This window comes from Phyllobates terribilis, unplaced genomic scaffold (genome assembly GCF_046119375.1).
Source record: "Phyllobates terribilis strain yellow unplaced genomic scaffold, ASM4611937v1 Scaffold_126__1_contigs__length_5098115, whole genome shotgun sequence".
Classification (NCBI taxonomy): Eukaryota; Metazoa; Chordata; class Amphibia; order Anura; family Dendrobatidae; genus Phyllobates; species Phyllobates terribilis.
In genome coordinates, this window is record NW_027362886.1 from 944915 (window position 1) to 1010571 (window position 65657).

Genomic DNA, 65657 nt, shown 5'->3' on the forward strand with positions numbered 1-65657 from the left:
CGAGTGTGTGTGAGTGTGTGCGAGTAAGTGTGCGTGTATGAGTGAGTGTGTGTGAGTGTGTGTGCAAGTTTGTGTGCGAGTGTGTGCGAGTGAGTGTGTGCGAGTGTGTGCGAGTTTTTGTGCGAGTGTGTGTGCGAGTGTGTGCGTGCGAGTGTGTGTGTTCGAGTGTGTGCGCGCGAGTGTGTGCGAGTGTGTGAGTGCAAATGTGTGTGCGTGTGAGTGTGTGCGAGTGTGTATGAGTGTATGTGCGAGTGTGTGCCAGTGTGTGCGAGTGTGTGTGTGTGAGTGTGTGCGAGTGTGTGCGAGAGTGTGCGAGTGTGTGCGAGTGTGTGTGTGCGAGTGTGTGTGCAATTGTGTATGAGTGTGTGCGAGTGTCTGTGAGTTTGTGCAAGTGTGTGCGTGTGTTCGTGCGAGTGCGTGCGAGTGAATGCGGGTGTGTGTATGCGAGTGTGTGTGCGATTGTGTATGAGTGTGTATGAGTTTGTGCAAGTGTGTGCGTGTGTGTGCGATTGCGTGCGAGCACGTGCAAATGTGTGCGATAGTGTGCGAGTGTGGGCGTGCGAGTGTGTGCTAGTGTGTGTGAGTGTGTGCGAGTGTGTGTGCATGTGTGTGTGCGAGTGTGTATGAGTGTGTGTGCGAGTGTGTGAAAGTGTGTGTGAGTGTGTGCGAGTGTGTGTGTGCAAGTGTGTGCGAGTGTGTGCGAATGTGTATGAGTGTATGTGCGAGTGTGCGTGCGAGTGTGTGTGAGTGTGTGCGAGTGTGTGTAGGAGTGTGTGTGAGTGTGTGCGATTGTGTGTGTGAGTGTGTAGGACTGTATGTGCGAGTGTGTGCGAGTGTGTTCGAGTGTGTGTGTGTGCGAGTGTGTGAGTGTGTGTGAGTGTGTGCAAGTGTGTGTGTGCGAGTATGTGTGTGAGTGTGTGCGACTGTGTGTACACGTGTGTGTGCGAGTGTGTATGAGTGTATGTGAGAGTGTGTGTGCGAGTGTGTGCGAGTGTTGGTGCGAGTGTGTGTGTTTGAGTGTGTGCAAGTGTGTGCGAGTGGTTGCATACGAGTGTGTGCGTGTGTGCGAGTGTGTGCTTGCGAGTGTGTGCGAGTGTGCTCGAGTGAGTGGGTGCGAGTGTGTGTGAGTGTGTGCGAGTGAGTGTGTGCTAGTGTGCGCAAGTGTGTGAGTTTGTGCGAGTGTGCGCGAGTGTGTGCGTGTGAGTGAGTGTGTGTGTGAGTGTGTGCAAGTGTGTGCAAGTGTGTTTGTGAGTGTGTGCAAGTGTGTGCGTGCGAGTGTGTGCGTGCGAGTGTGTGCGAGTGTGTGTGCGTGTGTGTGCGAGTGTGTACGAGTGTGTATGAGTGTGTGTGCGTGTGTGCAAGTGTGTGCGAGTGCGTGCGAGTGTGTGTGTGAGTGTGTGGGAGTGTGTGCGAGTGAGTGTGATTGATTGTGTGCGAGTGTGTGTGAGTGTGTGTGTGCGATTGTGTATGAGTGAGTGTGTGAGTGTGTGCGAGTGTGTGTGAAAGTGCGTGCGAGTGTGTGTGTGAGTGTGTGCGAGTGTGTGTGAGTGTGTGCGAGTGAGTGTGTGCGAGTGTGTGTGCGAGTGTGTGCGAGTGTGTTTTGGTTTTTGCGTGTGAGTGAGTGCGAGTGTGTGCAAATGTGTGTGAGCGTGTGCGAGTGTGTGCAAGTGTGTGTGAGTGTGTGCGAGTGTGTGCGTGTGAGTGAGTGTGTGTGTGAGTGTGTGCGAGTGTGTGTTTGCTAGTGTGCGCGAGTGTGTGAGTGTGTGCGAGTGTGTGCATGTGAGTAAGTGAATGTGTGTGTGAGTGTGTGGGAGTGTTTGCGAGTGTGTGTGTGAGTGTGTGCGACTGTGTGTGCGAGTGTGTGCGCGTGTGTGCGAGTGTGTATGAGTTTATGTGCGAGTTTGTGTGCGAGTGTGTGCGAGTGTGTGTGTTTGAGTGTGTGCAAGTGTGTGCAAGTGTGTGTGCGAGTGCGTACAAGTGTGTGCGAGTGTGCATGAGTGTGTGCGTGTGAGTGTGTGCAAGTGTGTGTGCGAGTGTGTGCGAGTGTGCTCGAGTGAGTGTGTGCGAGTGTGTGCGAGTGTGTATGAGCGAGTGTGTGTGAGTGTGTGCGTGTGTGCGAGTTTGTGTGCGAGTGAGTGTGTGCGAATGTGTGCGAGTGTGTGCAAATGTGCCTGAGTGTGCAGGAGTGTGCACGAGTGAGTGGGTGCGAGTGTGTGCGAGTGTGCATGAGCGAGTGTGTGTGAGTGTGTGCGTGTGTGCGAGTTTGTGTGCGAGTGAGTGTGTGCGAATGTGTGCGAGTGTGTCTGTGCGAGTGTGTGTGCAAGTGTGTGCGTGCGAGTGTGTGCGTGCGAGTGTGTGCGATTGTGTGCGAGTGTGTGTGAGTGTGTGTGCGAGTGTGTGTGCGAGAGTGTGCGAGTGTGTGCGAGTGTGTGCAAATGTGCCCGAGTGTGCGTGAGTGTGCACGAGTGAGTGGGTGCGAGTGTGTGCGAGTGTGTGTGAGTGTGCATGTGAGTGTGTGCGAACGTGTGTGAGTGTGTGTGAGTGTGTGTGCGAGTGTGTGTACATGTGTGTGTGTGCGAGTGTGTGCGAGTGTGTATGAGTGTGTGTGCGAGTGTGTGCAAATGTGTGTGAGTGTGTGCGAGTGTGTGCGTGCGAGTGTGTGCGACTGTGTGCGAGTGTGTGCGAGTGTGTGAGTGCGAGTGTGTCCGAATGTGTGCGAGTGTGTGCGTGCAAGTGTGCGCGAGTGTGCACGAGTGTGTGCATGTAAGTGTGTGCGTGCGAGTGTGTGCGAGCGTGCTCGAGTGAATGGGTGAGAGTGTGTGCGAGTGTGTGTGAGTGTGTGCGAGTAAGTATGTGTAAGTGTGTATGAGTGAGTGTGTGTGCGAGTTTGTGTGTGAGTGTGTGCGAGTGAGGGTTTGCGAGTGTGTGCGAGTTTGTGTGCGAGTGTGTGTGCGAGTGTGTGCGTGCGAGTGTGTGTGTTCGAGTGTGAGCGAGCGAGTGTGTGCGAGTGTGTGAGTGCGAATGTGTGTGCGTTTGAGTGTGTGCGAGTGTGTATGAGTGTATGTGCGAGTGTGTGCCAGTGTGTGCGAGTGTGTGCAAGTGTGTGCGAGTGTGTGCGAGAGTGTGCGAGTGTGTGCGAGTGTGTGTGTGCGAGTGTGTGTGCATTTGTGTATGAGTGTGTGCGAGTGTATGTGAGTTTGTGCAAGTGTGTGTGTGTGTTCGTGCGAGTGCGTGCAGGTGTGTGTATGCGAGTGTGTGTGCGATTGTGTATGAGTGTGTGTGAGTTTGTGCAAGTGTGTGCGTGTGTGTGCGAGTGCGTGCGAGTACGCGCAAATGTGTGCGAGCGTGTGCGAGTGTGGGCGTGCGAGTGTGTGCTAGTGTGCGCGAGTGTGCGAGTTTGTGTGCGAGTGTGCTCGAGTGAATGGGTGCGAGTGTGTGTGAGTGTGTGCTAGTGAGTGCAAGTGTGTGCGAGTGTGTGTGTGCGAGTGTGTGCAAGTGTGTGCGAGTATGTGCGACAGTGTGCGAGTGTGTGCGAGTGTGTGTGTGCGAGTGTGTGTGCATTTGTGTATGAGTGTGTGCGAGTGTGTGCAAGTGTGTGTGAGTGTGTGCGAGTTTGTGTGCGAGTGTGTGCGACTGTGTGCGAGTGTGTGCGAGTGTGTGAGTGCGAGTGTGTGCGAATGTGTGCGAGTGTGTGCGTGCGAGTGTGCACGAGTGTGTGCGTGTAAGTGTGTGCGTGCGAGTGTGTGCGAGTGTGCTCGAGTGAATGGGTGCGAGTGTGTGCGAGTGTGTGTGAGTGTGTGCGAGTGAGTGTGTGTGAAAGTGTATTAGTGAGTGTGTGAGAGTGTGTGCGTGTGTGCGAGTTTGTGTGCGAGTGTGTGCGAGTGTGTGAGTGTGTGCGAGTGTGTGCATGCGAGTGTGTGCGAGTGTGTGAGTGTGTGTGCGAATGTGTGTGCGAGTGAGTGTGTATGAGTGTGTGTAGGAGTGTGTGCGATTGTGTGTGTGAGTGTGTAGGACTGTATGTGCAAGTGTGTGCGAGTGTGTTTGAGTGTGTGAGTGTGTGCGAGTGTGTGTGAGTGTGTGCAAGTGTGTGTGTGTGAGTGTGTGTGGGTGAGTGTGTACAAGTGTGTTCGAGTGTGTGTGCGAGTGTGTATGAGTGTGTTTGTGCAAGTGTGTGCGCGTGTGTGTGAGTGTGTGCGAGTGAGTGTGTGCGAGTGTGTGTGTGCGAGTGTGTGCATGCGAGTGTGTGCGAGTGTGTGCGAGTGTGTGTGTGCGAGTGTGTGCGTGCGAGTGTGTGCGAGTGTGTGCGAGTGTGTGTGTGTGAGTGTGTGCGACTGTGTGTGTGCGATTGTGTATTAGTGAATGTGTGTGAGTGTGCGTGAGTGTGTGCGTGTGAGTGAGTGAGTGTGTGTGTGCGAGTGTGTGCGAGTGAGTGTGAGTGAGTGTGTGCGAGTGTGTGCGAGTGTGTGTGTGCGAGTGTGCATAAGTGTGTGCGAGTGTGAGTGTGTAGGACTGTGTGTGTGAGTGTGTGTGCGAGTGTGTGCGAGTGTGTGAGTGTGTGTGAGTGTGTGCGAGTGTGTGTAGGAGTGTGTGCGATTGTGTGTGTGAGTGTGTAGGACTGTATATGCGAGTGTGTGCGACTGTGTTCGAGTGTGTGTGCGAGTGTGTGAGCATGTGTGAGTGTGTGCAAGTGTGTGCGTGCGAGTGTGTGTGTGCGAGTGTGTGTGATTGTGTATGAGTGAGTGTGTGCGAGTGTGTGCGAGTGTGTGTGAGTGTGTGTGTGTGAGTGTGTGCAAGTGTGTTTGAGTGTGTTTGTGCGAGTGTGTATGAGTGTGTGCGAGTGTGTGCAAGTGTGTTTGTGCGAGTGTGTATGAGTGTGTGTGTGCGAGTGTGTGCAGGTGTGTGTGATTGTGTGTGAGTGTGTGTATGAGTGAGTGTGTGCGAGTGTGTGTGAGTGTGTGTGCGAGTGTGTGTGCGAGTGTATGCGCGAGTGTGTGCGTGTGAGTGTGTGCGAGTGTGTGCGTGCGAGTCTGTGTGTGCACACGAGTGTGTGCGAGTGTGTGAGTGTGTGTGCGAATGTGTGTGCGTGTGTGCGAGTGTGTATGAGTGTATGTGCGAGTGTGTGTCAGTGTGTGCGAGTGTGTGTGTGCGAGTGTGTGCAAGTGTGTGCGAGTGAGTGTGTGCGAGTGTGTGCGAGATTGTGCGAGTGTGTGTGTGCGAGTGTGTGTGTGTGAGTATGTGTGCAATTGTGTATGAGTGTGGGCGAGTGTGTGTGAGTTTGTGCAAGTGTGTGCGTGTGTGCGTGCGAGTGCGTGTGAGTGAGTGCGAGTGTGTGCGAGTGTGTGTATGCGAGTGTGTGTGCTATTGTGTATGAGGGTGTGCGAGTGTGTGTGAGTTTGTGCGAGTTTCTGTGTGTGTGTGTGCGAGTGTGTGCTAGTGTGCACGAGTGTTTGAGTGTGTGCGAGTGTGCCTGAGTAAGTGTTTGTGTGATTGTGTGCGAGTGTTTACGAGTGTGTGTGTGAGTGAGTAGGACTGTTTGTGCGAGTGTTTGCGAGTGTGTGTGCGAGCATGTGTGTGCGAGTGTGTTCGAGTGAGTGCAATTGGGAGCGAGTGTGTGCCAGTGTGTGTGTGCGAGTGTGTGTATGAGTGTGTGTGTTCGATTGTGTATAAGTGTGTGCGAGTGAGTGTGTGTGTGCGAGTGTGTGCATGCGAGTGTGTGCGTGCGAGTGTGTGCGACTGTGTGCGACTGTGTGCGAGTGTGTGAGTGCGAGTGTGTGCGAATGTGTGCGTGCGAGTGTGCACGAGTGTGTGCGTGTAAGTGTGTGCGTGCGAGTGTGTGCGACTGTGTGTGACTGTGTGCGAGTGTGTGAGTGCGAGTGTGTGCGAATGTGTGTGTGCGAGTGTGTATGAGCGAGTGTGTGCGTGTGTGCGAGTTTGTGTGCGAGTGTGTGTGTGCGAATGTGTGTGAGTGTGTGCGAGTGTGTGTGAGTGTGTGTGTGAGTGCGTGCGAGTGTGTGCGTTCGAGTGTGTGCAAGTGTGAGTGAGTGTGTGCGAGTGTGTGTGCGAGTGTGTGTGCGAGAGTGTGCGAGTGTGTGCGAGTGTGTGCAAATGTGCCTGAGTGTGCGGGAGTGTGCACGAGTGAGTGGGTGCGAGTGTGTGCGAGTGTGCATGAGCGAGTGTGTGTGAGTGTGTGCGTGTGTGCGAGTTTGTGTGCGAGTGAGTGTGTGCGAATGTGTGCGAGTGTGTGTGCGAGTGTGCCTGTGCGAGTGTGTGTGCGAGTATGCGCGTGCGAGTGTGTGCGTGCGATTGTGTGCGAGTGTGTGTGAGTGTGTGCGAGTATGTGTGCGAGTGTGTGTGCGAGAGTGTGCGAGTGTGTGCGAGTGTGTGCAAATGTGCCCGACTGTGCGTGAGTGTGCACGAGTGAGTGGGTGCGAGTGTGTGCGAGTGTGTGTGAGTGTGTGCATGTGAGTGTGTGCGAACGTGTGCGAGTGTGTGTGAGTGTGTGTGCGAGTGTGTGTGCATGTGTGTGTGTGTGAGTGTGTGCGAGTGTGTATGAGTGTGTGTGCGAGTGTGTGCAAGTGTGTTTGAGTGTGTGCGAGTGTGTGCGTGCGAGTGTGTGTGAGTGTGTGCGACTGTGCGAGTGTGTGAGTGCGAGTGTGTCCGAATGTGTGCGAGTGTGTGCGTGCGAGTGTGCGCGAGTGTGTATGAGTGTGTGTGCGAGTGTGTGCAAGTGTGTTTGAGTGTGTGCGAGTGTGTGCGTGCGATTGTGTGTGAGTGTGTGTGAGTGTGTGCGAGTGTGTGTGCGAGTGTGTGTGTGAGAGTGTGCGAGTGGGTGCAAATGTGCCCGACTGTGCGTGAGTGTGCACGAGTGAGTGGGTGCGAGTGTGTGCGAGTGGGTGCGAGTGTGTGCGAGTGTGTGTGAGTGTGTGCATGTGAGTGTGTGCGAACGTGTGCGAGTGTGTGTGAGTGTGTGTGCGAGTGTGTGTGCATTTGCGTGTGTGCGAGTGTGTGCGAGTGTGTATGAGTGTGTGTGCGAGTGTGTGCAAGTGTGTTTGAGTGTGTGCGTGCGAGTGTGTGAGTGCAAGTGTGTCCGAATGTGTGCGAGTGTGTGCGTGCGAGTGTGCGCGAGTGTGCACGAATGTGTGCATGTAAGTGTGTGCGTGCGAGTGTGTGCGAGTGTGCTCGAGTGAATTGGTGAGAGTGTGTGCAAGTGTGTGTGAGTGTGTGCGAGTAAGTGTGGGTGTATGAGTGAGTGTGTGTCAGTGTGTGTGCGAGTTTGTGTGCGAGTGTGTGCGAGTGAGTGTGTGCGAGTGTGTGCGAGTTTGTGTGCGAGTGTGTGTGCGAGTGTGTGCGTGCGAGTGTGTGTGTTCGAGTGTGTGCGCGTGAGTGTGTGCGAGTGTGTGAGTGCAAATGTGTGTGCGTGTGAGTGTGTGCGAGTGTGTATGAGTGTATGTGCGAGTGTGTGCCAGTGTGTGCGAGTGTGTGTGTGTGAGTGTGTGCGAGTGTGTGCGAGAGTGTGCGAGTGTGTGCGAGTGTGTGTGTGCGAGTGTGTGTGCAATTGTGTATGAGTGTGTGCGAGTGTCTGTGCGTTTGTGCAAGTGTGTGCGTGTGTTCGTGCGAGTGCGTGCGAGTGAATGCGGGTGTGTGTATGCGAGTGTGTGTGCGATTGTGTATGAGTGTGTATGAGTTTGAGCAAGTGTGTGCGTGTGTGTGCGAGTGCGTGCGAGCACGCGCAAATGTGTGCAAGAGTGTGCGAGTGTGGGCGTGCGAGTGTGTGCTAGTGTGCGCGAGTGTGTGAGTGTGTGCGAGTGTGCGTGAGTAAGTGTGTGTGTAAGTGCGTGCGAGTGTTTCCGAGTGTGTGTGTGTGAGTGTGTAGGACTGTGTGTGCGAGTGTGTGAGTACGAGTGTGTTCGAGTTTGTGCAATTTTGTGTGAGTGTGTGTGTGAGTGCGTATGAGTGAGTGTGTGCGAGTGTGTGTTTGCGAGTTTGTGTGCGAGTGTGTGCGAGTGTGTGCGAGTGTATGTGCGAGTGTGTGCGTGTGAGTGTGTGCGAGTTTGTGTGCGAGTGAGTGTGTGTGAATGTGTGCTAGTATGTCTGTTCGAGTGTGTGTGCGAGTGTGTGCGTGCGAGTGTGTGTGCGAGAGTGTGCGAGTGTGTGCGAGTGTGTGCAAATGTGCCCGAGTGTGCGCGAGTGTGCACGAGTGGGTGGGTGCGAGTGTGTGTGAGTGTGTGCATGTGAGTGTGTGCGAGCGTGTGCGAGTGTGTGTGAGTGTGTGCGAGTGTGTGTGCATGTGTGTGTGCGAGTGTGTATGAGTGTGTGTGCGAGTGTGTGAAAGTGTGTGTGAGTGTGTGCGAGTGTGTGTGTGCAAGTGTGTGCGAGTGTGTGCGAATGTGTATGAGTGTATGTGCGAGTGTGTGAAAGTGTGTGTGAGTGTGTGCGAGTGTGTGTGCATGTGTGTGTGCGAGTGTGTATGAGTGTGTGTGCGAGTGTGTGAAAGTGTGTGTGAGTGTGTGCGAGTGTGTGTGCGAGTGTATGCGCGAGTGTGTGCGTGCGAGTGTGTGCGAGTGTGTGCGTGCGAGTCTTTGTGTGCACACGAGTGTGTGCGAGTGTGTGAGTGTGTGTGCGAATGTGTGTGCGTTTGTGCGAGTGTGTATGAGTGTATGTGCGAGTGTGTGCCAGTGTGTGCGAGTGTGTGTGTGCGAGTGTGTGCAAGTGTGTGCGAGTGAGTGTGTGTGAGTGTGTGCGAGAGTGTGCGAGTGTGTGTGTTCGAGTGTGTGTGTGTGAGTGTGTGTGCAATTGTGTATGAGTGTGGGCGAGTGTGTGTGAGTTTGTGCAAGTGTGTGCGTGTGTGCGTGCGAGTGCGTGTGAGTGAGTGCGAGTGTGTGCGAGTGTGTGCGAGTGTGTGTATGCGAGTGTGTGTGCTACTGTGTATGAGTGTGTGCGAGTGTGTGTGAGTTTGTGCGAGTTTGTGTGTGTGTGTGCGAGTGTGTGCTAGTGTGCACGAGTGTTTGAGTGTGTGCGAGTGTGCCTGAGTAAGTGTTTGTGTGATTGTGTGCGAGTGTTTCCGAGTGTGTGTGTGAGTGAGTAGGACTGTTTGTGCGAGTGTTTGCGAGTGTGTGTGCGAGCATGTGTGTGCGAGTGTGTTCGAGTGAGTGCAATTGGGAGCGAGTGTGTGCCAGTGTGTGTGTGCGAGTGTGTGCGAGTGTGTGTATGAGTGTGTGTGTTCGATTGTGTATAAGTGTGTGCGAGTGAGTGTGTGTGCGAGTGTGTGCATGCGAGTGTGTGCGTGCGAGTGTGTGTGTGCGAGTGTGTGCGACTGTGTGTGACTGTGTGCGAGTGTGTGAGTGCGAGTGTGTGCGAATGTGTGCGTGCGAGTGTGCACGAGTGTGTGCGTGTAAGTGTGTGCGTGCGAGTGTGTGCGACTGTGTGCGACTGTGTGCGAGTGTGTGAGTGCGAGTGTGTGCGAATGTGTGTGTGCGAGTGTGTATGAGCGAGTGTGTGCCTGTGTGCGAGTTTGTGTGCGAGTGTGTGTGTGCGAATGTGTGTGAGTGTGTGCGAGTGTGTGTGAGTGTGTGTGCGAGTGCGTGCGAGTGTGTGCGTTCGAGTGTGTGCAAGTGTGAGTGAGTGTGTGCGAGTGTGTGTGCGAGTGTGTGTGCGAGAGTGTGCGAGTGTGTGCGAGTGTGTGCAAATGTTCCTGAGTGTGCGGGAGTGTGCACGAGTGAGTGGGTGCGAGTGTGTGCGAGTGTGCATGAGCGAGTGTGTGTGAGTGTGTGCGTGTGTGCGAGTTTGTGTGCGAGTGAGTGTGTGCAAATGTGTGCGAGTGTGTGCGAGTGTGCCTGTGCGAGTGTGTGTGCGAGTGTGTGCGTGCGAGTGTGTGCGTGCGATTGTGTGCGAGTGTGTGTGAGTGTGTGCGAGTGTGTGTGCGAGTGTGTGTGCGAGAGTGTGCGAGTGTGTGCGAGTGTGTGCAAATGTGCCCGACTGTGCGTGAGTGTGCACGAGTGAGTGGGTGCGAGTGTGTGCGAGTGTGTGTGAGTGTGTGCATGTGAGTGTTTGCGAACGTGTGCGATTGTGTGTGAGTGTGTGTGCGAGTGTGTGTGCATGTGTGTGTGTGCGAGTGTGTGTGAGTGTGTATGAGTGTGTGTGCGAGTGTGTGCAAGTGTGTTTGAGTGTGTGCGAGTGTGTGCGTGCGAGTGTGTGCGAGTGTGTGCGACTGTGTTAGTGTGTGAGTGCGAGTGTGTCCGAATGTGTGCGGGTGTGTGTGCGTGCGAGTGTGCGCGAGTGTGTATAAGTGTGTGTGCGAGTGTGTGCAAGTGTGTTTGAGTGTGTGCGAGTGTGTGCGTGCGATTGTGTGCGAGTGTGTGTGAGTGTGTGCGAGTGTGTGTGCGAGTGTGTGTGCGAGAGTGTGCGAGTGTGTGCGAGTGTGTGCAAATGTGCCCGACTGTGCGTGAGTGTGCACGAGTGAGTGGGTGCGAGTGTGTGCGAGTGTGTGTGAGTGTGTGCATGTGAGTGTGTGCGAACGTGTGCGAGTGTGTGTGAGTGTGTGTGCGAGTGTGTGTGCGAGTGTGTGTGCGAGAGTGTGCGAGTGTGTGCGAGTGTGTGCAAATGTGCCCGACTGTGCGTGAGTGTGCACGAGTGAGTGGGTGCGAGTGTGTGCGAGTGTGTGTGAGTGTGTGCATGTGAGTGTGTGCGAACGTGTGCGAGTGTGTGTGCGAGTGTGTGTGTGAGAGTGTGCGAGTGGGTGCAAATGTGCCCGACTGTGCGTGAGTGTGCACGAGTGAGTGGGTGCGAGTGTGTGCGAGTGTGTGTGAGTGTGTGCATGTGAGTGTGTGCGAACGTGTGCGAGTGTGTGTGAGTGTGTGTGCGAGTGTGTGTGCATGTGTGTGTGTGCGAGTGTGTGCGAGTGTGTATGAGTGTGTGTGCGAGTGTGTGCAAGTGTGTTTGAGTGTGTGCGAGTGTGTGCGTGCGAGTGTGTGCGAGTGTGTGAGTGCAAGTGTGTCCGAATGTGTGCGAGTGTGTGCGTGCGAGTGTGCGCGAGTGTGCACGAATGTGTGCATGTAAGTGTGTGCGTGCGAGTGTGTGCGAGTGTGCTCGAGTGAATTGGTGAGAGTGTGTGCAAGTGTGTGTGAGTGTGTGCGAGTAAGTGTGTGTGTATGAGTGAGTGTGTGTGAGTGTGTGTGCGAGTTTGTGTGCGAGTGTGTGCGAGTGAGTGTGTGCGAGTGTGTGCGAGTTTGTGTGCGAGTGTGTGTGCGAGTGTGTGCGTGCGAGTGTGTGTGTTCGAGTGTGTGCGCGTGAGTGTGTGCGAGTGTGTGAGTGCAAATGTGTGTGCGTGTGAGTGTGTGCGAGTGTGTATGAGTGTATGTGCGAGTGTGTGCCAGTGTGTGCGAGTGTGTGTGTGTGAGTGTGTGCGAGTGTGTGCGAGAGTGTGCGAGTGTGTGCGAGTGTGTGTGTGCGAGTGTGTGTGCAATTGTTTATGAGTGTGTGCGAGTGTCTGTGCGTTTGTGCAAGTGTGTGCGTGTGTTCGTGCGAGTGCGTGCGAGTGAATGCGGGTGTGTGTATGCGAGTGTGTGTGCGATTGTGTATGAGTGTGTATGAGTTTGAGCAAGTGTGTGCGTGTGTGTGCGAGTGCGTGCGAGCACGCGCAAATGTGTGCGAGAGTGTGCGAGTGTGGGCGTGCGAGTGTGTGCTAGTGTGCGCGAGTGTGTGAGTGTGTGCGAGTGTGCGTGAATAAGTGTGTGTGTAAGTGCGTGCGAGTGTTTCCGAGTGTGTGTGTGTGAGTGTGTAGGACTGTGTGTGCGAGTGTGTGTGCGAGTGTGTGAGTACGAGTGTGTTCGAGTTTGTGCAATTTTGTGTGAGTGTGTGTGTGAGTGCGTATGAGTGAGTGTGTGCGAGTGTGTGTTTGCGAGTTTGTGTGCGAGTGTGTGCGAGTGTGTGCGAGTGTATGTGCGAGTGTGTGCGTGTGAGTGTGTGCGAGTTTGTGTGCGAGTGAGTGTGTGTGAATGTGTGCTAGTGTGTCTGTTCGAGTGTGTGTGCGAGTGTGTGTGCGAGTGTGTGCGTGCGAGTGTGTGTGCGAGAGTGTGCGAGTGTGTGCGAGTGTGTGCAAATGTGCCCGAGTGTGCGCGAGTGTGCACGAGTGGGTGGGTGCGAGTGTGTGTGAGTGTGTGCATGTGAGTGTGTGCGAGTGTGTGCGAGTGTGTGTGAGTGTGTGCGAGTGTGTGTGCATGTGTGTGTGCGAGTGTGTATGAGTGTGTGTGCGAGTGTGAGAAAGTGTGTGTGAGTGTGTGCGAGTGTGTGTGTGCAAGTGTGTGCGAGTGTGTGCGAATGTGTATGAGTGTATGTGCGAGTGTGTGAAAGTGTGTGTGAGTGTGTGCGAGTGTGTGTGCATGTGTGTGTGCGAGTGTGTATGAGTGTGTGTGCGAGTGTGTGAAAGTGTGTGTGAGTGTGTGCGAGTGTGTGTGCGAGTGTATGCGCGAGTGTGTGCGTGCGAGTGTGTGCGAGTGTGTGCGTGCGAGTCTTTGTGTGCACACGAGTGTGTGCGAGTGTGTGAGTGTGTGTGCGAATGTGTGTGCGTTTGTGCGAGTGTGTATGAGTGTATGTGCGAGTGTGTGCCAGTGTGTGCGAGTGTGTGTGTGCGAGTGTGTGCAAGTGTGTGCGAGTGAGTGTGTGTGAGTGTGTGCGACAGTGTGCGAGTGTGTGTGTTCGAGTGTGTGTGTGTGAGTGTGTGTGCAATTGTGTATGAGTGTGGGCGAGTGTGTGTGAGTTTGTGCAAGTGTGTGCGTGTGTGCGTGCGAGTGCGTGTGAGTGAGTGTGAGTGTGTGCGAGTGTGTGCGAGTGTGTGTATGCGAGTGTGTGTGCTACTGTGTATGAGTGTGTGCGAGTGTGTGTGAGTTTGTGCGAGTTTGTGTGTGTGTGTGTGCGAGTGTGTGCTAGTGTGCACGAGTGTTTGAGTGTGTGCGAGTGTGCCTGAGTAAGTGTTTGTGTGATTGTGTGCGAGTGTTTCCGAGTGTGTGTGTGAGTGAGTAGGACTGTTTGTGCGAGTGTTTGAGAGTGTGTGTGCGAGCATGTGTGTGCGAGTGTGTTCGAGTGAGTGCAATTGGGAGCGAGTGTGTGCCAGTGTGTGTGTGCGAGTGTGTGCGAGTGTGTGTATGAGTGTGTGTGTTCGATTGTGTATAAGTGTGTGCGAGTGAGTGTGTGTGCGAGTGTGTGCATGCGAGTGTGTGCGTGCGAGTGTGTGTGTGCGAGTGTGTGCGACTGTGTGTGACTGTGTGCGAGTGTGTGAGTGCGAGTGTGTGCGAATGTGTGCGTGCGAGTGTGCACGAGTGTGTGCGTGTAAGTGTGTGCGTGCGAGTGTGTGCGACTGTGTGCGACTGTGTGCGAGTGTGTGAGTGCGAGTGTGTGCGAATGTGTGTGTGCGAGTGTGTATGAGCGAGTGTGTGTGAGTGTGTGCGACTGTGTTAGTGTGTGAGTGCGAGTGTGTCCGAATGTGTGCGGGTGTGTGTGCGTGCGAGTGTGCGCGAGTGTGTATGAGTGTGTGTGCGAGTGTGTGCAAGTGTGTTTGAGTGTGTGCGAGTGTGTGCGTGCGATTGTGTGCGAGTGTGTGTGAGTGTGTGCGAGTGTGTGTGCGAGTGTGTGTGCGAGAGTGTGCGAGTGTGTGCGAGTGTGTGCAAATGTGCCCGACTGTGCGTGAGTGTGCACGAGTGAGTGGGTGCGAGTGTGTGCGAGTGTGTGTGAGTGTGTGCATGTGAGTGTGTGCGAACGTGTGCGAGTGTGTGTGAGTGTGTGTGCGAGTGTGTGTGCGAGAGTGTGCGAGTGTGTGCGAGTGTGTGCAAATGTGCCCGACTGTGCGTGAGTGTGCACGAGTGAGTGGGTGCGAGTGTGTGCGAGTGTGTGTGAGTGTGTGCATGTGAGTGTGTGCGAACGTGTGCGAGTGTGTGTGCGAGTGTGTGTGTGAGAGTGTGCGAGTGGGTGCAAATGTGCCCGACTGTGCGTGAGTGTGCACGAGTGAGTGGGTGCGAGTGTGTGCGAGTGTGTGTGAGTGTGTGCATGTGAGTGTGTGCGAACGTGTGCGAGTGTGTGTGAGTGTGTGTGCGATTGTGTGTGCATGTGTGTGTGTGCGAGTGTGTGCGAGTGTGTATGAGTGTGTGTGCGAGTGTGTGCAAGTGTGTTTGAGTGTGTGCGAGTGTGTGCGTGCGAGTGTGTGCGAGTGTGTGAGTGCAAGTGTGTCCGAATGTGTGCGAGTGTGTGCGTGCGAGTGTGCGCGAGTGTGCACGAATGTGTGCATGTAAGTGTGTGCGTGCGAGTGTGTGCGAGTGTGCTCGAGTGAATTGGTGAGAGTGTGTGCAAGTGTGTGTGAGTGTGTGCGAGTAAGTGTGTGTGTATGAGTGAGTGTGTGTGAGTGTGTGTGCGAGTTTGTGTGCGAGTGTGTGCGAGTGAGTGTGTGCGAGTGTGTGCGAGTTTGTGTGCGAGTGTGTGTGCGAGTGTGTGCGTGTGAGTGTGTGTGTTCGAGTGTGTGCGCGTGAGTGTGTGCGAGTGTGTGAGTGCAAATGTGTGTGCGTGTGAGTGTGTGCGAGTGTGTATGAGTGTATGTGCGAGTGTGTGCCAGTGTGTGCGAGTGTGTGTGTGTGAGTGTGTGCGAGTGTGTGCGAGAGTGTGCGCGTGTGTGCGAGTGTGTGTGTGCGAGTGTGTGTGCAATTGTTTATGAGTGTGTGCGAGTGTCTGTGCGTTTGTGCAAGTGTGTGCGTGTGTTCGTGCGAGTGCGTGCGAGTGAATGCGGGTGTGTGTATGCGAGTGTGTGTGCGATTGTGTATGAGTGTGTATGAGTTTGAGCAAGTGTGTGCGTGTGTGTGCGAGTGCGTGCGAGCACGCGCAAATGTGTGCGAGAGTGTGCGAGTGTGGGCGTGCGAGTGTGTGCTAGTGTGCGCGAGTGTGTGAGTGTGTGCGAGTGTGCGTGAATAAGTGTGTGTGTAAGTGCGTGCGAGTGTTTCCGAGTGTGTGTGTGTGAGTGTGTAGGACTGTGTGTGCGAGTGTGTGTGCGAGTGTGTGAGTACGAGTGTGTTCGAGTTTGTGCAATTTTGTGTGAGTGTGTGTGTGAGTGCGTATGAGTGAGTGTGTGCGAGTGTGTGTTTGCGAGTTTGTGTGCGAGTGTGTGCGAGTGTGTGCGAGTGTATGTGCGAGTGTGTGCGTGTGAGTGTGTGCGAGTTTGTGTGCGAGTGAGTGTGTGTGAATGTGTGCTAGTGTGTCTGTTCGAGTGTGTGTGCGAGTGTGTGTGCGAGTGTGTGTGCGAGTGTGTGCGTGCGAGTGTGTGTGCGAGAGTGTGCGAGTGTGTGCGAGTGTGTGCAAATGTGCCCGAGTGTGCGCGAGTGTGCACGAGTGGGTGGGTGCGAGTGTGTGTGAGTGTGTGCATGTGAGTGTGTGCGAGTGTGTGCGAGTGTGTGTGAGTGTGTGCGAGTGTGTGTGCATGTGTGTGTGCGAGTGTGTATGAGTGTGTGTGCGAGTGTGTGAAAGTGTGTGTGAGTGTGTGCGAGTGTGTGTGTGCAAGTGTGTGCGAGTGTGTGCGAATGTGTATGAGTGTATGTGCGAGTGTGTGAAAGTGTGTGTGAGTGTGTGCGAGTGTGTGTGCATGTGTGTGTGCGAGTGTGTATGAGTGTGTGTGCGAGTGTGTGAAAGTGTGTGTGAGTGTGTGCGAGTGTGTGTGCGAGTGTATGCGCGAGTGTGTGCGTGCGAGTGTGTGCGAGTGTGTGCGTGCGAGTCTTTGTGTGCACACGAGTGTGTGCGAGTGTGTGAGTGTGTGTGCGAATGTGTGTACGTTTGTGCGAGTGTGTATGAGTGTATGTGCGAGTGTGTGCCAGTGTGTGCGAGTGTGTGTGTGCGAGTGTGTGCAAGTGTGTGCGAGTGAGTGTGTGTGAGTGTGTGCGAGAGTGTGCGAGTGTGTGTGTTCGAGTGTGTGTGTGTGAGTGTGTGTGCAATTGTGTATGAGTGTGGGCGAGTGTGTGTGAGTTTGTGCAAGTGTGTGCGTGTGTGCGTGCGAGTGCGTGTGAGTGAGTGCGAGTGTGTGCGAGTGTGTGCGAGTGTGTGTATGCGAGTGTGTGTGCTACTGTGTATGAGTGTGTGCGAGTGTGTGTGAGTTTGTGCGAGTTTGTGTGTGTGTGTGTGTGAGTGTGTGCTAGTGTGCACGAGTGTTTGAGTGTGTGCGAGTGTGCCTGAGTAAGTGTTTGTGTGATTGTGTGCGAGTGTTTCCGAGTGTGTGTGTGAGTGAGTAGGACTGTTTGTGCGAGTGTTTGCGAGTGTGTGTGCGAGCATGTGTGTGCGAGTGTGTTCGAGTGAGTGCAATTGGGAGCGAGTGTGTGCCAGTGTGTGTGTGCGAGTGTGTGCGAGTGTGTGTATGAGTGTGTGTGTTCGATTGTGTATAAGTGTGTGCGAGTGAGTGTGTGTGCGAGTGTGTGCATGCGAGTGTGTGCGTGCGAGTGTGTGTGTGCGAGTGTGTGCGACTGTGTGTGACTGTGTGCGAGTGTGTGAGTGCGAGTGTGTGCGAATGTGTGCGTGCGAGTGTGCACGAGTGTGTGCGTGTAAGTGTGTGCGTGCGAGTGTGTGCGACTGTGTGCGACTGTGTGCGAGTGTGTGAGTGCGAGTGTGTGCGAATGTGTGTGTGCGAGTGTGTATGAGCGAGTGTGTGCGTGTGTGCGAGTTTGTGTGCGAGTGTGTGTGTGCGAATGTGTGTGAGTGTGTGCGAGTGTGTGTGAGTGTGTGTGCGAGTGCGTGCGAGTGTGTGCGTTCGAGTGTGTGCAAGTGTGAGTGAGTGTGTGCGAGTGTGTGTGCGAGTGTGTGTGCGAGAGTGTGCGAGTGTGTGCGAGTGTGTGCAAATGTTCCTGAGTGTGCGGGAGTGTGCACGAGTGAGTGGGTGCGAGTGTGTGCGAGTGTGTGCATGTGAGTGTGTGCGAGTGTGTGCGAGTGTGTGTGAGTGTGTGTGAGTGTATGTGAGTGTGTGCGAGTGTGTGTGCGAGTGTGTGTGCGAGAGTGTGCGAGTGTGTGCGAGTGTGTGCAAATGTGCCTGAGTGTGCGGGAGTGTGCACGAGTGAGTGGGTGCGAGTGTGTGCGAGTGTGCATGAGCGAGTGTGTGTGAGTGTGTGCGTGTGTGCGAGTTTGTGTGCGAGTGAGTGTGTGCGAATGTGTGCGAGTGTGTGCAAGTGTGCCTGTGCGAGTGTGTGTGCGAGTGTGTGCGTGCGAGTGTGTGCGTGCGATTGTGTGCGAGTGTGTGTGAGTGTGTGCGAATGTGTGTGCGAGAGTGTGTGCGAGAGTGTGCGAGTGTGTGCGAGTGTGTGCAAATGTGCCCGACTGTGCGTGAGTGTGCACGAGTGAGTGGGTGCGAGTGTGTGCGAGTGTGTGTGAGTGTGTGCATGTGAGTGTGTGTGAACGTGTGCGATTGGGTGTGAGTGTGTGTGCGAGTGTGTGTGCATGTGTGTGTGTGCGAGTGTGTGTGAGTGTGTATGAGTGTGTGTGCGAGTGTGTGCAAGTGTGTTTGAGTGTGTGCGAGTGTGTGCGTGCGAGTGTGTGCGAGTGTGTGCGACTGTGCGAGTGTGTGAGTGCGAGTGTGTCCGAATGTGTGCGAGTGTGTGCGTGCGAGTGTGCGCGAGTGTGTATGAGTGTGTGTGCGAGTGTGTGCAAGTGTGTTTGAGTGTGTGCGAGTGTGTGCGTGCGATTGTGTGCGAGTGTGTGTGAGTGTGTGCGAGTGTGTGTGCGAGTGTGTGTGCGAGAGTGTGCGAGTGTGTGCGAGTGTGTGCAAATGTGCCCGACTGTGCGTGAGTGTGCACGAGTGAGTGGGTGCGAGTGTGTGCGAGTGTGTGTGAGTGTGTGCATGTGAGTGTGTGCGAACGTGTGCGAGTGTGTGTGAGTGTGTGTGCGAGTGTGTGTGCATGTGTGTGTGCGAGTGTGTGCGAGTGTGTATGAGTGTGTGTGCGAGTGTGTGCAAGTGTGTTTGAGTGTGTGCGAGTGTGTGCGTGCGAGTGTGTGCGAGTGTGTGCGACTGTGCGAGTGTGTGAGTGCGAGTGTGTCCGAATGTGTGCGAGTGTGTGCGTGCGAGTGTGCGCGAGTGTGCACGAATGTGTGCATGTAAGTGTGTGCGTGCGAGTGTGTGCGAGTGTGCTCGAGTGAATTGGTGAGAGTGTGTGCGAGTGTGTGTGAGTGTGTGCGAGTAAGTGTGTGTGTATGAGTGAGTGTGTGTGAGTGTGTGTGCAAGTTTGTGTGCGAGTGTGTGCGAGTGAGTGTGTGCGAGTGTGTGCGAGTTTTTGTGCGAGTGTGTGTGCGAGTGTGTGCGTGCGAGTGTGTGTGTTTGAGTGTGTGCGCGCGAGTGTGTGCGAGTGTGTGAGTGCAAATGTGTGTGCGTGTGAGTGTGTGCGAGTGTGTATGAGTGTATGTGCGAGTGTGTGCCAGTGTGTGCGAGTGTGTGTGTGTGAGTGTGTGCGAGTGTGTGCGAGAGTGTGCGAGTGTGTGCGAGTGTGTGTGTGCGAGTGTGTGTGCAATTGTGTATGAGTGTGTGCGAGTGTCTGTGAGTTTGTGCAAGTGTGTGCGTGTGTTCGTGCGAGTGCGTGCGAGTGAATGTGGGTGTGCGTATGCGAGTGTGTGTGCGATTGTGTATGAGTGTGTATGAGTTTGTGCAAGTGTGTGCGTGTGTGTGCGAGTGCATGCGAGCACGCGCAAATGTGTGCGAGAGTGTGCGAGTGTGGGCGTGAGAGTGTGTGCTAGTGTGCGCGAGTGTGTGAGTGTGTGCGATTGTGCGTGAATAAGTGTGTGTGTAAGTGCGTGCGAGTGTTTCCGAGTGTGTGTGTGAGTGTGTAGGACTGTGTGTGCGAGTGTGTGTGCGAGTGAGTGAGTACGAGTGTGTGCAATTTTGTGTGAGTGTGTGTGTGAGTGCGTATGAGTGAGTGTGTGCGAGTGTGTGTTTGCGAGTTTGTGTGCGAGTGTGTGTGAGTGTGTGCGAGTGTATGTGCGAGTGTGTGCGTGTGAGTGTGTGCGTGTGTGCGAGTGAGTGTGTGCGAATGTGTGCGAGTGTGTCTGTTCGAGTGTGTGTGCGAGTGTGTGTGCGAGTGTGTGCGTGCGAGTGTGTGTGCGAGAGTGTGCGAGTGTGTGCGAGTGTGCACGAGTGGTTGGGTGCGAGTGTGTGTGAGTGTGTGCATGTGAGTGTGTGCGAGTGTGTGCGAGTGTGTGTGAGTGTGTGCGAGTGTGTGTGCATGTGTGTGTGCGAGTGTGTATGAGTGTGTGTGCGAGTGTGTGAAAGTGTGTGTGAGTGTGTGCGAGTGTGTGTGTGCAAGTGTGTGCGAGTGTGTGCGAATGTGTATGAGTGTATGTGCGAGTGTGCGTGCGAGTGTGTGTGAGTGTGTGCGAGTGTGTGTAGGAGTGTGTGTGAGTGTGTGCGATTGTGTGTGTGAGTGTGTAGGACTGTATGTGCGAGTGTGTGCGAGTGTGTTCGAGTGTGTGTGTGTGTGTGTGCGAGTGTGTGAGTGTGTGTGAGTGTGTGCAAGTGTGTGTGTGCGAGTATGTGTGTGAGTGTGTGCGACTGTGTGTACACGTGTGTGTGCGAGTGTGTATGAGTGTATGTGAGAGTGTGTGTGCGAGTGTGTGCGAGTGTTGGTGCGAGTGTGTGTGTTTGAGTGTGTGCAAGTGTGTGCGAGTGGGTGCGTACGAGTGTGTGCGTGTGTGCGAGTGTGTGCTTGCGAGTGTGTGCGAGTGTGCTCGAGTGAGTGGGTGCGAGTGTGTGTGAGTGTGTGCGAGTGAGTGTGTGCTAGTGTGCGCGAGTGTGTGAGTTTGTGCGAGTGTGCGCGAGTGTGTGCGTGTGAGTGAGTGTGTGTGTGAGTGTGTGCAAGTGTGTGCAAGTGTGTTTGTGAGTGTGTGCAAGTGTGTGCGTGCGAGTGTGTGCGTGCGAGTGTGTGCGAGTGTGTTTGCGTGTGTGTGCGAGTGTGTACGAGTGTGTATGAGTGTGTGTGCGTGTGTGCAAGTGTGTGCGAGTGCGTGCGAGTGTGTGTGTGAGTGTGTGGGAGTGTGTGCGAGTGAGTGTGATTGATTGTGTGCGAGTGTGTGCGAGTGTGTGTGTGCGATTGTGTATGAGTGAGTGTGTGAGTGTGTGCGAGTGTGTGTGAAAGTGCGTGCGAGTGTGTGTGTGAGTGTGTGCGAGTGTGTGTGAGTGTGTGCGAGTGTGTGTGCGAGTGTGTGCGAGTGTGTTTTGGTTTTTGCGTGTGAGTGAGTGCGAGTGTGTGCAAATGTGTGTGAGCGTGTGCGAGTGTGTGCAAGTGTGTGTGAGTGTGTGCGTGTGAGTGAGTGTGTGTGTGAGTGTGTGCGAGTGTGTGTTTGCTAGTGTGCGCGAGTGTGTGAGTGTGTGTGAGTGTGTGCATGTGAGTAAGTGAATGTGTGTGTGAGTGTGTGGGAGTGTTTGCGAGTGTGTGTGTGAGTGTGTGCGACTGTGTGTGTGAGTGTGTGCGCGTGTGTGCGAGTGTTTATGAGTTTATGTGCGAGTTTGTGTGCGAGTGTGTGCGAGTGTGTGTGTTCGAGTGTGTGCAAGTGTGTGCAAGTGTGTGTGCGAGTGCGTACAAGTGTGTGCGAGTGTGCATGAGTGTGTGCGTGTGAGTGTGTGCAAGAGTGTGTGTGCGAGTGTGTTCGAGTGTGCTCGAGTGAGTGTGTGCGAGTGTGTGCGAGTGTGTATGAGCGAGTGTGTGCGTGTGTGCGAGTTTGTGTGCGAGTGTGTGTGCGAATGTGTGTGAGTGTGTGTGAGTGTGTGTGAGTGTGTGTGCGAGTGCGTGCGAGTGTGTGCATTCGAATGTGTGCAAGTGTGAGTGAGTGTGTGCGAGTGTGTGTGCGAGTGTGTGTGCGAGAGTGTGCGAGTGTTTGCGAGTGTGTGCAAATGTGCCTGAGTGTGCAGGAGTGTGCACGAGTGAGTGGGTGCGAGTGTGTGCGAGTGTGCATGAGCGAGTGTGTGTGAGTGTGTGCGTGTGTGCGAGTTTGTGTGCGAGTGAGTGTGTGCGAATGTGTGCGAGTGTGTCTGTGCGAGTGTGTGTGCAAGTGTGTGCGTGCGAGTGTGTGCGTGCGAGTGTGTGCGATTGTGTGCGAGTGTGTGTGAGTGTGTGTGCGAGTGTGTGTGCGAGAGTGTGCGAGTGTGTGCGAGTGTGTGCAAATGTGCCCGAGTGTGCGTGAGTGTGCACGAGTGAGTGGGTGCGAGTGTGTGTGAGTGTGTGTGAGTGTGCATGTGAGTGTGTGCGAACGTGTGCGAGTGTGTGTGAGTGTGTGTGCGAGTGTGTGTACATGTGTGTGTGTGCGAGTGTGTGCGAGTGTGTATGAGTGTGTGTGCGAGTGTGTGCAAATGTGTGTGAGTGTGTGCGAGTGTGTGCGTGCGAGTGTGTGCGACTGTGTGCGAGTGTGTGCGAGTGTGTGAGTGCGAGTGTGTCCGAATGTGTGCGAGTGTGTGCGTGCAAGTGTGCGCGAGTGTGCACGAGTGTGTGCATGTAAGTGTGTGCGTGCGAGTGTGTGCGAGCGTGCTCGAGTGAATGGGTGAGAGTGTGTGCGAGTGTGTGTGAGTGTGTGCGAGTAAGTATGTGTAAGTGTGTATGAGTGAGTGTGTGTGTGCGAGTTTGTGTGTGAGTGTGTGCGAGTGAGGGTTTGCGAGTGTGTGCGAGTTTGTGTGCGAGTGTGTGTGCGAGTGTGTGCGTGCGAGTGTGTGTGTTCGAGTGTGAGCGAGCGAGTGTGTGCGAGTGTGTGAGTGCGAATGTGTGTGCGTTTGAGTGTGTGCGAGTGTGTATGAGTGTATGTGCGAGTGTGTGCCAGTGTGTGCGAGTGTGTGCAAGTGTGTGCGAGTATGTGCGAGAGTGTGCGAGTGTGTGCGAGTGTGTGTGTGCGAGTGTGTGTGCATTTGTGTATGAGTGTGTGCGAGTGTATGTGAGTTTGTGCAAGTGTGTGCGTGTGTTCGTGCGAGTGCGTGCAGGTGTGTGTATGCGAGTGTGTGTGCGATTGTGTATGAGTGTGTGAGTTTGTGCAAGTGTGTGCGTGTGTGTGCGAGTGCGTGCGAGTACGCGCAAATGTGTGTGAGCGTGTGCGAGTGTGGGCGTGCGAGTGTGTGCTAGTGTGCGCGAGTGTGCGAGTTTGTGTGCGAGTGTGCTCGAGTGAATGGGTGCGAGTGTGTGTGAGTGTGTGCTAGTGAGTGCAAGTGTGTGCGAGTGTGTGTGTGCGAGTGTGTGCAAGTGTGTGCGAGTATGTGCGACAGTGTGCGAGTGTGTGCGAGTGTGTGTGTGCGAGTGTGTGTGCATTTGTGTATGAGTGTGTGCGAGTGTGTGCAAGTGTGTGTGAGTGTGTGCGAGTGTGTGCGTGCGAGTGTGTGCGACTGTGTGCGAGTGTGTGCGAGTGTGTGAGTGCGAGTGTGTGCGAATGTGTGCGAGTGTGTGCGTGCGAGTGTGCACGAGTGTGCACGAGTGTGTGCGTGTAAGTGTGTGCGTGCGAGTGTGTGCGAGTGTGCTCGAGTGAATGGGTGCGAGTGTGTGCGAGTGTGTGTGAGTGTGTGCGAGTGAGTGTGTGTGAAAGTGTATTAGTGAGTGTGTGAGAGTGTGTGCGTGTGTGCGAGTTTGTGTGCGAGTGTGTGCGAGTGTGTGAGTGTGTGCGAGTGTGTGCATGCGAGTGTGTGCGAGTGTGTGAGTGTGTGTGCGAATGTGTGTGCGAGTGAGTGTGTATGAGTGTGTGTAGGAGTGTGTGCGATTTTGTGTGTGAGTGTGTAGGACTGTATGTGCAAGTGTGTGCGAGTGTGTTTGAGTGTGTGAGTGTGTGCGAGTGTGTGTGAGTGTGTGCAAGTGTGTGTGTGTGAGTGTGTGTGGGTGAGTGTGTGCAAGTGTGTTCGAGTGTGTGTGCGAGTGTGTATGAGTGTGTTTGTGCAAGTGTGTGCGCGTGTGTGTGAGTGTGTGCGAGTGAGTGTGTGCGAGTGTGTGCGAGTGTGTGTGAGTGTGTGCGAGTGTGTGTGCATGTGTGTGTGCGAGTGTGTATGAGGGTGTGTGCGAGTGTGTGAAAGTGTGTGTGAGTGTGTGCGAGTGTGTGTGTGCAAGTGTGTGCGAGTGTGTGCGAATGTGTATGAGTGTATGTGCGAGTGTGCGTGCGAGTGTGTGTGAGTGTGTGCGAGTGTGTGTAGGAGTGTGTGTGAGTGTGTGCGATTGTGTGTGTGAGTGTGTAGGACTGTATGTGCGAGTGTGTGCGAGTGTGTTCGAGTGTGTGTGTGTGCGAGTGTGTGAGTGTGTGTGAGTGTGTGCAAGTGTGTGTGTGCGAGTATGTGTGTGAGTGTGTGCGACTGTGTGTACACGTGTGTGTGCGAGTGTGTATGAGTGTATGTGAGAGTGTGTGTGCGAGTGTGTGCGAGTGTTGGTGCGAGTGTGTGTGTTTGAGTGTGTGCAAGTGTGTGCGAGTGGGTGCATACGAGTGTGTGCGTGTGTGCGAGTGTGTGCTTGCGAGTGTGTGCGAGTGTGCTCGAGTGAGTGGGTGCGAGTGTGTGTGAGTGTGTGCGAGTGAGTGTGTGCTAGTGTGCGCGAGTGTGTGAGTTTGTGCGAGTGTGCGCGAGTGTGTGCGTGTGAGTGAGTGTGTGTGTGAGTGTGTGCAAGTGTGTGCAAGTGTGTTTGTGAGTGTGTGCAAGTGTGTGCGTGCGAGTGTGTGCGTGCGAGTGTGTGCGAGTGTGTGTGCGTGTGTGTGCGAGTGTGTACGAGTGTGTATGAGTGTGTGTGCCTGTGTGCAAGTGTGTGCAAGTGCGTGCGAGTGTGTGTGTGAGTGTGTGGGAGTGTGTGCGAGTGAGTGTGATTGATTGTGTGTGAGTGTGTGTGAGTGTGTGTGTGCGATTGTGTATGAGTGAGTGTGTGAGTGTGTGCGAGTGTGTGTGAAAGTGCGTGCGAGTGTGTGTGTGAGTGTGTGCGAGTGTGTGTGAGTGTGTGCGAGTGAGTGTGTGCGAGTGTGTGTGCGAGTGTGTGCGAGTGTGTTTTGGTTTTTGCGTGTGAGTGAGTGCGAGTGTGTGCAAATGTGTGTGAGCGTGTGCGAGTGTGTGCAAGTGTGTGTGAGTGTGTGCGAGTGTGTGCGTGTGAGTGAGTGTGTGTGTGAGTGTGTGCGAGTGTGTGTTTGCTAGTGTGCGCGAGTGTGTGAGTGTGTGCGAGTGTGTGCATGTGAGTAAGTGAATGTGTGTGTGAGTGTGTGGGAGTGTTTGCGAGTGTGTGTGTGAGTGTGTGCGACTGTGTGTGCGAGTGTGTGCGCGTGTGTGCGAGTGTGTATGAGTTTATGTGCGAGTTTGTGTGCGAGTTTGTGCGAGTGTGTGTGTTCGAGTGTGTGCAAGTGTGTGCAAGTGTGTGTGCGAGTGCGTACAAGTGTGTGCGAGTGTGCATGAGTGTGTGCGTGTGAGTGTGTGCAAGTGTGTGTGTGCGAGTGTGTGCGAGTGTGCTCGAGTGAGTGTGTGCGAGTGTGTATGAGCGAGTGTGTGCGTGTGTGCGAGTTTGTGTGCGAGTGAGTGTGTGCGAATGTGTGTGAGTGTGTGCGAGTGTGTGTGAGTGTGTGTGCGAGTGCGTGCGAGTGTGTGCATTCGAGTGTGTGCAAGTGTGAGTGAGTGTGTGCGAGTGTGTGTGCGAGTGTGTGTGCGAGAGTGTGCGAGTGTTTGCGAGTGTGTGCAAATGTGCCTGAGTGTGCAGGAGTGTGCACGAGTGAGTGGGTGCGAGTGTGTGCGAGTGTGCATGAGCGAGTGTGTGTGAGTGTGTGCGTGTGTGCGAGTTTGTGTGCGAGTGAGTGTGTGCGAATGTGTGCGAGTGTGTCTGTGCGAGTGTGTGTGCAAGTGTGTGCGTGCGAGTGTGTGCATGCGAGTGTGTGCGATTGTGTGCGAGTGTGTGTGAGTGTGTGTGCGAGTGTGTGTGCGAGAGTGTGCGAGTGTGTGCGAGTGTGTGCAAATGTGCCCGAGTGTGCGTGAGTGTGCACGAGTGAGTGGGTGCGAGTGTGTGCGAGTGTGTGTGAGTGTGCATGTGAGTGTGTGCGAACATGTGTGAGTGTGTGTGAGTGTGTGTGCGAGTGTGTGTACATGTGTGTGTGTGCGAGTGTGTGCGAGTGTGTATGAGTGTGTGTGCGAGTGTGTGCAAATGTGTGTGAGTGTGTGCGAGTGTGTGCGTGCGAGTGTGTGCGACTGTGTGCGAGTGTGTGCGAGTGTGTGAGTGCGAGTGTGTCCGAATGTGTGCGAGTGTGTGCGTGCAAGTGTGCGCGAGTGTGCACGAGTGTGTGCATGTAAGTGTGTGCGTGCGAGTGTGTGCGAGCGTGCTCGAGTGAATGGGTGAGAGTGTGTGCGAGTGTGTGTGAGTGTGTGCGAGTAAGTATGTGTAAGTGTGTATGAGTGAGTGTGTGTGTGCGAGTTTGTGTGTGAGTGTGTGCGAGTGAGGGTTTGCGAGTGTGTGCGAGTTTGTGTGTGAGTGTGTGTGCGAGTGTGTGCGTGCGAGTGTGTGCGTGCGAGTGTGTGTGTTCGAGTGTGAGCGAGCGAGTGTGTGCGAGTGTGTGAGTGCGAATGTGTGTGCGTTTGAGTGTGTGCGAGTGTGTATGAGTGTATGTGCGAGTGTGTGCCAGTGTGTGCGAGTGTGTGCAAGTGTGTGCGAGTATGTGCGAGAGTGTGCGAGTGTGTGCGAGTGTGTGTGTGCGAGTGTGTGTGCATTTGTGTATGAGTGTGTGCGAGTGTATGTGAATTTGTGCAAGTGTGTGCGTGTGTTCGTGCGAGTGCGTGCAGGTGTGTGTATGCGAGTGTGTGTGCGATTGTGTATGAGTGTGTGTGAGTTTGTGCAAGTGTGTGCGTGTGTGTGCGAGTGCGTGCGAGTACGCGCAAATGTGTGCGAGCGTGTGCGAGTGTGGGCGTGCGAGTGTGTGCTAGTGTGCGCGAGTGTGCGAGTTTGTGTGCGAGTGTGCTCGAGTGAATGGGTGCGAGTGTGTGTGAGTGTGTGCTAGTGAGTGCAAGTGTGTGCGAGTGTGTGTGTGCGAGTGTGTGCAAGTGTGTGCGACAGTGTGCGAGTGTGTGCGAGTGTGTGTGTGCGAGTGTGTGTGCATTTGTGTATGAGTGTGTGCGAGTGTGTGCAAGTGTGTGTGAGTGTGTGCGAGTGTGTGTGTGCGAGTGTGTGCGACTGTGTGCGAGTGTGTGCGAGTGTGTGAGTGCGAGTGTGTGCGAATGTGTGCGAGTGTGTGCGTGCGAGTGTGCACGAGTGTGTGCGTGTAAGTGTGTGCGTGCGAGTGTGTGCGAGTGTGCTCGAGTGAATGGGTGCGAGTGTGTGCGAGTGTGTGTGAGTGTGTGCGAGTGAGTGTGTGTGAAAGTGTATTAGTGAGTGTGTGAGAGTGTGTGCGTGTGTGCGAGTTTGTGTGCGAGTGTGTGCGAGTGTGTGAGTGTGTGCGAGTGTGTGCATGCGAGTGTGTGCGAGTGTGTGAGTGTGTGTGCGAATGTGTGTGCGAGTGAGTGTGTATGAGTGTGTGTAGGAGTGTGTGCGATTGTGTGTGTGAGTGTGTAGGACTGTATGTGCAAGTGTGTGCGAGTGTGTTTGAGTGTGTGAGTGTGTGCGAGTGTGTGTGAGTGTGTGCAAGTGTGTGTGTGTGAGTGTGTGTGGGTGAGTGTGTGCAAGTGTGTTCGAGTGTGTGTGCGAGTGTGTATGAGTGTGTTTGTGCAAGTGTGTGCGCGTGTGTGTGAGTGTGTGCGAGTGAGTGTGTGCGAGTGTGTGTGTGCGAGTGTGTGCGTGCAAGTGTGTGCGAGTGTGTGCGAGTGTGTGTGTGCGAGTGTGTGCGTGCGAGTGTGTGCGAGTGTGTGCGAGTGTGTGTGTGTGAGTGTGTGCGACTGTGTGTGTGCGATTGTGTATTAGTGAATGTGTGTGAGTGTGCGTGAGTGTGTGCGTGTGAGTGAGTGAGTGTGTGTGTGCGAGTGTGTGCGAGTGAGTGTGAGTGAGTGTGTGCGAGTGTGTGCGAGTGTGTGTGTGCGAGTGTGCATAAGTGTGTGCGAGTGTGAGTGTGTAGGACTGTGTGTGTGAGTGTGTGTGCGAGTGTGTGCGAGTGTGCGAGTGTGTGTGAGTGTGTGCGAGTGTGTGTAGGAGTGTGTGCGATTGTGTGTGTGAGTGTGTAGGACTGTATATGCGAGTGTGTGCGACTGTGTTCGAGTGTGTGTGCGAGTGTTTGAGCATGTGTGAGTGTGTGCAAGTTTGTGCGTGCGAGTGTGTGTGTGCGAGTGTGTGTGATTGTGTATGAGTGAGTGTGTGCGAGTGTGTGCGAGTGTGTGTGAGTGTGTGTGTGTGAGTGTGTGCAAGTGTGTTTGAGTGTGTTTGTGCGAGTGTGTATGAGTGTGTGCGAGTGTGTGCAAGTGTGTTTGTGCGAGTGTGTATGAGTGTGTGTGTGTGCGAGTGTGTGCAGGTGTGTGTGATTGTGTGTGAGTGTGTGTATGAGTGAGTGTGTGCGAGTGTGTGTGAGTGTGTGTGCGAGTGTGTGTGCGAGTGTATGCGCGAGTGTGTGCGTGTGAGTGTGTGCGAGTGTGTGCATGCGAGTCTGTGTGTGCACACGAGTGTGTGCGAGTGTGTGTGCGAATGTGTGTGCGTGTGTGCGAGTGTGTATGAGTGTATGTGCGAGTGTGTGTCAGTGTGTGCGAGTGTGTGTGTGCGAGTGTGTGCAAGTGTGTGCGATTGAGTGTGTGCGAGTGTGTGCGAGAGTGTGCGAGTGTGTGTGTGCGAGTGTGTGTGTGTGAGTGTGTGTGCAATTGTGTATGAGTGTGGGCGAGTGTGTGTGAGTTTGTGCAAGTGTGTGCGTGTGTGCGTGCGAGTGCGTGTGAGTGAGTGCGAGTGTGTGCGAGTGTGTGTATGCGAGTGTGTGTGCTATTGTGTATGAGTGTGTGCGAGTGTGTGTGAGTTTGTGCGAGTTTGTGTGTGTGTGTGTGCGAGTGTGTGCTAGTGTGCACGAGTGTTTGAGTGTGTGCGAGTGTGCCTGAGTAAGTGTTTGTGTGATTGTGTGCGAGTGTTTCCGAGTGTGTGTGTGAGTGAGTAGGACTGTTTGTGCGAGTGTTTGCGAGTGTGTGTGCGAGCATGTGTGTGCGAGTGTGTTCGAGTGAGTGCAATTGGGAGCGAGTGTGTGCCAGTGTGTGTGTGTGAGTGTGTGTATGAGTGTGTGTGTTCGATTGTGTATAAGTGTGTGCGAGTGAGTGTGTGTGTGCGAGTGTGTGCATGCGAGTGTGTGCGTGCGAGTGTGTGCGTGCGAGTGTGTGCGACTGTGTGCAACTTTGTGCGAGTGTGTGAGTGCGAGTGTGTGCGAATGTGTGCGTGCGAGTGTGCACGAGTGTGTGCGTGTAAGTGTGTGCGTGCGAGTGTGTGCGACTGTGTGCGACTGTGTGCGAGTGTGTGAGTGCGAGTGTGTGCGAATGTGTGTGTGCGAGTGTGTATGAGCGAGTGTGTGCGTGTGTGCGAGTTTGTGTGCGAGTGTGTGTGTGCGAATGTGTGTGAGTGTGTGCGAGTGTGTGTGAGTGTGTGTGTGAGTGCGTGCGAGTGTGTGCGTTCGAGTGTGTGCAAGTGTGAGTGAGTGTGTGCGAGTGTGTGTGCGAGAGTGTGCGAGTGTGTGCGAGTGTGTGCAAATGTGCCTGAGTGTGCGGGAGTGTGCACGAGTGAGTGGGTGCGAGTGTGTGCGAGTGTGCATGAGCGAGTGTGTGTGAGTGTGTGCGTGTGTGCGAGTTTGTGTGCGAGTGAGTGTGTGCGAATGTGTGCGAGTGTGTGTGCGAGTGTGCCTGTGCGAGTGTGTGTGCGAGTATGTGCGTGCGAGTGTGTGCGTGCGATTGTGTGCGAGTGTGTGTGAGTGTGTGCGAGTGTGTGTGCGAGTGTGTGTGCGAGAGTGTGCGAGTGTGTGCGAGTGTGTGCAAATGTGCCCGACTGTGCGTGAGTGTGCACGAGTGAGTGGGTGCGAGTGTGTGCGAGTGTGTGTGAGTGTGTGCATGTGAGTGTGTGCGAACGTGTGCGAGTGTGTGTGAGTGTGTGTGCGAGTGTGTGTGCATGTGTGTGTGTGCGAGTGTGTGCGAGTGTGTATGAGTGTGTGTGCGAGTGTGTGCAAGTGTGTTTGAGTGTGTGCGAGTGTGTGCGTGCGAGTGTGTGCGAGTGTGTGCGACTGTGCGAGTGTGTGAGTGCGAGTGTGTCCGAATGTGTGCGAGTGTGTGCATGCGAGTGTGCGCGAGTGTGTATGAGTGTGTGTGCGAGTGTGTGCAAGTGTGTTTGAGTGTGTGCGAGTGTGTGCGTGCGATTGTGTGTGAGTGTGTGTGAGTGTGTGCGAGTGTGTGTGCGAGTGTGTGTGTGAGAGTGTGCGAGTGGGTGCAAATGTGCCCGACTGTGCGTGAGTGTGCACGAGTGAGTGGGTGCGAGTGTGTGCGAGTGTGTGTGAGTGTGTGCATGTGAGTGTGTGCGAACGTGTGCGAGTGTGTGTGAGTGTGTGTGCGAGTGTGTGTGCATGTGTGTGTGTGCGAGTGTGTGCGAGTGTGTATGAGTGTGTGTGCGAGTGTGTGCAAGTGTGTTTGAGTGTGTGCGTGCGAGTGTGTGCGAGTGTGTGAGTGCAAGTGTGTCCGAATGTGTGCGAGTGTGTGCGTGCGAGTGTGCGCGAGTGTGCACGAATGTGTGCATGTAAGTGTGTGCGTGCGAGTGTGTGCGAGTGTGCTCGAGTGAATTGGTGAGAGTGTGTGCAAGTGTGTGTGAGTGTGTGCGAGTAAGTGTGTGTGTATGAGTGAGTGTGTGTCAGTGTGTGTGCAAGTTTGTGTGCGAGTGTGTGCGAGTGAGTGTGTGCGAGTGTGTGCGAGTTTGTGTGCGAGTGTGTGTGCGAGTGTGTGCGTGCGAGTGTGTGTGTTCGAGTGTGTGCGCGTGAGAGTGTGCGAGTGTGTGAGTGCAAATGTGTGTGCGTGTGAGTGTGTGTGAGTGTGTATGAGTGTATGTGCGAGTGTGTGCCAGTGTGTGCGAGTGTGTGTGTGTGAGTGTGTGCGAGTGTGTGCGAGAGTGTGCGAGTGTGTGCGAGTGTGTGTGTGCGAGTGTGTGTGCAATTGTGTATGAGTGTGTGCGAGTGTCTGTGCGTTTGTGCAAGTGTGTGCGTGTGTTCGTGCGAGTGCGTGCGAGTGAATGCGGGTGTGTGTATGCGAGTGTGTGTGCGATTGTGTATGAGTGTGTATGAGTTTGAGCAAGTGTGTGCGTGTGTGTGCGAGTGCGTGCGAGCACGCGCAAATGTGTGCGAGAGTGTGCGAGTGTGGGCGTGCGAGTGTGTGCTAGTGTGCGCGAGTGTGTGAGTGTGTGCGAGTGTGCGTGAGTAAGTGTGTGTGTAAGTGCGTGCGAGAGTTTCCGAGTGTGTGTGTGTGAGTGTGTAGGACTGTGTGTGCGAGTGTGTGAGTACGAGTGTGTTCGAGTTTGTGCAATTTTGTGTGAGTGTGTGAGTGCGTATGAGTGAGTGTGTGCGAGTGTGTGTTTGCGAGTTTGTGTGCGAGTGTGTGCGAGTGTGTGCGAGTGTATGTGCGAGTGTGTGCGTGTGAGTGTGTGTGAGTTTGTGTGCGAGTGAGTGTGTGTGAATGTGTGCTAGTGTGTCTGTTCGAGTGTGTGTGCGAGTGTGTTTGCGAGTGTGTGCGTGCGAGTGTGTGTGCGAGAGTGTGCGAGTGTGTGCGAGTGTGTGCAAATGTGCCCGAGTGTGCGCGAGTGTGCACGAGTGGGTGGGTGCGAGTGTGTGTGAGTGTGTGCATGTGAGTGTGTGCGAGTGTGCGTTCGAGTGTGTGCAAGTGTGAGTGAGTGTGTGCGAGTGTGTGTGCGAGTGTGTGTGCGAGAGTGTGCGAGTGTGTGCGAGTGTGTGCAAATGTTCCTGAGTGTGCGGGAGTGTGCACGAGTGAGTGGGTGCGAGTGTGTGCGAGTGTGCATGAGCGAGTGTGTGTGAGTGTGTGCGTGTGTGCGAGTTTGTGTGCGAGTGAGTATGTGCAAATGTGTGCGAGTGTGTGCGAGTGTGCCTGTGCGAGTGTGTGTGCGAGTGTGTGCGTGCGAGTGTGTGCGTGCGATTGTGTGCGAGTGTGTGTGAGTGTGTGCGAGTGTGTGTGCGAGTGTGTGTGCGAGAGTGTGCGAGTGTGTGCGAGTGTGTGCAAATGTGCCCGACTGTGCGTGAGTGTGCACGAGTGAGTGGGTGCGAGTGTGTGCGAGTGTGTGTGAGTGTGTGCATGTGAGTGTTTGCGAACGTGTGCGATTGTGTGTGAGTGTGTGTGCGAGTGTGTGTGCATGTGTGTGTGTGCGAGTGTGTGTGAGTGTGTATGAGTGTGTGTGCGAGTGTGTGCAAGTGTGTTTGAGTGTGTGCGAGTGTGTGCGTGCGAGTGTGTGCGAGTGTGTGCGACTGTGTTAGTGTGTGAGTGCGAGTGTGTCCGAATGTGTGCGGGTGTGTGTGCGTGCGAGTGTGCGCGAGTGTGTATGAGTGTGTGTGCGAGTGTGTGCAAGTGTGTTTGAGTGTGTGCGAGTGTGTGCGTGCGATTGTGTGCGAGTGTGTGTGAGTGTGTGCGAGTGTGTGTGCGAGTGTGTGTGCGAGAGTGTGCGAGTGTGTGCGAGTGTGTGCAAATGTGCCCGACTGTGCGTGAGTGTGCACGAGTGAGTGGGTGCGAGTGTGTGCGAGTGTGTGTGAGTGTGTGCATGTGAGTGTGTGCGAACGTGTGCGAGTGTGTGTGAGTGTGTGTGCGAGTGTGTGTGCGAGTGTGTGTGCGAGAGTGTGCGAGTGTGTGCGAGTGTGTGAAAATGTGCCCGACTGTGCGTGAGTGTGCACGAGTGAGTGGGTGCGAGTGTGTGCGAGTGTGTGTGAGTGTGTGCATGTGAGTGTGTGCGAACGTGTGCGAGTGTGTGTGAGTGTGTGTGCGAGTGTGTGTGCGAGTGTGTGTGCGAGAGTGTGCGAGTGTGTGCGTGTGTGTGCAAATGTGCCCGACTGTGCGTGAGTGTGCACGAGTGAGTGGGTGCGAGTGTGTGCGAGTGTGTGTGAGTGTGTGCATGTGAGTGTGTGCGAACGTGTGCGAGTGTGTGTGAGTGTGTGTGCGAGTGTGTGTGCATGTGTGTGTGTGCGAGTGTGTGCGAGTGTGTATGAGTGTGTGTGCGAGTGTGTGCAAGTGTGTTTGAGTGTGTGCGAGTGTGTGCGTGCGAGTGTGTGCGAGTGTGTGAGTGCAAGTGTGTCCGAATGTGTGCGAGTGTGTGCGTGCGAGTGTGCGCGAGTGTGCACGAATGTGTGCATGTAAGTGTGTGCGTGCGAGTGTGTGCGAGTGTGCTCGAGTGAATTGGTGAGAGTGTGTGCAAGTGTGTGTGAGTGTGTGCCAGTAAGTGTGTGTGTATGAGTGAGTGTGTGTGAGTGTGTGTGCGAGTTTGTGTGCGAGTGTGTGCGAGTGAGTGTGTGCGAGTGTGTGCGAGTTTGTGTGCGAGTGTGTGTGCGAGTGTGTGCGTGCGAGTGTGTGTGTTCGAGTGTGTGCGCGTGAGTGTGTGCGAGTGTGTGAGTGCAAATGTGTGTGCGTGTGAGTGTGTGCGAGTGTGTATGAGTGTATGTGCGAGTGTGTGCCAGTGTGTGCGAGTGTGTGTGTGTGAGTGTGTGCGAGTGTGTGCGAGAGTGTGCGAGTGTGTGCGAGTGTGTGTGTGCGAGTGTTTGTGCAATTGTGTATGAGTGTGTGCGAGTGTCTGTGCGTTTGTGCAAGTGTGTGCGTGTGTTCGTGCGAGAGCGTGCGAGTGAATGCGGGTGTGTGTATGCGAGTGTGTGTGCGATTGTGTATGAGTGTGTATGAGTTTGAGCAAGTGTGTGCGTGTGTGTGCGAGTGCGTGCGAGCACGCGCAAATGTGTGCGAGAGTGTGCGAGTGTGGGCGTGCGAGTGTGTGCTAGTGTGCGCGAGTGTGTGAGTGTGTGCGAGTGTGCGTGAATAAGTGTGTGTGTAAGTGCGTGCGAGTGTTTCCGAGTGTGTGTGTGTGAGTGTGTAGGACTGTGTGTGCGAGTGTGTGTGCGAGTGTGTGAGTACGAGTGTGTTCGAGTTTGTGCAATTTTGTGTGAGTGTGTGTGTGAGTGCGTATGAGTGAGTGTGTGCGAGTGTGTGTTTGCGAGTTTGTGTGCGAGTGTGTGCGAGTGTGTGCGAGTGTATGTGCGAGTGTGTGCGTGTGAGTGTGTGCGAGTTTGTGTGCGAGTGAGTGTGTGTGAATGTGTGCTAGTGTGTCTGTTCGAGTGTGTGTGCGAGTGTGTGTGCGAGTGTGTGTGCGAGTGTGTGCGTGCGAGTGTGTGTGCGAGAGTGTGCGAGTGTGTGCGAGTGTGTGCAAATGTGCCCGAGTGTGCGCGAGTGTGCACGAGTGGGTGGGTGCGAGTGTGTGTGAGTGTGTGCATGTGAGTGTGTGCGAGTGTGTGCGAGTGTGTGTGAGTGTGTGCGAGTGTGTGTGCATGTGTGTGTGCGAGTGTGTATGAGTGTGTGTGCGAGTGTGTGAAAGTGTGTGTGAGTGTGTGCGAGTGTGTGTGTGCAAGTGTGTGCGAGTGTGTGCGAATGTGTATGAGTGTATGTGCGAGTGTGTGAAAGTGTGTGTGAGTGTGTGCGAGTGTGTGTGCATGTGTGTGTGCGAGTGTGTATGAGTGTGTGTGCGAGTGTGTGAAAGTGTGTGTGAGTGTGTGCGAGTGTGTGTGCGAGTGTATGCGCGAGTGTGTGCGTGCGAGTGTGTGCGAGTGTGTGCGTGCGAGTCTTTGTGTGCACACGAGTGTGTGCGAGTGTGTGAGTGTGTGTGCGAATGTGTGTGCATTTGTGCGAGTGTGTATGAGTGTATGTGCGAGTGTGTGCCAGTGTGTGCGAGTGTGTGTGTGCGAGTGTGTGCAAGTGTGTGCGAGTGAGTGTGTGTGAGTGTGTGCGAGAGTGTGCGAGTGTGTGTGTTCGAGTGTGTGTGTGTGAGTGTGTGTGCAATTGTGTATGAGTGTGGGCGAGTGTGTGTGAATTTGTGCAAGTGTGTGCGTGTGTGCGTGCGAGTGCGTGTGAGTGAGTGCGAGTGTGTGCGAGTGTGTGCGAGTGTGTGTATGCGAGTGTGTGTGCTACTGTGTATGAGTGTGTGCGAGTGTGTGTGAGTTTGTGCGAGTTTGTGTGTGTGTGTGTGCGAGTGTGTGCTAGTGTGCACGAGTGTTTGAGTGTGTGCGAGTGTGCCTGAGTAAGTGTTTGTGTGATTGTGTGCGAGTGTTTCCGAGTGTGTGTGTGAGTGAGTAGGACTGTTTGTGCGAGTGTTTGCGAGTGTGTGTGCGAGCATGTGTGTGCGAGTGTGTTCGAGTGAGTGCAATTGGGAGCGAGTGTGTGCCAGTGTGTGTGTGCGAGTGTGTGCGAGTGTGTGTATGAGTGTGTGTGTTCGATTGTGTATAAGTGTGTGCGAGTGAGTGTGTGTGCGAGTGTGTGCATGCGAGTGTGTGCGTGCGAGTGTGTGTGTGCGAGTGTGTGCGACTGTGTGTGACTGTGTGCGAGTGTGTGAGTGCGAGTGTGTGCGAATGTGTGCTTGCGAGTGTGCACGAGTGTGTGCGTGTAAGTGTGTGCGTGCGAGTGTGTGCGACTGTGTGCGACTGTGTGCGAGTGTGTGCAAATGTGCCCGAGTGTGCGCGAGTGTGCACGAGTGGGTGGGTGCGAGTGTGTGTGAGTGTGTGCATGTGAGTGTGTGCGAGTGTGTGCGAGTGTGTGTGAGTGTGTGCGAGTGTGTGTGCATGTGTGTGTGCGAGTGTGTATGAGTGTGTGTGCGAGTGTGTGAAAGTGTGTGTGAGTGTGTGCGAGTGTGTGTGTGCAAGTGTGTGCGAGTGTGTGCGAATGTGTATGAGTGTATGTGCGAGTGTGTGAAAGTGTGTGTGAGTGTGTGCGAGTGTGTGTGCATGTGTGTGTGCGAGTGTGTATGAGTGTGTGTGCGAGTGTGTGAAAGTGTGTGTGAGTGTGTGCGAGTGTGTGTGCGAGTGTATGCGCGAGTGTGTGCGTGCGAGTGTGTGCGAGTGTGTGCGTGCGAGTCTTTGTGTGCACACGAGTGTGTGCGAGTGTGTGAGTGTGTGTGCGAATGTGTGTGCATTTGTGCGAGTGTGTATGAGTGTATGTGCGAGTGTGTGCCAGTGTGTGCGAGTGTGTGTGTGCGAGTGTGTGCAAGTGTGTGCGAGTGAGTGTGTGTGAGTGTGTGCGAGAGTGTGCGAGTGTGTGTGTTCGAGTGTGTGTGTGTGAGTGTGTGTGCAATTGTGTATGAGTGTGGGCGAGTGTGTGTGAGTTTGTGCAAGTGTGTGCGTGTGTGCGTGCGAGTGCGTGTGAGTGAGTGTGAGTGTGTGCGAGTGTGTGTGAGTGTGTGCGAGTGTGTGTGCGAGTGTGTGTGCGAGAGTGTGCGAGTGTGTGCGAGTGTGTGCAAATGTGCCCGACTGTGCGTGAGTGTGCACGAGTGAGTGGGTGCGAGTGTGTGCGAGTGTGTGTGAGTGTGTGCATGTGAGTGTTTGCGAACGTGTGCGATTGTGTGTGAGTGTGTGTGCGAGTGTGTGTGCATGTGTGTGTGTGCGAGTGTGTGTGAGTGTGTATGAGTGTGTGTGCGAGTGTGTGCAAGTGTGTTTGAGTGTGTGCGAGTGTGTGCGTGCGAGTGTGTGCGAGTGTGTGCGACTGTGTTAGTGTGTGAGTGCGAGTGTGTCCGAATGTGTGCGGGTGTGTGTGCGTGCGAGTGTGCGCGAGTGTGTATGAGTGTGTGTGCGAGTGTGTGCAAGTGTGTTTGAGTGTGTGCGAGTGTGTGCGTGCGATTGTGTGCGAGTGTGTGTGAGTGTGTGCGAGTGTGTGTGCGAGTGTGTGTGCGAGAGTGTGCGAGTGTGTGCGAGTGTGTGCAAATGTGCCCGACTGTGCGTGAGTGTGCACGAGTGAGTGGGTGCGAGTGTGTGCGAGTGTGTGTGAGTGTGTGCATGTGAGTGTGTGCGAACGTGTGCGAGTGTGTGTGAGTGTGTGTGCGAGTGTGTGTGCGAGTGTGTGTGCGAGAGTGTGCGAGTGTGTGCGAGTGTGTGAAAATGTGCCCGACTGTGCGTGAGTGTGCACGAGTGAGTGGGTGCGAGTGTGTGCGAGTGTGTGTGAGTGTGTGCATGTGAGTGTGTGCGAACGTGTGCGAGTGTGTGTGAGTGTGTGTGCGAGTGTGTGTGCGAGTGTGTGTGCGAGAGTGTGCGAGTGTGTGCGAGTGTGTGCAAATGTGCCCGACTGTGCGTGAGTGTGCACGAGTGAGTGGGTGCGAGTGTGTGCGAGTGTGTGTGAGTGTGTGCATGTGAGTGTGTGCGAACGTGTGCGAGTGTGTGTGAGTGTGTGTGCGAGTGTGTGTGCATGTGTGTGTGTGCGAGTGTGTGCGAGTGTGTATGAGTGTGTGTGCGAGTGTGTGCAAGTGTGTTTGAGTGTGTGCGAGTGTGTGCGTGCGAGTGTGTGCGAGTGTGTGAGTGCAAGTGTGTCCGAATGTGTGCGAGTGTGTGCGTGCGAGTGTGCGCGAGTGTGCACGAATGTGTGCATGTAAGTGTGTGCGTGCGAGTGTGTGCGAGTGTGCTCGAGTGAATTGGTGAGAGTGTGTGCAAGTGTGTGTGAGTGTGTGCCAGTAAGTGTGTGTGTATGAGTGAGTGTGTGTGAGTGTGTGTGCGAGTTTGTGTGCGAGTGTGTGCGAGTGAGTGTGTGCGAGTGTGTGCGAGTTTGTGTGCGAGTGTGTGTGCGAGTGTGTGCGTGCGAGTGTGTGTGTTCGAGTGTGTGCGCGTGAGTGTGTGCGAGTGTGTGAGTGCAAATGTGTGTGCGTGTGAGTGTGTGCGAGTGTGTATGAGTGTATGTGCGAGTGTGTGCCAGTGTGTGCGAGTGTGTGTGTGTGAGTGTGTGCGAGTGTGTGCGAGAGTGTGCGAGTGTGTGCGAGTGTGTGTGTGCGAGTGTTTGTGCAATTGTGTATGAGTGTGTGCGAGTGTCTGTGCGTTTGTGCAAGTGTGTGCGTGTGTTCGTGCGAGAGCGTGCGAGTGAATGCGGGTGTGTGTATGCGAGTGTGTGTGCGATTGTGTATGAGTGTGTATGAGTTTGAGCAAGTGTGTGCGTGTGTGTGCGAGTGCGTGCGAGCACGCGCAAATGTGTGCGAGAGTGTGCGAGTGTGGGCGTGCGAGTGTGTGCTAGTGTGCGCGAGTGTGTGAGTGTGTGCGAGTGTGCGTGAATAAGTGTGTGTGTAAGTGCGTGCGAGTGTTTCCGAGTGTGTGTGTGTGAGTGTGTAGGACTGTGTGTGCGAGTGTGTGTGCGAGTGTGTGAGTACGAGTGTGTTCGAGTTTGTGCAATTTTGTGTGAGTGTGTGTGTGAGTGCGTATGAGTGAGTGTGTGCGAGTGTGTGTTTGCGAGTTTGTGTGCGAGTGTGTGCGAGTGTGTGCGAGTGTATGTGCGAGTGTGTGCGTGTGAGTGTGTGCGAGTTTGTGTGCGAGTGAGTGTGTGTGAATGTGTGCTAGTGTGTCTGTTCGAGTGTGTGTGCGAGTGTGTGTGCGAGTGTGTGTGCGAGTGTGTGCGTGCGAGTGTGTGTGCGAGAGTGTGCGAGTGTGTGCGAGTGTGTGCAAATGTGCCCGAGTGTGCGCGAGTGTGCACGAGTGGGTGGGTGCGAGTGTGTGTGAGTGTGTGCATGTGAGTGTGTGCGAGTGTGTGCGAGTGTGTGTGAGTGTGTGCGAGTGTGTGTGCATGTGTGTGTGCGAGTGTGTATGAGTGTGTGTGCGAGTGTGTGAAAGTGTGTGTGAGTGTGTGCGAGTGTGTGTGTGCAAGTGTGTGCGAGTGTGTGCGAATGTGTATGAGTGTATGTGCGAGTGTGTGAAAGTGTGTGTGAGTGTGTGCGAGTGTGTGTGCATGAGTGTGTGCGAGTGTGTATGAGTGTGTGTGCGAGTGTGTGAAAGTGTGTGTGAGTGTGTGCGAGTGTGTGTGCGAGTGTATGCGCGAGTGTGTGCGTGCGAGTGTGTGCGAGTGTGTGCGTGCGAGTCTTTGTGTGCACACGAGTGTGTGCGAGTGTGTGAGTGTGTGTGCGAATGTGTGTGCATTTGTGCGAGTGTGTATGAGTGTATGTGCGAGTGTGTGCCAGTGTGTGCGAGTGTGTGTGTGCGAGTGTGTGCAAGTGTGTGCGAGTGAGTGTGTGTGAGTGTGTGCGAGAGTGTGCGAGTGTGTGTGTTCGAGTGTGTGTGTGTGAGTGTGTGTGCAATTGTGTATGAGTGTGGGCGAGTGTGTGTGAATTTGTGCAAGTGTGTGCGTGTGTGCGTGCGAGTGCGTGTGAGTGAGTGCGAGTGTGTGCGAGTGTGTGCGAGTGTGTGTATGCGAGTGTGTGTGCTACTGTGTATGAGTGTGTGCGAGTGTGTGTGAGTTTGTGCGAGTTTGTGTGTGTGTGTGTGCGAGTGTGTGCTAGTGTGCACGAGTGTTTGAGTGTGTGCGAGTGTGCCTGAGTAAGTGTTTGTGTGATTGTGTGCGAGTGTTTCCGAGTGTGTGTGTGAGTGAGTAGGACTGTTTGTGCGAGTGTTTGCGAGTGTGTGTGCGAGCATGTGTGTGCGAGTGTGTTCGAGTGAGTGCAATTGGGAGCGAGTGTGTGCCAGTGTGTGTGTGCGAGTGTGTGCGAGTGTGTGTATGAGTGTGTGTGTTCGATTGTGTATAAGTGTGTGCGAGTGAGTGTGTGTGCGAGTGTGTGCATGCGAGTGTGTGCGTGCGAGTGTGTGTGTGCGAGTGTGTGCGACTGTGTGTGACTGTGTGCGAGTGTGTGAGTGTGAGTGTGTGCGAATGTGTGCTTGCGAGTGTGCACGAGTGTGTGCGTGTAAGTGTGTGCGTGCGAGTGTGTGCGACTGTGTGCGACTGTGTGCGAGTGTGTGCAAATGTGCCCGAGTGTGCGCGAGTGTGCACGAGTGGGTGGGTGCGAGTGTGTGTGAGTGTGTGCATGTGAGTGTGTGCGAGTGTGTGCGAGTGTGTGTGAGTGTGTGCGAGTGTGTGTGCATGTGTGTGTGCGAGTGTGTATGAGTGTGTGTGCGAGTGTGTGAAAGTGTGTGTGAGTGTGTGCGAGTGTGTGTGTGCAAGTGTGTGCGAGTGTGTGCGAATGTGTATGAGTGTATGTGCGAGTGTGTGAAAGTGTGTGTGAGTGTGTGCGAGTGTGTGTGCATGTGTGTGTGCGAGTGTGTATGAGTGTGTGTGCGAGTGTGTGAAAGTGTGTGTGAGTGTGTGCGAGTGTGTGTGCGAGTGTATGCGCGAGTGTGTGCGTGCGAGTGTGTGCGAGTGTGTGCGTGCGAGTCTTTGTGTGCACACGAGTGTGTGCGAGTGTGTGAGTGTGTGTGCGAATGTGTGTGCATTTGTGCGAGTGTGTATGAGTGTATGTGCGAGTGTGTGCCAGTGTGTGCGAGTGTGTGTGTGCGAGTGTGTGCAAGTGTGTGCGAGTGAGTGTGTGTGAGTGTGTGCGAGAGTGTGCGAGTGTGTGTGTTCGAGTGTGTGTGTGTGAGTGTGTGTGCAATTGTGTATGAGTGTGGGCGAGTGTGTGTGAGTTTGTGCAAGTGTGTGCGTGTGTGCGTGCGAGTGCGTGTGAGTGAGTGCGAGTGTGTGCGAGTGTGTGCGAGTGTGTGTATGCGAGTGTGTGTGCTACTGTGTATGAGTGTGTGCGAGTGTGTGTGAGTTTGTGCGAGTTTGTCTGTGTGTGTGTGCGAGTGTGTGCTAGTGTGCACGAGTGTTTGAGTGTGTGCGAGTGTGCCTGAGTAAGTGTTTGTGTGATTGTGTGCGAGTGTTTCCGAGTGTGTGTGTGAGTGAGTAGGACTGTTTGTGCGAGTGTTTGCGAGTGTGTGTGCGAGCATGTGTGTGCGAGTGTGTTCGAGTGAGTGCAATTGGGAGCGAGTGTGTGCCAGTGTGTGTGTGCGAGTGTGTGCGAGTGTGTGTATGAGTGTGTGTGTTCGATTGTGTATAAGTGTGTGCGAGTGAGTGTGTGTGCGAGTGTGTGCATGCGAGTGTGTGCGTGCGAGTGTGTGTGTGCGAGTGTGTGCGACTGTGTGTGACTGTGTGCGAGTGTGTGAGTGCGAGTGTGTGCGAATGTGTGCTTGCGAGTGTGCACGAGTGTGTGCGTGTAAGTGTGTGCGTGCGAGTGTGTGCGACTGTGTGCGACTGTGTGCGAGTGTGTGAGTGCGAGTGTGTGCGAATGTGTGCGTGCGAGTGTGCACGAGTGTGTGCGTGTAAGTGTGTGCGTGCGAGTGTGTGCGACTGTGTGCGACTGTGTGCGAGTGTGTGAGTGCGAGTGTGTGCGAATGTGTGTGTGCGAGTGTGTATGAGCGAGTGTGTGCGTGTGTGCGAGTTTGTGTGCGAGTGTGTGTGTGCGAATGTGTGTGAGTGTGTGCGAGTGTGTGTGAGTGTGTGTGCGAGTGCGTGCGAGTGTGTGCGTTCGAGTGTGTGCAAGTGTGAGTGAGTGTGTGCGAGTGTGTGTGCGAGTGTGTGTGCGAGAGTGTGCGAGTGTGTGCGAGTGTGTGCAAATGTTCCTGAGTGTGCGGGAGTGTGCACGAGTGAGTGGGTGCGAGTGTGTGCGAGTGTGTGCATGTGAGTGTGTGCGAGTGTGTGCGAGTGTGTGTGAGTGTGTGTGAGTGTATGTGAGTGTGTGCGAGTGTGTGTGCATGTGTGTGTGCGAGTGTGTGCAAATGTGTGCGAGTGTGTGCGTGCGAGTGTGTGCGAGTGTGTGCGTGCGAGTCTGTGTGTGCACACGAGTGTGTGCGAGTGTGTGAGTGTGTGTGCGAATGTGTGTGCTTTTGTGCGAGTGTGTATGAGTGTATGTGCGAGTGTGTGCCAGTGTGTGCGAGTGTGTGTGTGCGAGTGTGTGCAAGTGTGTGCGAGTGAGTGTGTGTGAGTGTGTGCGAGAGTGTGCGAGTGTGTGTGTTCGAGTGTGTGTGTGTGAGTGTGTGTGCAATTGTGTATGAGTGTGGGCGAGTGTGTGTGAGTTTGTGCAAGTGTGTGCGTGTGTGCGTGCGAGTGCGTGTGAGTGAGTGCGAGTGTGTGCGAATGTGTGCGAGTGTGTGTATGCGAGTGTGTGTGCTATTGTGTATGAGTGTGTGCGAGTGTGTGTGAGTTTGTGCGAGTTTGTGTGTGTGTGTGTGCGAGTGTGTGCTAGTGTGCACGAGTGTTTGAGTGTGTGCGAGTGTGCCTGAGTAAGTGTTTGTGTGATTGTGTGCGAGTGTTTCCGAGTGTGTGTGTGAGTGAGTAGGACTGTTTGTGCGAGTGTTTGCGAGTGTGTGTGCGAGCATGTGTGTGCGAGTGTGTTCGAGTGAGTGCAATTGGGAGCGAGTGTGTGCCAGTGTGTGTGTGCGAGTGTGTGCGAGTGTGTGTATGAGTGTGTGTGTTCGATTGTGTATAAGTGTGTGCGAGTGAGTGTGTGTGTGCGAGTGTGTGCATGCGAGTGTGTGCGTGCGAGTGTGTGTGTGCGAGTGTGTGCGACTGTGTGCGACTGTGTGCGAGTGTGTGAGTGCGAGTGTGTGCGAATGTGTGCGTGCGAGTGTGCACGAGTGTGTGCGTGTAAGTGTGTGCGTGCGAGTGTGTGCGACTGTGTGCGACTGTGTGCGAGTGTGTGAGTGCGAGTGTGTGCGAATGTGTGTGTGCGAGTGTGTATGAGCGAGTGTGTGCGTGTGTGCGAGTTTGTGTGCGAGTGTGTGTGTGCGAATGTGTGTGAGTGTGTGCGAGTGTGTGTGAGTGTGTGTGCGAGTGCGTGCGAGTGTGTGCGTTCGAGTGTGTGCAAGTGTGAGTGAGTGTGTGCGAGTGTGTGTGCGAGTGTGTGTGCGAGAGTGTGCGAGTGTGTGCGAGTGTGTGCAAATGTGCCTGAGTGTGCGGGAGTGTGCACGAGTGAGTGGGTGCGAGTGTGTGCGAGTGTGCATGAGCGAGTGTGTGTGAGTGTGTGCGTGTGTGCGAGTTTGTGTGCGAGTGAGTGTGTGCGAATGTGTGCGAGTGTGTGCGAGTGTGCCTGTGCGAGTGTGTGTGCGAGTGTGTGCGTGCGAGTGTGTGCGTGCGATTGTGTGCGAGTGTGTGTGAGTGTGTGCGAGTGTGTGTGCGAGTGTGTGTGCGAGAGTGTGCGAGTGTGTGCGTGCGAGTGTGCGCGAGTGTGCACGAATGTGTGCATGTAAGTGTGTGCGTGCGAGTGTGTGCGAGTGTGCTCGAGTGAATTGGTGAGAGTGTGTGCGAGTGTGTGTGAGTGTGTGCGAGTAAGTGTGTGTGTATGAGTGAGTGTGTGTGAGTGTGTGTGCAAGTTTGTGTGCGAGTGTGTGCGAGTGAGTGTGTGCGAGTGTGTGCGAGTTTTTGTGCGAGTGTGTGTGCGAGTGTGTGCGTGCGAGTGTGTGTGTTTGAGTGTGTGCGCGCGAGTGTGTGCGAGTGTGTGAGTGCAAATGTGTGTGCGTGTGAGTGTGTGCGAGTGTGTATGAGTGTATGTGCGAGTGTGTGCCAGTGTGTGCGAGTGTGTGTGTGTGAGTGTGTGCGAGTGTGTGCGAGAGTGTGCGAGTGTGTGCGAGTGTGTGTGTGCGAGTGTGTGTGCAATTGTGTATGAGTGTGTGCGAGTGTCTGTGAGTTTGTGCAAGTGTGTGCGTGTGTTCGTGCGAGTGCGTGCGAGTGAATGCGGGTGTGCGTATGCGAGTGTGTGTGCGATTGTGTATGAGTGTGTATGAGTTTGTGCAAGTGTGTGCGTGTGTGTGCGAGTGCATGCGAGCACGCGCAAATGTGTGCGAGAGTGTGCGAGTGTGGGCGTGCGAGTGTGTGCTAGTGTGCGCGAGTGTGTGAGTGTGTGCGATTGTGCGTGAATAAGTGTGTGTGTAAGTGCGTGCGAGTGTTTCCGAGTGTGTGTGTGAGTGTGTAGGACTGTGTGTGCGAGTGTGTGTGCGAGTGAGTGAGTACGAGTGTGTGCAATTTTGTGTGAGTGTGTGTGTGAGTGCGTATGAGTGAGTGTGTGCGAGTGTGTGTTTGCGAGTTTGTGTGCGAGTGTGTGTGAGTGTGTGCGAGTGTATGTGCGAGTGTGTGCGTGTGAGTGTGTGCGTGTGTGCGAGTGAGTGTGTGCGAATGTGTGCGAGTGTGTCTGTTCGAGTGTGTGTGCGAGTGTGTGTGCGAGTGTGTGCGTGCGAGTGTGTGTGCGAGAGTGTGCGAGTGTGTGCGAGTGTGCACGAGTGGTTGGGTGCGAGTGTGTGTGAGTGTGTGCATGTGAGTGTGTGCGAGTGTGTGCGAGTGTGTGTGAGTGTGTGCGAGTGTGTGTGCATGTGTGTGTGCGAGTGTGTATGAGTGTGTGTGCGAGTGTGTGAAAGTGTGTGTGAGTGTGTGCGAGTGTGTGTGTGCAAGTGTGTGCGAGTGTGTGCGAATGTGTATGAGTGTATGTGCGAGTGTGCGTGCGAGTGTGTGTGAGTGTGTGCGAGTGTGTGTAGGAGTGTGTGTGAGTGTGTGCGATTGTGTGTGTGAGTGTGTAGGACTGTATGTGCGAGTGTGTGCGAGTGTGTTCGAGTGTGTGTGTGTGTGTGTGCGAGTGTGTGAGTGTGTGTGAGTGTGTGCAAGTGTGTGTGTGCGAGTATGTGTGTGAGTGTGTGCGACTGTGTGTACACGTGTGTGTGCGAGTGTGTATGAGTGTATGTGAGAGTGTGTGTGCGAGTGTGTGCGAGTGTTGGTGCGAGTGTGTGTGTTTGAGTGTGTGCAAGTGTGTGCGAGTGGGTGCGTACGAGTGTGTGCGTGTGTGCGAGTGTGTGCTTGCGAGTGTGTGCGAGTGTGCTCGAGTGAGTGGGTGCGAGTGTGTGTGAGTGTGTGCGAGTGAGTGTGTGCTAGTGTGCGCGAGTGTGTGAGTTTGTGCGAGTGTGCGCGAGTGTGTGCGTGTGAGTGAGTGTGTGTGTGAGTGTGTGCAAGTGTGTGCAAGTGTGTTTGTGAGTGTGTGCAAGTGTGTGCGTGCGAGTGTGTGCGTGCGAGTGTGTGCGAGTGTGTTTGCGTGTGTGTGCGAGTGTGTACGAGTGTGTATGAGTGTGTGTGCGTGTGTGCAAGTGTGTGCGAGTGCGTGCGAGTGTGTGTGTGAGTGTGTGGGAGTGTGTGCGAGTGAGTGTGATTGATTGTGTGCGAGTGTGTGCGAGTGTGTGTGTGCGATTGTGTATGAGTGAGTGTGTGAGTGTGTGCGAGTGTGTGTGAAAGTGCGTGCGAGTGTGTGTGTGAGTGTGTGCGAGTGTGTGTGAGTGTGTGCGAGTGAGTGTGTGCGAGTGTGTGTGCGAGTGTGTGCGAGTGTGTTTTGGTTTTTGCGTGTGAGTGAGTGCGAGTGTGTGCAAATGTGTGTGAGCGTGTGCGAGTGTGTGCAAGTGTGTGTGAGTGTGTGCGAGTGTGTGCGTGTGAGTGAGTGTGTGTGTGAGTGTGTGCGAGTGTGTGTTTGCTAGTGTGCGCGAGTGTGTGAGTGTGTGTGAGTGTGTGCATGTGAGTAAGTGAATGTGTGTGTGAGTGTGTGGGAGTGTTTGCGAGTGTGTGTGTGAGTGTGTGCGACTGTGTGTGTGAGTGTGTGCGCGTGTGTGCGAGTGTTTATGAGTTTATGTGCGAGTTTGTGTGCGAGTGTGTGCGAGTGTGTGTGTTCGAGTGTGTGCAAGTGTGTGCAAGTGTGTGTGCGAGTGCGTACAAGTGTGTGCGAGTGTGCATGAGTGTGTGCGTGTGAGTGTGTGCAAGTGTGTGTGTGCGAGTGTGTGCGAGTGTGCTCGAGTGAGTGTGTGCGAGTGTGTGCGAGTGTGTATGAGCGAGTGTGTGCGTGTGTGCGAGTTTGTGTGCGAGTGTGTGTGCGAATGTGTGTGAGTGTGTGTGAGTGTGTGTGAGTGTGTGTGCGAGTGCGTGCGAGTGTGTGCATTCGAATGTGTGCAAGTGTGAGTGAGTGTGTGCGAGTGTGTGTGCGAGTGTGTGTGCGAGAGTGTGCGAGTGTTTGCGAGTGTGTGCAAATGTGCCTGAGTGTGCAGGAGTGTGCACGAGTGAGTGGGTGCGAGTGTGTGCGAGTGTGCATGAGCGAGTGTGTGTGAGTGTGTGCGTGTGTGCGAGTTTGTGTGCGAGTGAGTGTGTGCGAATGTGTGCGAGTGTGTCTGTGCGAGTGTGTGTGCAAGTGTGTGCGTGCGAGTGTGTGCGTGCGAGTGTGTGCGATTGTGTGCGAGTGTGTGTGAGTGTGTGTGCGAGTGTGTGTGCGAGAGTGTGCGAGTGTGTGCGAGTGTGTGCAAATGTGCCCGAGTGTGCGTGAGTGTGCACGAGTGAGTGGGTGCGAGTGTGTGCGAGTGTGTGTGAGTGTGCATGTGAGTGTGTGCGAACGTGTGTGAGTGTGTGTGAGTGTGTGTGCGAGTGTGTGTACATGTGTGTGTGTGCGAGTGTGTGCGAGTGTGTATGAGTGTGTGTGCGAGTGTGTGCAAATGTGTGTGAGTGTGTGCGAGTGTGTGCGTGCGAGTGTGTGCGACTGTGTGCGAGTGTGTGCGAGTGTGTGAGTGCGAGTGTGTCCGAATGTGTGCGAGTGTGTGCGTGCAAGTGTGCGCGAGTGTGCACGAGTGTGTGCATGTAAGTGTGTGCGTGCGAGTGTGTGCGAGCGTGCTCGAGTGAATGGGTGAGAGTGTGTGCGAGTGTGTGTGAGTGTGTGCGAGTAAGTATGTGTAAGTGTGTATGAGTGAGTGTGTGTGTGCGAGTTTGTGTGTGAGTGTGTGCGAGTGAGGGTTTGCGAGTGTGTGCGAGTTTGTGTGCGAGTGTGTGTGCGAGTGTGTGCGTGCGAGTGTGTGTGTTCGAGTGTGAGCGAGCGAGTGTGTGCGAGTGTGTGAGTGCGAATGTGTGTGCGTTTGAGTGTGTGCGAGTGTGTATGAGTGTATGTGCGAGTGTGTGCCAGTGTGTGCGAGTGTGTGCAAGTGTGTGCGAGTATGTGCGAGAGTGTGCGAGTGTGTGCGAGTGTGTGTGTGCGAGTGTGTGTGCATTTGTGTATGAGTGTGTGCGAGTGTATGTGAGTTTGTGCAAGTGTGTGCGTGTGTTCGTGCGAGTGCGTGCAGGTGTGTGTATGCGAGTGTGTGTGCGATTGTGTATGAGTGTGTGTGAGTTTGTGCAAGTGTGTGCGTGTGTGTGCGAGTGCGTGCGAGTACGCGCAAATGTGTGCGAGCGTGTGCGAGTGTGGGCGTGCGAGTGTGTGCTAGTGTGCGCGAGTGTGCGAGTTTGTGTGCGAGTGTGCTCGAGTGAATGGGTGCGAGTGTGTGTGAGTGTGTGCTAGTGAGTGCAAGTGTGTGCGAGTGTGTGTGTGCGAGTGTGTGCAAGTGTGTGCGAGTATGTGCGACAGTGTGCGAGTGTGTGCGAGTGTGTGTGTGCGAGTGTGTGTGTATTTGTGTATGAGTGTGTGCGAGTGTGTGCAAGTGTGTGTGAGTGTGTGCGAGTGTGTGCGTGCGAGTGTGTGCGACTGTGTGCGAGTGTGTGCGAGTGTGTGAGTGCGAGTGTGTGCGAATGTGTGCGAGTGTGTGCGTGCGAGTGTGCACGAGTGTGCACGAGTGTGTGCGTGTAAGTGTGTGCGTGCGAGTGTGTGCGAGTGTGCTCGAGTGAATGGGTGCGAGTGTGTGCGAGTGTGTGTGAGTGTGTGCGAGTGAGTGTGTGTGAAAGTGTATTAGTGAGTGTGTGAGAGTGTGTGCGTGTGTGCGAGTTTGTGTGCGAGTGTGTGCGAGTGTGTGAGTGTGTGCGAGTGTGTGCATGCGAGTGTGTGCGAGTGTGTGAGTGTGTGTGCGAATGTGTGTGCGAGTGAGTGTGTATGAGTGTGTGTAGGAGTGTGTGCGATTTTGTGTTAGTGTGTAGGACTGTATGTGCAAGTGTGTGAGAGTGTGTTTGAGTGTGTGAGTGTGTGCGAGTGTGTGTGAGTGTGTGCAAGTGTGTGTGTGTGAGTGTGTGTGGGTGAGTGTGTGCAAGTGTGTTCGAGTGTGTGTGCGAGTGTGTATGAGTGTGTTTGTGCAAGTGTGTGCGCGTGTGTGTGAGTGTGTGCGAGTGAGTGTGTGCGAGTGTGTGCGAGTGTGTGTGAGTGTGTGCGAGTGTGTGTGCATGTGTGTGTGCGAGTGTGTATGAGTGTGTGTGCGAGTGTGTGAAAGTGTGTGTGAGTGTGTGCGAGTGTGTGTGTGCAAGTGTGTGCGAGTGTGTGCGAATGTGTATGAGTGTATGTGCGAGTGTGCGTGTGAGTGTGTGTGAGTGTGTGCGAGTGTGTGTAGGAGTGTGTGTGAGTGTGTGCGATTGTGTGTGTGAGTGTGTAGGACTGTATGTGCGAGTGTGTGCGAGTGTGTTCGAGTGTGTGTGTGTGCGAGTGTGTGAGTGTGTGTGAGTGTGTGCAAGTGTGTGTGTGCGAGTATGTGTGTGAGTGTGTGCGACTGTGTGTACACGTGTGTGTGCGAGTGTGTATGAGTGTATGTGAGAGTGTGTGTGCGAGTGTGTGCGAGTGTTGGTGCGAGTGTGTGTGTTTGAGTGTGTGCAAGTGTGTGCGAGTGGGTGCATACGAGTGTGTGCGTGTGTGCGAGTGTGTGCTTGCGAGTGTGTGCGAGTGTGCTCGAGTGAGTGGGTGCGAGTGTGTGTGAGTGTGTGCGAGTGAGTGTGTGCTAGTGTGCGCGAGTGTGTGAGTTTGTGCGAGTGTGCGCGAGTGTGTGCGTGTGAGTGAGTGTGTGTGTGAGTGTGTGCAAGTGTGTGCAAGTGTGTTTGTGAGTGTGTGCAAGTGTGTGCGTGCGAGTGTGTGCGTGCGAGTGTGTGCGAGTGTGTGTGCGTGTGTGTGCGAGTGTGTACGAGTGTGTATGAGTGTGTGTGCGTGTGTGCAAGTGTGTGCGAGTGCGTGCGAGTGTGTGTGTGAGTGTGTGGGAGTGTGTGCGAGTGAGTGTGATTGATTGTGTGCGAGTGTGTGTGAGTGTGTGTGTGCGATTGTGTATGAGTGAGTGTGTGAGTGTGTGCGAGTGTGTGTGAAAGTGCGTGCGAGTGTGTGTGTGAGTGTGTGCGAGTGTGTGTGAGTGTGTGCGAGTGAGTGTGTGCGAGTGTGTGTGCGAGTGTGTGCGAGTGTGTTTTGGTTTTTGCGTGTGAGTGAGTGCGAGTGTGTGCAAATGTGTGTGAGCGTGTGCGAGTGTGTGCAAGTGTGTGTGAGTGTGTGCGAGTGTGTGCGTGTGAGTGAGTGTGTGTGTGAGTGTGTGCGAGTGTGTGTTTGCTAGTGTGCGCGAGTGTGTGAGTGTGTGCGAGTGTGTGCATGTGAGTAAGTGAATGTGTGTGTGAGTGTGTGGGAGTGTTTGCGAGTGTGTGTGTGAGTGTGTGCGACTGTGTGTGCGAGTGTGTGCGCGTGTGTGCGAGTGTGTATGAGTTTATGTGCGAGTTTGTGTGCGAGTTTGTGCGAGTGTGTGTGTTCGAGTGTGTGCAAGTGTGTGCAAGTGTGTGTGCGAGTGCGTACAAGTGTGTGCGAGTGTGCATGAGTGTGTGCGTGTGAGTGTGTGCAAGTGTGTGTGTGCGAGTGTGTGCGAGTGTGCTCGAGTGAGTGTGTGCGAGTGTGTATGAGCGAGTGTGTGCGTGTGTGCGAGTTTGTGTGCGAGTGAGTGTGTGCGAATGTGTGTGAGTGTGTGCGAGTGTGTGTGAGTGTGTGTGCGAGTGCGTGCGAGTGTGTGCATTCGAGTGTGTGCAAGTGTGAGTGAGTGTGTGCGAGTGTGTGTGCGAGTGTGTGTGCGAGAGTGTGCGAGTGTTTGCGAGTGTGTGCAAATGTGCCTGAGTGTGCAGGAGTGTGCACGAGTGAGTGGGTGCGAGTGTGTGCGAGTGTGCATGAGCGAGTGTGTGTGAGTGTGTGCGTGTGTGCGAGTTTGTGTGCGAGTGAGTGTGTGCGAATGTGTCTGTGCGAGTGTGTGTGCAAGTGTGTGCGTGCGAGTGTGTACGTGCGAGTGTGTGCGATTGTGTGCGAGTGTGTGTGAGTGTGTGTGCGAGTGTGTGTGCGAGAGTGTGCGAGTGTGTGCGAGTGTGTGCAAATGTGCCCGAGTGTGCGTGAGTGTGCACGAGTGAGTGGGTGCGAGTGTGTGCGAGTGTGTGTGAGTGTGCATGTGAGTGTGTGCGAACGTGTGTGAGTGTGTGTGAGTGTGTGTGCAAGTGTGTGTACATGTGTGTGTGTGCGAGTGTGTGCGAGTGTGTATGAGTGTGTGTGCGAGTGTGTGCAAATGTGTGTGAGTGTGTGCGAGTGTGTGCGTGCGAGTGTGTGCGACTGTGTGCGAGTGTGTGCGAGTGTGTGAGTGCGAGTGTGTCCGAATGTGTGCGAGTGTGTGCGTGCAAGTGTGCGCGAGTGTGCACGAGTGTGTGCATGTAAGTGTGTGCGTGCGAGTGTGTGCGAGCGTGCTCGAGTGAATGGGTGAGAGTGTGTGCGAGTGTGTGTGAGTGTGTGCGAGTAAGTATGTGTAAGTGTGTATGAGTGAGTGTGTGTGTGCGAGTTTGTGTGTGAGTGTGTGCGAGTGAGGGTTTGCGAGTGTGTGCGAGTTTGTGTGCGAGTGTGTGTGCGAGTGTGTGCGTGCGAGTGTGTGTGTTCGAGTGTGAGCGAGCGAGTGTGTGCGAGTGTGTGAGTGCGAATGTGTGTGCGTTTGAGTGTGTGCGAGTGTGTATGAGTGTATGTGCGAGTGTGTGCCAGTGTGTGCGAGTGTGTGCAAGTGTGTGCGAGTATGTGCGAGAGTGTGCGAGTGTGTGCGAGTGTGTGTGTGCGAGTGTGTGTGCATTTGTGTATGAGTGTGTGCGAGTGTATGTGAGTTTGTGCAAGTGTGTGCGTGTGTTCGTGCGAGTGCGTGCAGGTGTGTGTATGCGAGTGTGTGTGCGATTGTGTATGAGTGTGTGTGAGTTTGTGCAAGTGTGTGCGTGTGTGTGCGAGTGCGTGCGAGTACGCGCAAATGTGTGCGAGCGTGTGCGAGTGTGGGCGTGCGAGTGTGTGCTCGTGTGCGCGAGTGTGCGAGTTTGTGTGCGAGTGTGCTCGAGTGAATGGGTGCGAGTGTGTGTGAGTGTGTGCTAGTGAGTGCAAGTGTGTGTGAGTGTGTGTGTGCGAGTGTGTGCAAGTGTGTGCGAGTATGTGCGACAGTGTGCGAGTGTGTGCGAGTGTGTGTGTGCGAGTGTGTGTGCATTTGTGTATGAGTGTGTGCGAGTGTGTGCAAGTGTGTGTGAGTGTGTGCGAGTGTGTGTGTGCGAGTGTGTGCGACTGTGTGCGAGTGTGTGCGAGTGTGTGAGTGCGAGTGTGTGCGAATGTGTGCGAGTGTGTGCGTGCGAGTGTGCACGAGTGTGTGCGTGTAAGTGTGTGCGTGCGAGTGTGTGCGAGTGTGCTCGAGTGAATGGGTGCGAGTGTGTGCGAGTGTGTGTGAGTGTGTGCGAGTGAGTGTGTGTGGAAGTGTATTAGTGAGTGTGTGAGAGTGTGTGCGTGTGTGCGAGTTTGTGTGCGAGTGTGTGCGAGTGTGTGAGTGTGTGCGAGTGTGTGCATGCGAGTGTGTGCGAGTGTGTGAGTGTGTGTGCGAATGTGTGTGCGAGTGAGTGTGTATGAGTGTGTGTAGGAGTGTGTGCGATTGTGTGTGTGAGTGTGTAGGACTGTATGTGCAAGTGTGTGCGAGTGTGTTTGAGTGTGTGAGTGTGTGCGAGTGTGTGTGAGTGTGTGCAAGTGTGTGTGTGTGAGTGTGTGTGGGTGAGTGTGTGCAAGTGTGTTCGAGTGTGTGTGCGAGTGTGTATGAGTGTGTTTGTGCAAGTGTGTGCGCGTGTGTGTGAGTGTGTGCGAGTGAGTGTGTGCGAGTGTGTGTGTGCGAGTGTGTGCGTGCGAGTGTGTGCGAGTGTGTGTGTGCGAGTGTGTGCGTGCGAGTGTGTGCGAGTGTGTGCGAGTGTGTGTGTGTGAGTGTGTGCGACTGTGTGTGTGCGATTGTGTATTAGTGAATGTGTGTGAGTGTGAGTGAGTGAGTTTGTGTGTGCGAGTGTGTGCGAGTGAGTGTGAGTGAGTGTGTGCGAGTGTGTGCGAGTGTGTGTGTGCGAGTGTGCATAAGTGTGTGCGAGTGTGAGTGTGTAGGACTGTGTGTGTGAGTGTGTGTGCGAGTGTGTGCAAGTGTGCGAGTGTGTGTGAGTGTGTGCGAGTGTGTGTAGGAGTGTGTGCGATTGTGTGTGTGAGTGTGTAGGACTGTATATGCGAGTGTGTGCGACTGTGTTCGAGTGTGTGTGCGAGTGTGTGAGCATGTGTGAGTGTGTGCAAGTTTGTGCGTGCGAGTGTGTGTGTGCGAGTGTGTGTGATTGTGTATGAGTGAGTGTGTGCGAGTGTGTGCGAGTGTGTGTGAGTGTGTGTGTGTGAGTGTGTGCAAGTGTGTTTGAGTGTGTTTGTGCGAGTGTGTATGAGTGTGTGCGAGTGTGTGCAAGTGTGTTTGTGCGAGTGTGTATGAGTGTGTGTGTGTGCGAGTGTGTGCAGGTGTGTGTGATTGTGTGTGTGTGTGTGTATGAGTGAGTGTGTGCGAGTGTGTGTGAGTGTGTGTGCGAGTGTGTGTGCGAGTGTATGCGCGAGTGTGTGCGTGTGAGTGTGTGCGAGTGTGTGCGTGCGAGTCTGTGTGTGCACACGAGTGTGTGCGAGTGTGTGAGTGTGTGTGCGAATGTGTGTGCGTGTTTGCGAGTGTGTATGAGTGTATGTGCGAGTGTGTGTCAGTGTGTGCGAGTGTGTGTGTGCGAGTGTGTGCAAGTGTGTGCGAGTGAGTGTGTGCGAGTGTGTGCGAGAGTGTGCGAGTGTGTGTGTGCGAGTGTGTGTGTGTGAGTGTGTGTGCAATTGTGTATGAGTGTGGGCGAGTGTGTGTGAGTTTGTGCAAGTGTGTGCGTGTGTGCGTGCGAGTGCGTGTGAGTGAGTGCGAGTGTGTGCGAGTGTGTGTATGCGAGTGTGTGTGCTATTGTGTATGAGTGTGTGCGAGTGTGTGTGAGTTTGTGCGAGTTTGTGTGTGTGTGTGTGCGAGTGTGTGCTAGTGTGCACGAGTGTTTGAGTGTGTGCGAGTGTGCCTGAGTAAGTGTTTGTGTGATTGTGTGCGAGTGTTTCCGAGTGTGTGTGTGAGTGAGTAGGACTGTTTGTGCGAGTGTTTGCGAGTGTGTGTGCGAGCATGTGTGTGCGAGTGTGTTCGAGTGAGTGCAATTGGGAGCGAGTGTGTGCCAGTGTGTGTGTGCGAGTGTGTGTATGAGTGTGTGTGTTCGATTGTGTATAAGTGTGTGCGAGTGAGTGTGTGTGTGCGAGTGTGTGCATGCGAGTGTGTGCGTGCGAGTGTGTGCGTGCGAGTGTGTTCGACTGTGTGCGACTGTGTGCGACTGTGTGAGTGCGAGTGTGTGCGAATGTGTGCGTGCGAGTGTGCACGAGTGTGTGCGTGTAAGTGTGTGCGTGCGAGTGTGTGCGACTGTGTGCGACTGTGTGCGAGTGTGTGAGTGCGAGTGTGTGCGAATGTGTGTGTGCGAGTGTGTATGAGCGAGTGTGTGCGTGTGTGCGAGTTTGTGTGCGAGTGTGTGTGTGCGAATGTGTGTGAGTGTGTGCGAGTGTGTGTGAGTGTGTGTGTGAGTGCGTGCGAGTGTGTGCGTTCGAGTGTGTGCAAGTGTGAGTGAGTGTGTGCGAGTGTGTGTGCGAGTGTGTGTGCGAGAGTGTGCGAGTGTGTGCGAGTGTGTGCAAATGTGCCTGAGTGTGCGGGAGTGTGCACGAGTGAGTGGGTGCGAGTGTGTGCGAGTGTGCATGAGCGAGTGTGTGTGAGTGTGTGCGTGTGTGCGAGTTTGTGTGCGAGTGAGTGTGTGCGAATGTGTGCGAGTGTGTGTGCGAGTGTGCCTGTGCGAGTGTGTGTGCGAGTATGTGCGTGCGAGTGTGTGCGTGCGATTGTGTGCGAGTGTGTGTGAGTGTGTGCGAGTGTGTGTGCGAGTGTGTGTGCGAGAGTGTGCGAGTGTGTGCGAGTGTGTGCAAATTTGCCCGACTGTGCGTGAGTGTGCACGAGTGAGTGGGTGCGAGTGTGTGCGAGTGTGTGTGAGTGTGTGCATGTGAGTGTGTGCGAACGTGTGCGAGTGTGTGTGAGTGTGTGTGCGAGTGTGTGTGCATGTGTGTGTGTGCGAGTGTGTGCGAGTGTGTATGAGTGTGTGTGCGAGTGTGTGCAAGTGTGTTTGAGTGTGTGCGAGTGTGTGCGTGCGAGTGTGTGCGAGTGTGTGCGACTGTGCGAGTGTGTGAGTGCGAGTGTGTCCGAATGTGTGCGAGTGTGTGCGTGCGAGTGTGCGCGAGTGTGTATGAGTGTGTGTGCGAGTGTGTGCAAGTGTGTTTGAGTGTGTGCGAGTGTGTGCGTGCGATTGTGTGTGAGTGTGTGTGAGTGTGTGCGAGTGTGTGTGCGAGTGTGTGTGTGAGTGTGTGCGACTGTGTGTGCGAGTGTGTGCGCGTGTGTGCGAGTGTGTATGAGTTTATGTGCGAGTTTGTGTGCGAGTTTGTGCGAGTGTGTGTGTTCGAGTGTGTGCAAGTGTGTGCAAGTGTGTGTGCGAGTGCGTACAAGTGTGTGCGAGTGTGCATGAGTGTGTGCGTGTGAGTGTGTGCAAGTGTGTGTGTGCGAGTGTGTGCGAGTGTGCTCGAGTGAGTGTGTGCGAGTGTGTATGAGCGAGTGTGTGCGTGTGTGCGAGTTTGTGTGCGAGTGAGTGTGTGCGAATGTGTGTGAGTGTGTGTGTGAGTGCGTGCGAGTGTGTGCATTCGAGTGTGTGCAAGTGTGAGTGAGTGTGTGCGAGTGTGTGTGCGAGTGTGTGTGCGAGAGTGTGCGAGTGTTTGCGAGTGTGTGCAAATGTGCCTGAGTGTGCAGGAGTGTGCACGAGTGAGTGGGTGCGAGTGTGTGCGAGTGTGCATGAGCGAGTGTGTGTGAGTGTGTGCGTGTGTGCGAGTTTGTGTGCGAGTGAGTGTGTGCGAATGTGTGCGAGTGTGTCTGTGCGAGTGTGTGTGCAAGTGTGTGCGTGCGAGTGTGTGCGTGCGAGTGTGTGCGATTGTGTGCGAGTGTGTGTGAGTGTGTGTGCGAGTGTGTGTGCGAGAGTGTGCGAGTGTTTGCGAGTGTGTGCAAATGTGCCCGAGTGTGCGTGAGTGTGCACGAGTGAGTTGGTGCGAGTGTGTGCGAGTGTGTGTGAGTGTGCATGTGAGTGTGTGCGAACGTGTGTGAGTGTGTGTGAGTGTGTGTGCGAGTGTGTGTACATGTGTGTGTGTGCGAGTGTGTGCGAGTGTGTATGAGTGTGTGTGCGAGTGTGTGCAAATGTGTGTGAGTGTGTGCGAGTGTGTGCGTGCGAGTGTGTGCGACTGTGTGCGAGTGTGTGCGAGTGTGTGAGTGCGAGTGTGTCCGAATGTGTGCGAGTGTGTGCGTGCAAGTGTGCGCGAGTGTGCACGAGTGTGTGCATGTAAGTGTGTGCGTGCGAGTGTGTGCGAGCGTGCTCGAGTGAATGGGTGAGAGTGTGTGCGAGTGTGTGTGAGTGTGTGCGAGTAAGTATGTGTAAGTGTGTATGAGTGAGTGTGTGTGTGCGAGTTTGTGTGTGAGTGTGTGCGAGTGAGGGTTTGCGAGTGTGTGCGAGTTTGTGTGCGAGTGTGTGTGCGAGTGTGTGCGTGCGAGTGTGTGTGTTCGAGTGTGAGCGAGCGAGTGTGTGCGAGTGTGTGAGTGCGAATGTGTGTGCGTTTGAGTGTGTGCGAGTGTGTATGAGTGTATGTGCGAGTGTGTGCCAGTGTGTGCGAGTGTGTGCAAGTGTGTGCGAGTATGTGCGAGAGTGTGCGAGTGTGTGCGAGTGTGTGTGTGCGAGTGTGTGTGCATTTGTGTATGAGTGTGTGCGAGTGTATGTGAGTTTGTGCAAGTGTGTGCGTGTGTTCGTGCGAGTGCGTGCAGGTGTGTGTATGCGAGTGTGTGTGCGATTGTGTATGAGTGTGTGTGAGTTTGTGCAAGTGTGTGCGTGTGTGTGCGAGTGCGTGCGAGTACGCGCAAATGTGTGCGAGCGTGTGCGAGTGTGGGCGTGCGAGTGTGTGCTAGTGTGCGCGAGTGTGCGAGTTTGTGTGCGAGTGTGCTCGAGTGAATGGGTGCGAGTGTGTGTGAGTGTGTGCTAGTGAGTGCAAGTGTGTGCGAGTGTGTGTGTGCGAGTGTGTGCAAGTGTGTGCGAGTATGTGCGACAGTGTGCGAGTGTGTGCGAGTGTGTGTGTGCGAGTGTGTGTGTATTTGTGTATGAGTGTGTGCGAGTGTGTGCAAGTGTGTGTGAGTGTGTGCGAGTGTGTGCGTGCGAGTGTGTGCGACTGTGTGCGAGTGTGTGCGAGTGTGTGAGTGCGAGTGTGTGCGAATGTGTGCGAGTGTGTGCGTGCGAGTGTGCACGAGTGTGCACGAGTGTGTGCGTGTAAGTGTGTGCGTGCGAGTGTGTGCGAGTGTGCTCGAGTGAATGGGTGCGAGTGTGTGCGAGTGTGTGTGAGTGTGTGCGAGTGAGTGTGTGTGAAAGTGTATTAGTGAGTGTGTGAGAGTGTGTGCGTGTGTGCGAGTTTGTGTGCGAGTGTGTGCGAGTGTGTGAGTGTGTGCGAGTGTGTGCATGCGAGTGTGTGCGAGTGTGTGAGTGTGTGTGCGAATGTGTGTGCGAGTGAGTGTGTATGAGTGTGTGTAGGAGTGTGTGCGATTTTGTGTTAGTGTGTAGGACTGTATGTGCAAGTGTGTGAGAGTGTGTTTGAGTGTGTGAGTGTGTGCGAGTGTGTGTGAGTGTGTGCAAGTGTGTGTGTGTGAGTGTGTGTGGGTGAGTGTGTGCAAGTGTGTTCGAGTGTGTGTGCGAGTGTGTATGAGTGTGTTTGTGCAAGTGTGTGCGCGTGTGTGTGAGTGTGTGCGAGTGAGTGTGTGCGAGTGTGTGCGAGTGTGTGTGAGTGTGTGCGAGTGTGTGTGCATGTGTGTGTGCGAGTGTGTATGAGTGTGTGTGCGAGTGTGTGAAAGTGTGTGTGAGTGTGTGCGAGTGTGTGTGTGCAAGTGTGTGCGAGTGTGTGCGAATGTGTATGAGTGTATGTGCGAGTGTGCGTGTGAGTGTGTGTGAGTGTGTGCGAGTGTGTGTAGGAGTGTGTGTGAGTGTGTGCGATTGTGTGTGTGAGTGTGTAGGACTGTATGTGCGAGTGTGTGCGAGTGTGTTCGAGTGTGTGTGTGTGCGAGTGTGTGAGTGTGTGTGAGTGTGTGCAAGTGTGTGTGTGCGAGTATGTGTGTGAGTGTGTGCGACTGTGTGTACACGTGTGTGTGCGAGTGTGTATGAGTGTATGTGAGAGTGTGTGTGCGAGTGTGTGCGAGTGTTGGTGCGAGTGTGTGTGTTTGAGTGTGTGCAAGTGTGTGCGAGTGGGTGCATACGAGTGTGTGCGTGTGTGCGAGTGTGTGCTTGCGAGTGTGTGCGAGTGTGCTCGAGTGAGTGGGTGCGAGTGTGTGTGAGTGTGTGCGAGTGAGTGTGTGCTAGTGTGCGCGAGTGTGTGAGTTTGTGCGAGTGTGCGCGAGTGTGTGCGTGTGAGTGAGTGTGTGTGTGAGTGTGTGCAAGTGTGTGCAAGTGTGTTTGTGAGTGTGTGCAAGTGTGTGCGTGCGAGTGTGTGCGTGCGAGTGTGTGCGAGTGTGTGTGCGTGTGTGTGCGAGTGTGTACGAGTGTGTATGAGTGTGTGTGCGTGTGTGCAAGTGTGTGCGAGTGCGTGCGAGTGTGTGTGTGAGTGTGTGGGAGTGTGTGCGAGTGAGTGTGATTGATTGTGTGCGAGTGTGTGTGAGTGTGTGTGTGCGATTGTGTATGAGTGAGTGTGTGAGTGTGTGCGAGTGTGTGTGAAAGTGCGTGCGAGTGTGTGTGTGAGTGTGTGCGAGTGTGTGTGAGTGTGTGCGAGTGAGTGTGTGCGAGTGTGTGTGCGAGTGTGTGCGAGTGTGTTTTGGTTTTTGCGTGTGAGTGAGTGCGAGTGTGTGCAAATGTGTGTGAGCGTGTGCGAGTGTGTGCAAGTGTGTGTGAGTGTGTGCGAGTGTGTGCGTGTGAGTGAGTGTGTGTGTGAGTGTGTGCGAGTGTGTGTTTGCTAGTGTGCGCGAGTGTGTGAGTGTGTGCGAGTGTGTGCATGTGAGTAAGTGAATGTGTGTGTGAGTGTGTGGGAGTGTTTGCGAGTGTGTGTGTGAGTGTGTGCGACTGTGTGTGCGAGTGTGTGCGCGTGTGTGCGAGTGTGTATGAGTTTATGTGCGAGTTTGTGTGCGAGTTTGTGCGAGTGTGTGTGTTCGAGTGTGTGCAAGTGTGTGCAAGTGTGTGTGCGAGTGCGTACAAGTGTGTGCGAGTGTGCATGAGTGTGTGCGTGTGAGTGTGTGCAAGTGTGTGTGTGCGAGTGTGTGCGAGTGTGCTCGAGTGAGTGTGTGCGAGTGTGTATGAGCGAGTGTGTGCGTGTGTGCGAGTTTGTGTGCGAGTGAGTGTGTGCGAATGTGTGTGAGTGTGTGCGAGTGTGTGTGAGTGTGTGTGCGAGTGCGTGCGAGTGTGTGCATTCGAGTGTGTGCAAGTGTGAGTGAGTGTGTGCGAGTGTGTGTGCGAGTGTGTGTGCGAGAGTGTGCGAGTGTTTGCGAGTGTGTGCAAATGTGCCTGAGTGTGCAGGAGTGTGCACGAGTGAGTGGGTGCGAGTGTGTGCGAGTGTGCATGAGCGAGTGTGTGTGAGTGTGTGCGTGTGTGCGAGTTTGTGTGCGAGTGAGTGTGTGCGAATGTGTCTGTGCGAGTGTGTGTGCAAGTGTGTGCGTGCGAGTGTGTACGTGCGAGTGTGTGCGATTGTGTGCGAGTGTGTGTGAGTGTGTGTGCGAGTGTGTGTGCGAGAGTGTGCGAGTGTGTGCGAGTGTGTGCAAATGTGCCCGAGTGTGCGTGAGTGTGCACGAGTGAGTGGGTGCGAGTGTGTGCGAGTGTGTGTGAGTGTGCATGTGAGTGTGTGCGAACGTGTGTGAGTGTGTGTGAGTGTGTGTGCAAGTGTGTGTACATGTGTGTGTGTGCGAGTGTGTGCGAGTGTGTATGAGTGTGTGTGCGAGTGTGTGCAAATGTGTGTGAGTGTGTGCGAGTGTGTGCGTGCGAGTGTGTGCGACTGTGTGCGAGTGTGTGCGAGTGTGTGAGTGCGAGTGTGTCCGAATGTGTGCGAGTGTGTGCGTGCAAGTGTGCGCGAGTGTGCACGAGTGTGTGCATGTAAGTGTGTGCGTGCGAGTGTGTGCGAGCGTGCTCGAGTGAATGGGTGAGAGTGTGTGCGAGTGTGTGTGAGTGTGTGCGAGTAAGTATGTGTAAGTGTGTATGAGTGAGTGTGTGTGTGCGAGTTTGTGTGTGAGTGTGTGCGAGTGAGGGTTTGCGAGTGTGTGCGAGTTTGTGTGCGAGTGTGTGTGCGAGTGTGTGCGTGCGAGTGTGTGTGTTCGAGTGTGAGCGAGCGAGTGTGTGCGAGTGTGTGAGTGCGAATGTGTGTGCGTTTGAGTGTGTGCGAGTGTGTATGAGTGTATGTGCGAGTGTGTGCCAGTGTGTGCGAGTGTGTGCAAGTGTGTGCGAGTATGTGCGAGAGTGTGCGAGTGTGTGCGAGTGTGTGTGTGCGAGTGTGTGTGCATTTGTGTATGAGTGTGTGCGAGTGTATGTGAGTTTGTGCAAGTGTGTGCGTGTGTTCGTGCGAGTGCGTGCAGGTGTGTGTATGCGAGTGTGTGTGCGATTGTGTATGAGTGTGTGTGAGTTTGTGCAAGTGTGTGCGTGTGTGTGCGAGTGCGTGCGAGTACGCGCAAATGTGTGCGAGCGTGTGCGAGTGTGGGCGTGCGAGTGTGTGCTAGTGTGCGCGAGTGTGCGAGTTTGTGTGCGAGTGTGCTCGAGTGAATGGGTGCGAGTGTGTGTGAGTGTGTGCTAGTGAGTGCAAGTGTGTGTGAGTGTGTGTGTGCGAGTGTGTGCAAGTGTGTGCGAGTATGTGCGACAGTGTGCGAGTGTGTGCGAGTGTGTGTGTGCGAGTGTGTGTGCATTTGTGTATGAGTGTGTGCGAGTGTGTGCAAGTGTGTGTGAGTGTGTGCGAGTGTGTGTGTGCGAGTGTGTGCGACTGTGTGCGAGTGTGTGCGAGTGTGTGAGTGCGAGTGTGTGCGAATGTGTGCGAGTGTGTGCGTGCGAGTGTGCACGAGTGTGTGCGTGTAAGTGTGTGCGTGCGAGTGTGTGCGAGTGTGCTCGAGTGAATGGGTGCGAGTGTGTGCGAGTGTGTGTGAGTGTGTGCGAGTGAGTGTGTGTGGAAGTGTATTAGTGAGTGTGTGAGAGTGTGTGCGTGTGTGCGAGTTTGTGTGCGAGTGTGTGCGAGTGTGTGAGTGTGTGCGAGTGTGTGCATGCGAGTGTGTGCGAGTGTGTGAGTGTGTGTGCGAATGTGTGTGCGAGTGAGTGTGTATGAGTGTGTGTAGGAGTGTGTGCGATTGTGTGTGTGAGTGTGTAGGACTGTATGTGCAAGTGTGTGCGAGTGTGTTTGAGTGTGTGAGTGTGTGCGAGTGTGTGTGAGTGTGTGCAAGTGTGTGTGTGTGAGTGTGTGTGGGTGAGTGTGTGCAAGTGTGTTCGAGTGTGTGTGCGAGTGTGTATGAGTGTGTTTGTGCAAGTGTGTGCGCGTGTGTGTGAGTGTGTGCGAGTGAGTGTGTGCGAGTGTGTGTGTGCGAGTGTGTGCGTGCGAGTGTGTGCGAGTGTGTGTGTGCGAGTGTGTGCGTGCGAGTGTGTGCGAGTGTGTGCGAGTGTGTGTGTGTGAGTGTGTGCGACTGTGTGTGTGCGATTGTGTATTAGTGAATGTGTGTGAGTGTGAGTGAGTGAGTTTGTGTGTGCGAGTGTGTGCGAGTGAGTGTGAGTGAGTGTGTGCGAGTGTGTGCGAGTGTGTGTGTGCGAGTGTGCATAAGTGTGTGCGAGTGTGAGTGTGTAGGACTGTGTGTGTGAGTGTGTGTGCGAGTGTGTGCAAGTGTGCGAGTGTGTGTGAGTGTGTGCGAGTGTGTGTAGGAGTGTGTGCGATTGTGTGTGTGAGTGTGTAGGACTGTATATGCGAGTGTGTGCGACTGTGTTCGAGTGTGTGTGCGAGTGTGTGAGCATGTGTGAGTGTGTGCAAGTTTGTGCGTGCGAGTGTGTGTGTGCGAGTGTGTGTGATTGTGTATGAGTGAGTGTGTGCGAGTGTGTGCGAGTGTGTGTGAGTGTGTGTGTGTGAGTGTGTGCAAGTGTGTTTGAGTGTGTTTGTGCGAGTGTGTATGAGTGTGTGCGAGTGTGTGCAAGTGTGTTTGTGCGAGTGTGTATGAGTGTGTGTGTGTGCGAGTGTGTGCAGGTGTGTGTGATTGTGTGTGTGTGTGTGTATGAGTGAGTGTGTGCGAGTGTGTGTGAGTGTGTGTGCGAGTGTGTGTGCGAGTGTATGCGCGAGTGTGTGCGTGTGAGTGTGTGCGAGTGTGTGCGTGCGAGTCTGTGTGTGCACACGAGTGTGTGCGAGTGTGTGAGTGTGTGTGCGAATGTGTGTGCGTGTTTGCGAGTGTGTATGAGTGTATGTGCGAGTGTGTGTCAGTGTGTGCGAGTGTGTGTGTGCGAGTGTGTGCAAGTGTGTGCGAGTGAGTGTGTGCGAGTGTGTGCGAGAGTGTGCGAGTGTGTGTGTGCGAGTGTGTGTGTGTGAGTGTGTGTGCAATTGTGTATGAGTGTGGGCGAGTGTGTGTGAGTTTGTGCAAGTGTGTGCGTGTGTGCGTGCGAGTGCGTGTGAGTGAGTGCGAGTGTGTGCGAGTGTGTGTATGCGAGTGTGTGTGCTATTGTGTATGAGTGTGTGCGAGTGTGTGTGAGTTTGTGCGAGTTTGTGTGTGTGTGTGTGCGAGTGTGTGCTAGTGTGCACGAGTGTTTGAGTGTGTGCGAGTGTGCCTGAGTAAGTGTTTGTGTGATTGTGTGCGAGTGTTTCCGAGTGTGTGTGTGAGTGAGTAGGACTGTTTGTGCGAGTGTTTGCGAGTGTGTGTGCGAGCATGTGTGTGCGAGTGTGTTCGAGTGAGTGCAATTGGGAGCGAGTGTGTGCCAGTGTGTGTGTGCGAGTGTGTGTATGAGTGTGTGTGTTCGATTGTGTATAAGTGTGTGCGAGTGAGTGTGTGTGTGCGAGTGTGTGCATGCGAGTGTGTGCGTGCGAGTGTGTGCGTGCGAGTGTGTTCGACTGTGTGCGACTGTGTGCGAGTGTGTGAGTGCGAGTGTGTGCGAATGTGTGCGTGCGAGTGTGCACGAGTGTGTGCGTGTAAGTGTGTGCGTGCGAGTGTGTGCGACTGTGTGCGACTGTGTGCGAGTGTGTGAGTGCGAGTGTGTGCGAATGTGTGTGTGCGAGTGTGTATGAGCGAGTGTGTGCGTGTGTGCGAGTTTGTGTGCGAGTGTGTGTGTGCGAATGTGTGTGAGTGTGTGCGAGTGTGTGTGAGTGTGTGTGTGAGTGCGTGCGAGTGTGTGCGTTCGAGTGTGTGCAAGTGTGAGTGAGTGTGTGCGAGTGTGTGTGCGAGTGTGTGTGCGAGAGTGTGCGAGTGTGTGCGAGTGTGTGCAAATGTGCCTGAGTGTGCGGGAGTGTGCACGAGTGAGTGGGTGCGAGTGTGTGCGAGTGTGCATGAGCGAGTGTGTGTGAGTGTGTGCGTGTGTGCGAGTTTGTGTGCGAGTGAGTGTGTGCGAATGTGTGCGAGTGTGTGTGCGAGTGTGCCTGTGCGAGTGTGTGTGCGAGTATGTGCGTGCGAGTGTGTGCGTGCGATTGTGTGCGAGTGTGTGTGAGTGTGTGCGAGTGTGTGTGCGAGTGTGTGTGCGAGAGTGTGCGAGTGTGTGCGAGTGTGTGCAAATGTGCCCGACTGTGCGTGAGTGTGCACGAGTGAGTGGGTGCGAGTGTGTGCGAGTGTGTGTGAGTGTGTGCATGTGAGTGTGTGCGAACGTGTGCGAGTGTGTGTGAGTGTGTGTGCGAGTGTGTGTGCATGTGTGTGTGTGCGAGTGTGTGCGAGTGTGTATGAGTGTGTGTGCGAGTGTGTGCAAGTGTGTTTGAGTGTGTGCGAGTGTGTGCGTGCGAGTGTGTGCGAGTGTGTGCGACTGTGCGAGTGTGTGAGTGCGAGTGTGTCCGAATGTGTGCGAGTGTGTGCGTGCGAGTGTGCGCGAGTGTGTATGAGTGTGTGTGCGAGTGTGTGCAAGTGTGTTTGAGTGTGTGCGAGTGTGTGCGTGCGATTGTGTGTGAGTGTGTGTGAGTGTGTGCGAGTGTGTGTGCGAGTGTGTGTGTGAGTGTGTGCGACTGTGTGTGCGAGTGTGTGCGCGTGTGTGCGAGTGTGTATGAGTTTATGTGCGAGTTTGTGTGCGAGTTTGTGCGAGTGTGTGTGTTCGAGTGTGTGCAAGTGTGTGCAAGTGTGTGTGCGAGTGCGTACAAGTGTGTGCGAGTGTGCATGAGTGTGTGCGTGTGAGTGTGTGCAAGTGTGTGTGTGCGAGTGTGTGCGAGTGTGCTCGAGTGAGTGTGTGCGAGTGTGTATGAGCGAGTGTGTGCGTGTGTGCGAGTTTGTGTGCGAGTGAGTGTGTGCGAATGTGTGTGAGTGTGTGTGTGAGTGCGTGCGAGTGTGTGCATTCGAGTGTGTGCAAGTGTGAGTGAGTGTGTGCGAGTGTGTGTGCGAGTGTGTGTGCGAGAGTGTGCGAGTGTTTGCGAGTGTGTGCAAATGTGCCTGAGTGTGCAGGAGTGTGCACGAGTGAGTGGGTGCGAGTGTGTGCGAGTGTGCATGAGCGAGTGTGTGTGAGTGTGTGCGTGTGTGCGAGTTTGTGTGCGAGTGAGTGTGTGCGAATGTGTGCGAGTGTGTCTGTGCGAGTGTGTGTGCAAGTGTGTGCGTGCGAGTGTGTGCGTGCGAGTGTGTGCGATTGTGTGCGAGTGTGTGTGAGTGTGTGTGCGAGTGTGTGTGCGAGAGTGTGCGAGTGTTTGCGAGTGTGTGCAAATGTGCCCGAGTGTGCGTGAGTGTGCACGAGTGAGTTGGTGCGAGTGTGTGCGAGTGTGTGTGAGTGTGCATGTGAGTGTGTGCGAACGTGTGTGAGTGTGTGTGAGTGTGTGTGCGAGTGTGTGTACATGTGTGTGTGTGCGAGTGTGTGCGAGTGTGTATGAGTGTGTGTGCGAGTGTGTGCAAATGTGTGTGAGTGTGTGCGAGTGTGTGCGTGCGAGTGTGTGCGACTGTGTGCGAGTGTGTGCGAGTGTGTGAGTGCGAGTGTGTCCGAATGTGTGCGAGTGTGTGCGTGCGAGTGTGCGCGAGTGTGCACAAGTGTGTGCATGTAAGTGTGTGCGTGCGAGTGTGTGCGAGCGTGCTCGAGTGAATGGGTGAGAGTGTGTGCGAGTGTGTGTGAGTGTGTGCGAGTAAGTATGTGTAAGTGTGTATGAGTGAGTGTGTGTGTGCGAGTTTGTGTGTGAGTGTGTGCGAGTGAGGGTTTGCGAGTGTGTGCGAGTTTGTGTGCGAGTGTGTGTGCGAGTGTGTGCGTGCGAGTGTGTGTGTTCGAGTGTGAGCGAGCGAGTGTGTGCGAGTGTGTGAGTGCGAATGTGTGTGCGTTTGAGTGTGTGCGAGTGTGTATGAGTGTATGTGCGAGTGTGTGCCAGTGTGTGCGAGTGTGTGCAAGTGTGTGCGAGTATGTGCGAGAGTGTGCGAGTGTGTGCGAGTGTGTGTGTGCGAGTGTGTGTGCATTTGTGTATGAGTGTGTGCGAGTGTATGTGAGTTTGTGCAAGTGTGTGCGTGTGTTCGTGCGAGTGCGTGCAGGTGTGTGTATGCGAGTGTGTGTGCGATTGTGTATGAGTGTGTGTGAGTTTGTGCAAGTGTGTGCGTGTGTGTGCGAGTGCGTGCGAGTACGCGCAAATGTGTGCGAGCGTGTGCGAGTGTGGGCGTGCGAGTGTGTGCTAGTGTGCGCGAGTGTGCGAGTTTGTGTGCGAGTGTGCTCGAGTGAATGGGTGCGAGTGTGTGTGAGTGTGTGCTAGTGAGTGCAAGTGTGTGCGAGTGTGTGTGTGCGAGTGTGTGCAAGTGTGTGCGAGTATGTGCGACAGTGTGCGAGTGTGTGCGAGTGTGTGTGTGCGAGTGTGTGTGCATTTGTGTATGAGTGTGTGCGAGTGTGTGCAAGTGTGTGTGAGTGTGTGCGAGTGTGTGTGTGCGAGTGTGTGCGACTGTGTGCGAGTGTGTGCGAGTGTGTGAGTGCGAGTGTGTGCGAATGTGTGCGAGTGTGTGCGTGCGAGTGTGCACGAGTGTGTGCGTGTAAGTGTGTGCGTGCGAGTGTGTGCGAGTGTGCTCGAGTGAATGGGTGCGAGTGTGTGCGAGTGTGTGTGAGTGTGTGCGAGTGAGTGTGTGTGAAAGTGTATTAGTGAGTGTGTGAGAGTGTGTGCGTGTGTGCGAGTTTGTGTGCGAGTGTGTGCGAGTGTGTGAGTGTGTGCGAGTGTGTGCATGCGAGTGTGTGCGAGTGTGTGAGTGTGTGTGCGAATGTGTGTGCGAGTGAGTGTGTATGAGTGTGTGTAGGAGTGTGTGCGATTGTGTGTGTGAGTGTGTAGGACTGTATGTGCAAGTGTGTGCGAGTGTGTTTGAGTGTGTGAGTGTGTGCGAGTGTGTGTGAGTGTGTGCAAGTGTGTGTGTGTGAGTGTGTGTGGGTGAGTGTGTGCAAGTGTGTTCGAGTGTGTGTGCGAGTGTGTATGAGTGTGTTTGTGCAAGTGTGTGCGCGTGTGTGTGAGTGTGTGCGAGTGAGTGTGTGCGAGTGTGTGTGTGCGAGTGTGTGCGTGCGAGTGTGTGCGAGTGTGTGCGAGTGTGTGTGTGCGAGTGTGTGCGTGTGAGTGTGTGCGAGTGTGTGCGAGTGTGTGTGTGTGAGTGTGTGCGACTGTGTGTGTGCGATTGTGTATTAGTGAATGTGTGTGAGTGTGCGTGAGTGTGTGCGTGTGAGTGAGTGAGTGTGTGTGTGCGAGTGTGTGCGAGTGAGTGTGAGTGAGTGTGTGCGAGTGTGTGCGAGTGTGTGTGTGCGAGTGTGCATAAGTGTGTGCGAGTGTGAGTGTGTAGGACTGTGTGTGTGAGTGTGTGTGCGAGTGTGTGCGAGTGTGCGAGTGTGTGTGAGTGTGTGCGAGTGTGTGTAGGAGTGTGTGCGATTGTGTGTGTGAGTGTGTAGGACTGTATATGCGAGTGTGTGCGACTGTGTTCGAGTGTGTGTGCGAGTGTGTGAGCATGTGTGAGTGTGTGCAAGTTTGTGCGTGCGAGTGTGTGTGTGCGAGTGTGTGTGATTGTGTATGAGTGAGTGTGTGCGAGTGTGTGCGAGTGTGTGTGTGAGTGTGTGCAAGTGTGTTTGAGTGTGTTTGTGCGAGTGTGTATGAGTGTGTGCGAGTGTGTGCAAGTGTGTTTGTGCGAGTGTGTATGAGAGTGTGTGTGTGCGAGTGTGTGCAGGTGTGTGTGATTGTGTGTGAGTGTGTGTATGAGTGAGTGTGTGCGAGTGTGTGTGAGTGTGTGTGCGAGTGTGTGTGCGAGTGTATGCGCGAGTGTGTGCGTGTGAGTGTGTGCGAGTTTGTGCGTGCGAGTCTGTGTGTGCACACGAGTGTGTGCGAGTGTGTGAGTGTGTGTGCGAATGTGTGTGCGTGTGTGCGAGTGTGTATGAGTGTATGTGCGAGTGTGTGTCAGTGTGTGCGAGTGTGTGTGTGCGAGTGTGTGCAAGTGTGTGCGAGTGAGTGTGTGCGAGTGTGTGCGAGAGTGTGCGAGTGTGTGTGTGCGAGTGTGTGTGTGTGAGTGTGTGTGCAATTGTGTATGAGTGTGGGCGAGTGTGTGTGAGTTTGTGCAAGTGTGTGCGT